Source organism: Myxocyprinus asiaticus, chromosome 18 (genome assembly GCF_019703515.2).
Source record: "Myxocyprinus asiaticus isolate MX2 ecotype Aquarium Trade chromosome 18, UBuf_Myxa_2, whole genome shotgun sequence".
Taxonomy (NCBI): Eukaryota; Metazoa; Chordata; class Actinopteri; order Cypriniformes; family Catostomidae; genus Myxocyprinus; species Myxocyprinus asiaticus.
The window spans coordinates 14,427,212-14,499,300 of NC_059361.1; the positions used below are offsets into that span (position 1 = coordinate 14,427,212).

The 72,089-nt window shown below is 39.4% G+C and overlaps 2 protein-coding genes across 5 annotated transcripts in view; one reads left to right on the forward strand and one right to left on the reverse strand.

Annotated features, from left to right (window-relative positions):
• The window catches only part of LOC127455694 (secretory carrier-associated membrane protein 5-like), a 12,933-nt gene extending 10,329 nt beyond the window's left edge, over positions 1-2,604 (forward strand). Inside the window, exon 7 of the mRNA XM_051723754.1 lies at positions 1,146-2,604. Within this exon, the coding sequence (XP_051579714.1) occupies positions 1,146-1,334 (189 nt within the window). The 3' untranslated portion in view covers positions 1,335-2,604. The remainder of the gene's footprint in view (positions 1-1,145) is intronic.
• A 10,859-nt stretch (positions 2,605-13,463) lies between these two features.
• Positions 13,464-53,074, reverse strand: LOC127455687 (lysyl oxidase homolog 1-like). Of its 4 annotated transcripts, XM_051723737.1 has the most exons (8): positions 52,349-53,074; positions 51,665-52,174; positions 44,920-45,028; positions 44,453-44,590; positions 20,391-20,547; positions 20,003-20,098; positions 19,346-19,461; positions 13,464-18,517 (listed from the first exon to the last, which is right to left on the reverse strand). In XM_051723737.1, the coding sequence occupies exons 1-8, from the start codon at positions 52,704-52,706 to the stop codon at positions 18,511-18,513; spliced, it is 1,491 nt and encodes a 496-aa protein (XP_051579697.1). In that variant the 5' UTR covers positions 52,707-53,074; the 3' UTR covers positions 13,464-18,510. The 4 variants fall into 4 exon arrangements, with proteins under 4 accessions (XP_051579697.1, XP_051579695.1, XP_051579696.1 ...); XM_051723735.1 differs by having other exon boundaries at positions 51,665-53,074; XM_051723736.1 differs by lacking the exon at positions 13,464-18,517 and having other exon boundaries at positions 19,342-19,461; positions 51,665-53,074.
• Between the last annotated feature and the right edge of the window lie 19,015 nt (positions 53,075-72,089).

Consider the following 72,089-nt stretch of genomic DNA (forward strand, 5'->3'; position numbering starts at 1 on the left):
TGTACACTGGAAGCTCCTGTCACCAAGACAAATTCCTTGAATGTGTAAGCATACTTGGCAATAAATCTCATTCTGATTCTGATTCTGATACATTCTGAGACTCTCAGCCTAAGAAACAGCTGAAAAACTTTATTTTTTCCTCATTTTTCTGATTTGACATTATAATCTCTGGGTGTAAATAAGGTGGCTCAGAAAACTGCTTTTTCTTTTTGTTCCCAATGATGTCAACTGTATCTGAGAAAAAAAAAAAATTGTTGATTTGATGAAGCAATCAAAAGTTATAGCATTACAAAATAAATGTATCATAGTGAACAAAAACATTTGCATGTGTTCAAAAGCCTCTCCAAACAAATAAAACATAATAATTGTACATAAGAACTAATTACACATGCAAACACAACAATGACTAAAGGTTTGCATAGCATGCAGACATGATTTTTGTAACGAGATTTCACAGAATGAGTGCCTTTTAACTCAATGAGTCTGCATCGAGTCATTTACTTGGCGCCCTCTCCTGGTGACCATATGTAACATTGTGCTTCGTGTGAATATCTAATGATCTATGCATCCCATTACCTTGTGTGGGGCTCATTTTTAATCGCCTCCTCTAAGTAATGGTATGTGATAGTTCCATTTATTTTTTGTGAAGTTATAAGGGAAAACGCGGCATATAAGCAACACTAACATATTTGTCAAAGACATATACTTAGCTATTGCTATATTTTGTGAGTAAATCAAATAGGCTGGTTGTATTCTACTCTTTGAGAGCTTTCCAACAACATATGACACATGGCTATTTGATGAGATTGATGTTTTTACTGATTGCAATAATATGAACAGTGCAATTGTTTTTAATACATTTTCAAAACGAAACACTTCTGATTTGTCTGCAAATTTCAAAGCACTTTTTCAGTTTTGGTCATAATGCCCACACATATTGGAAAGTAGAGCTTCTAAGCTTTCAAACGATACCTATCGGGCCCATAAGAGCTTAAAGGGTTAAAATGAAAAAATAAAAAATATATACATATATATATATATAAAAAAAGAGGTTACCAGTTACAGGACCTAAGATATACACTTTCTCTTATACTGTACATCATATACATATTTTCATAAAAATGTACTGTTATTGTTTATGGCAGGTTCATAATTTCTACCGAGGCAGTGGGGGCAGTATGAGTAAAGCCCAGGAGGAGTGGGTGTCTGGCACCTGGAAAAACCCTCACGTTCAGCAGGCAGCTCAACAGGCAGCTCTGGGTGCCACTGCAGGGGCAATGCAGGGCCAGCAGGCACCGCAGTACTCCACACCCACCTATGACAATACCATGTAAAAGAGTATGAAAGAATAAATAGTGATTAGATTCAGGCTAAGCTGGAAAGCTGGAGATTCAGGCTCACCTGTTGGCCTTAGTTGTATGTGTTGTAGCTGAAAGATGTTATTATCAGGTTACATTTGCCTGATGTGAGAAGAAAGTGATATTGTAAAAACCATGTAGGATTTTTCTTTCTTTTTTTTAATGTTTGTGGTTTGTTTAATATTTTATGTATATATTGGCTCATTTTTAATGTATTTGATATTTAAAAAGTAGTGTCATGGTGATTTCTATATTTAATATAATTTTTTTAGTTATGCTCAAATCTGAAATATTTTATTGGCTAGAGCTAAAAAAATAAATAAAAATCTTGATCCAATATCACGAACGGCTGGAAAAGTGATAGAAATGTATTTGTCAAGTACCCGAACCCTATGTAATATAGAGAAACAGAATGGTTGTGAAGTTTATAAAGCTGTATGAATTAATTAGACTAGTTTCATTTTTATTGCAGATTTGTGTATAATCTGTAGATAATAATTTGTTTCATGTGCTAATTTGACTTAAAATAACTATAGTTGTATATAGATGCAGCTGTCATCTTTAAAAGATAAAATAATATACTGCAAAATCAAATTATATACTGCTACAATGGTGTGTAACTTTTTTTTTCTTTCTTTTTTAAGGGATATTGTGTAAAATTTAAGTAAATTTAACTTTTGTTTGTTTTCCATTTGATACAAAACACCAAAATATGAACAGATTTATCATAACAATAAGTGAAACATAACTGAATAAAAAAAAAGAAAGTACCAAACATCACAACTAAATAAATCAGAAAAAAAAAAAAAAAGTCAACCATCGTTTGTTCTATGGGCTTAATGCATTCATATATGAAAAAGCACTCCCTGTCCAAGAGGGTGCAGTGTTGTTCTATGTCTATGTTGAGACAATATTAGAGCTAAAGCTAGAAAGTACCCAGAGATGCTTCCCCCATCTCCAAACGGATTTCCCCAGACACATTTCTGAGGGCCACACAGCCTTGACTTGCATATTGCAATAAGACAACAACACCACTTTGTCAGGCTAATAACTTTATCGTCACTTAGACACCAATTTAACCAGGCACATTTTCACTTTGTACATCCACCAAGCACGTGTCTGAGCCCAGATTAGATTGTTGACGACAATAAATGGATTTGTCTCTTTTGTCATTTGTATCTCCCTTTGTAGAAGGTGATGAAATCATTTTAAAGTTAGACACGCAGAGTATCCCAGAAGACAAGAGCACTTCACTGCCATAAACAGCACTGACGTCGTCTGCCTTAGAAGAAGAGAGACTCAGTTTGCACTAACGCAGAGGCAATGTAATACAACTCAGAGAACGTATTATGAAGATGAACATATTTTCCAGCTTCCTACTTAAAACAAACAGTTTTATGGAGTATAGCCAATAACTGACACGGCTACTTTGTATTATCCCCTATTAAACCCATACACTGTTCCCACACAAAATTCTAGTGTAAAGGTACAGTGTTACTAGAAGCAGTTTCTCCAATAAGGTAAGGGAGACCGTAGGCACAAATCTTACTGTCATCTAAGAAACGTGCTACATAACTATATTTACTATACATTCAGAAAGGCTAGATCACAATCAGGGGCAGTTCTAGGGTATTCTAAGGGGTATTTGGGCTTAGCCTCTGTGGATATGTATGGGGCCGTCCTTTGATGACATATCAGAATTTAATACACTTTATAATAAAAGCTTCAAGTAAATAAAATAGTAGTAAATCTTTAAAAAAATCACTAAAACTAAAAGGTCCCACTTATTTTTGACGTGCTTTTAACACTATGTACTTTAAAACGTGATAAAAAAATAAAAAACCTCTGTCCCTTTCAGTTTATGCATTTTGTGTAAAGTTGTCAGTTGTATATTGATGCGTTGGGTGTATTATGCTGCCTTCAAGTGTACCTGGGAAGCTCCTACCTCCAAATCAGGCATTTATTAGTACGACTTGTCACGCATTCAATTGGGAAACAAAATACGGAAGATGCCAAACTTAAACAAATACACAGTGAATGACAGCAAAAGCTCTCTTTTTTTCTGTTCTACCAAAAGTGTTAAACTACCAAAGTTTCTGTTCTAAAGTGTTAGCATCTGTCATTCATGTTAACTTTAACATTCTAGAGAGAGAGAGAGAGAGAGAGAAATGTTGTTTTGTATTTGATAACATGTGTTGCATACTGTACAGTAGCCTACAGTAATCCTATTATAAAATACTGTTCACAACGGTTTTAGTTCTTTAACAGCAGTTATTACAGTCCCTTACAGTGTTTTCACAGTTAACATGATAATGAAATAGCTGTTATAACAACTATTTACAAGTCCATATACATTGCCTGAGCATGCATAATTAAATTAGTCAAGAGCAAGGGCTTATGGCTCTCCCCTTGTTATATGATCTCATTGCCGCACAGTCCACCGTATTTTATTGTAAAAGGAGAATTAAAACATTGTAAAATACATGACACACCTATCTTATATACAGGCTAAGTCACTACATGTGTGGGTTATTTATTAAAACAGCAGTTTCTTGGCCATTGAGAAAGTCGTTGGAATTTAGTATAGTATTCTTGGCCTGGGCTTGGAGGTATGATAAACTAAAGGTGGTTAAGACATGACTTCATCTCTCTGTTTTGGTATTTGGGTCACCATGGCAAGTGTGAGGACTCAGACAACAGCTGGCCATTCCAAAATATTGCATTACCACCTAAAATCATCAGTCATTACTCAAATAAACTAGATTTCATTCTGGAGTGGCCCTCCAGCCTTATCAAGACTGTGTTAAGGGGATGAGATGGGGAATTCAAACATGGTAAATATGGTTTTGGGTCATGTTGAGAGGTCAGATAAGCGAGGGAGAGAGAGAATAATGTGTATGGGCTCTAGGGATGGGTGGGGTGAAGAGGTACACAGAGGGAGTCAGTTCTCAGCCCCAGAACAGTGAACACAGAGGGGCTTTATGTCCTCTCACTAGTGGTTGAGAGAGGTTTATCCCCGTGTTGTGGAAATACACACTCACAAACTCTCTCTAGCACACACATATGATTTTGAGTGTGTGCACACGCAGTAGGAATTTCTAAACTCATGTTAGGTTTAGACATCTTATGTCCTTTTTCTATTTCTCCTTGTCTTTGTTATTCTCTTGTTTGGAATTCTCCTTCACTTTATGATCAGCACATTCTTGATTTTGATCTTGACAATCACAGTGCTGGTTTCAAAGCTGACAGAAGTCAGAAAATGTAAAAGAGGAACTCCGAGACACACAAATATCTGAGGGGCTTCTGGTTTGTTTTTACTTGGAAAAAGTGAACCTAAATAGTGTGACTGAAAACTTTTGGGGGTCACTGTATATATTGAAGGGTACTGGAGTCTTTAATAATGTTTGAGGCTGAGCATAGACTTGATTTTGCATATTTGAGTACTCATGCAGATTCAATTGCCAAAACATGATGTGGATTTTAACTAAGTTGATGAACAAAGACATCTGGTAGCTCCATGCTTTGCAAACAATCAGTTTGCCCTTTTTAATGTTACATTACATCATTTGTTGTTTGTCTCTTATTTTCTATTTGTGTACGGCATTCTTCATGTCCTTACAAACTCAGAAACACCTGCAAACAGATAATATAATCCAAACAGATGCCTCTGGCTAACTCTTTTGACATAATTTAATTTGCCATCAATGAGGGTACTTGTTAATGCCAGTTCATTGTTACATTTTAAGCACCTTGTCAGCTTTTGAAGCAAATTCACAACACAGTGTAGCTATTAAGCTATGTGCCGTGGTTAACCTCATGTTCTGTTGAGTTTGACTTTACTGTCTTTGGGCTCTATTTTCGTGAATGCTCAAGCCTTATTCAATTTCCGTGAGAGTGCTAATTCTAAGCGCAATTTTCTAATTGTTTCCAGTGCAAAGCGCAAGTGGGCATGTGTGGGGGTGTTTGCGCAAACTCTGGGTGTATTGTATGGTAATGAAGTTGTGCAAAGCGCAATTTGCTATTTTCTTGAGAAATAGGTAATTGAGATCAGACGTTTAAAACGTCTAAATTCAGTTCCGACATTTGCAGTTTGGAGATTCCACCAACAGGTGGTAATAAAGCTCATGTATAAACTCTTAAAACACAGTGCAACATCAAATAAGTCCCTGATAATAATTTTTTATGTTTTATGAAACAATATTTTTTCCCATGCATATAAAAGGAGAGTGTCACTGTCATAGAAATATGCCTGACATTCATTAAAGAAGCAGTTAACGCACAAAATAATGTAATTTTCTATTCTTATAATTAATTTCATACAGTCCATTTATACTACCAACTTCTTATGAATGTGCTGTATTTTTTTTTTTATATCGCTAGTGCTTAACAGAAAATGAAATATATTATAGGATGCAGACAGTTCAATAAACCAGAGAAGATATTGGCATCTGAGAGTGTGTTGAATGAGCAACCTCTGAGACATGGATTCTGATCCCATGGAAACAAGTAAACATATTCACATAAATAATGGTGATCATGATTCAGATGTTGCATTTTTGCTCTAAGAATGCATTTTTACTCCACTTACTGTTAGGCTTAGGGTTGGAGTTTGGATTAGAGTGTAGAGTTAATAAAATATGCATTCCTGTTGACTGTATTACATAATTTACAGCAAAACTTTAACTTTGTGGATATTTCACCTGGAAAAAGGAGCTCACACATGCCCATTCCTTCAACAATACTTCCAGTTTCAGCCAATGGGGACAGTAGCTTGAATTTCAGTAAGCACAGGCTGATTTCTCGAAGTATACGTCTCTGCAGAACAAAAATGGTGGGCGATTTCAAACCGGGATGGGAGTTTTCAAACACTTTACTTGATTTGCTAAAATCATGTTGGAAGTTCCAAATACCTTTCTCACTTCAATGACATCTGAGATCATCCGTAATTGCAATGATAATTCACCTTTGCTGACTTTGGTTGTTTAACCAACAATTCAAGGTCGGACTAGACTACATAACTTTGTCTAGGCTATGTATTCACAACAAAAATGTTATGCACATGCATGAAATGTTTCCATATATGGGTGTACACCTACCCCCCAGAAAATGAGGACATAGAGGTTCCCTATTTTGATAAGATGGTTTAAAAAAATGCCCTTCCTGGTTTGAAAATGCCCACTGATAGGAAAACACCCATTTGTGTTCTGCAAAAACATCAATCTCGCAAAACGTTCGACCTACTGTCGCCGAATTCACAGTGTAGAGGAATTTTGAAACATATTATCAAGTTGATTTTTTTTTTTTTTTAAACCAGTTCTCATAAGATTAGGAAAGGTTATGAAATATCAACTTCAAAGTTAAGAGGCCTGTGTTTTGTGAACTATTAAAATAGCCTTGGCCTTGGAAATGTTTTACCTGGGTGAAAAAGAGTGTAACTGTGGCTATAACTTGGATTGAGCTTCATGTAGACATCCATGGACAATGATATACTGTATTTGTCCTAGCCCTGGTTTAGCATTCAAACATAAGGTCACTTCCTGTGCCACTTCAATTCAAATGCAATAGCCTCACAACCTGGCAAAGATCCTACAAACGTTTGCGATGATCGCCCGTCTTGAGTAGGTTGACTCTGGCCATAGTCCAATCAGTGCTAATATGGTTCTTGATGTCGTCAGTGTTTTAGAGACTGTGCCAAGTCAGCGTCTGCAGATTTAAAACCCTCGTCTCATCAGGACTAAGCAGGTACTGATTAAGAACCTGTAAAATAAGCAAGTAAGCTTTCCGCATCTTCCGGACTCTTTTCCAATCATTTATTCTAATTTGACTGAGAGTCTATAAACAAGAGAATCCCTGCTACTGTACAATTTTGCCATCTCTCAGCGTCACCTCTGTAATGAGAATTTATTACCTCGTTTCCTTCGTGTGGCCTCTTGATTGCAACTGAGAGCTGATGAGAAACGCAAGTGTGGAATGCAAAGACTGCAGAAATGATCTTCACTGAGAATATGGAGAACAGGACTGATGTCATTCAAAGGGGACTCCCTATGTTTAAAATGTCAGGCAGCAAAGTGTGAGTGCTGTGAGGGAGACTGCACAGACAATTCACCTTCTTTATTTATTCTAACACTTTCAGATCTAATGGCATATAGAAATAAGGATGAGGAGTTCATTAGTTCAGCTGAATGGGGTCCACGCTGCATGAGACGCATTTACAGCCAGCTGTCATTATTAAAGCAAGCAAGCCAGCCGCTGAGGTTTGAAGTGAGATATATTCACACTTTTTTTCACAAAAAGTGATAGTTAAATTATTTACTGCAGCACTCCACAGTCTCCCTTCTCTCTGTCTCATGTTCTTACTCTCCCTCTTCACATCAGAACAGTTAAAGAAAATCTCCCATTGTGAGCAAGTTTTTAATCATTTGATTTAATGGTGGAGATCGACATGAGACGGTAGATAAATCACAGCGACATCAAGACCACAGCAATGTGATGTTGCTGTGTCTCAGAGCAGAACAAGCAGACTTGTGTTTTCTCACACCACAAAAATGTAGGTATATTGCCTGCTGTTATATTTTCTCTTTAACTCTAAAACTTGACATATGTTATGCTGTATGAAAAATTGAACAGCAGATCAAACACTTCATTGGAATTTTACATAAACCATTTGGCAGACAAAAATATTTTGAGTTATAACACACTCAGCTTTATTACTTTAATAACTTGTAATGGAAAAACTAACATGCTGTTGAGTCACTACCCTGGGTTTAAAGGGTTTTGGGGCACTTGTTTACTGGTCAGGCTAGGAGACCAGTAGACCTTCCAGCTGAAGATCAGCTTGGCCAGGACAGGAGACCAGCTAAAGCATCCTAAAACAGTTAAGTAGGGTAAAGTGTCTGAATCCATCTGTAACAGGTTCTTTGACTCTCTCTGAAATGAGGAAGTGGAAGCTAGACGAATTTCCACCTTCTGTCTTTATTGTACAAGTCACTTTTCAGTGTCACCATAAAAAGGTAACACACACACACACAGCGTGTGTCACTCCTCTCCTCCTCTGTGGCTCTCAGCTCCCCTTTATCTCTCTGTCACCTCTCACTGTAACACAGAACTGCTGTTAGTCAAATTGCCCACAGGTGTAACTCCTTATTGCTCTTATCTCCCGGTCTCGCTCTCCATTCACAAATTGGCGCTCGACCACACCCCCATCTCCACGTACCCCCAATCGCCCGACTCAGGCCAGGGAGCCATCCGGCCTGCCCGCTACTCCCCACCCATTTCAAGAGAGGAAATCTGCGGCAGCCATCTGCACCCCCAGTCTGTGGGCCACCTCGAACTTAAACGGGCTGAAAAGCCAGATACCAACAGGTGATCCGCATGTTGGTATCTTTCATGCGATGGAGCGAGGTGTGGTCCGAACACAAGGTGAAAGCCCATCCTAGGAGGTAATACCAAAGGGTAAGTACAGCCCACTTGATGGCCAGACATTCCTTCTCAATGGTGCTGTACCTCAACTATCTCACTGAGAGCTTCCGGCTGATGTGCAGAACCAGACGCTCCTCCCCCTCGACCACCTGGGACAACACGGCTCCTAACTCCCTGTCCGATGCATTGGTCTGTAAAACAAAAGGGATAGAGAAATCAGGAGAGTGTAGAAGTGGTCCACCACAAAGTGCAGCTTTCACAGGAGTAAAAGCCTGTTGGCACAGCTCCGTCCACTGGACCGGATCTGGTGCTCCCTTTTTAGTAAGATCAGCCAGCAGGCTGGTGACAGTCGAATAGTTAAACACAAACCTATGGTAATAGCCAGCCAGCCCCAGGAACTGGCTCACCTGCTTTTTGGTCTTAGGTCTTGAGCAAGTCGCAATCACTGCAGTCTTATCAATTTGGGGACACTCCTGCCCACATCCCAAGTGGAAGCCCAGATACCGTACTTCCATCCACCCAATTTCACACTTCTTCGGGTTTGCCATGAGCCCCACCTGCCGCAGCAATCTCAGGACAGCCCTCAGGTGCTGCATGTGTCGTTGCCAATCATTACTGTAAATGATAATGTCATCCAGATAGGCAGCGGCATACACAGCGTGCGGGCATAGGATTCGGTCCATGAGCCGCTGAAACATGCTGGGGCCCCAAACAAACTGAAAGGAAGGGGTCACAAATTGGTGTAAGCCGAACGGAGTGGAAAATGCAGTTTTTTCATGGGACATGGGAGTCAAGGGGATCTGCTAATATCCCTTTGTCAAATCCAGTGTCGAATAAAAGCAAGCCGTGCCTAACCGATCTAGCAGTTGATCAATACAAGGCATTGGATACGCGTCAAATGTCAGAGACCCGGACCAATGCCCTTAGCTCCATTGCCTGGAATTGGTCCTGAAAATGTCCGGGTTCCCCACAGTGCCAGCAGACTAGCCCAGGCTTTGAGTGAGAGAGAGAGAGAGAGAGAGAGAGAGAGAGAGAGAGAGAGAGAGAGATATGCAGGTACAGGAAAAGGGGAATAGGAGGGGAAGGACGAGTGGAGAGAAAGCAAGAGAAGGGGGCTCTCTGGCCCCCGGGTGTGCCACCAAATGTTCCTCGGCCAGCTGGATTGCCTCCGTCACACTGTTATGGGTCCCCTTTCTACGTCTAGGGGCTGGAAAGGAGGGTAACAAAAAAAGAAAATGCTTCCCTTACTCCATCTCTATTCAAAAACAGGAGAAAACAAGGGTTCTCAAATAAAAATGGCATCCATCTCCCTACGGATGATCCCACAAAAAGGTCTTTAGCAATAAATTATGCAAAATAACGAAGGAAAAACCCAGGGCACACAGGCTGGTACTATATACACACCTACATACACTATATACACACACAATATAAGCTACTTGTAACTACCATACACATTGAAAACTGCTGGTTGTAACACTACTCACACACTTAAGGCAACTACTAACCTTACACACACAGAGGTTAGCAGAAAACACACAGCATACCTTTTCAGTGTCCACTTTAACACTACAGGTAACACAATACACACATGAAGAAAACAACAATGAGTACTGGCACCAGAAGATAACAGTTTCTCACAGAAGAATAATCTCAGTCTCTTTCATAGTCTGGAGATCACTGGGTTCTTTTATACTCCTCCAATCACCCCTTAACGACCTGGAATATGGATCAGGTGACATTCATGATCCTGTCAACTATATGCTATAGTGCCGGAGAAGAATCTCCTAATTAAATTGCACTTGACCCAGCCCATTAGCACTTTGCGCATGCAATTTTGCCAAACCCACTTGTGGATAGACTTAGTGCATGCTTTCATGAAAATACAACAACTTTATGACCATGCCCATTGACTTTGCATGTATAACTTACAGCATACAGCATTGTGCTTAGCGCTATTGCTCTTAAAATATGGCCTAGGCTTTTATGTGGTACTAAATATGTCTTAATTTGCCCTTCTAATAATTTGCTATGGCATTTCTATCTCTCTCCTTCTGTCTTTTGCTTTTCCACATCTTTGCTGTCTTCACATTGTGGCTTACAGGCCTCTTCTACTCCATGACTATTCTCTCTGCAGTGAAAGGAAGATATAGGCACCAAGACCATACACGTGTTTACTCTAACACTAAACCACACAAATGACTTGAAGCTTTGCTGAAAATAACTCCTTGTTTTGTTTTAAATCTGATGTCATGTTACTGGAATTCACCAATACATCTCTGACTTGGCCTTACCATTCTTATTTGGGGGACATTTTCTCATATGTGCATGGAGTCTAGAAACTGCACTGTTCACACTCACTTATATCAATGGTAGTTTCAAATCTGGTCAAACAAAGTTACAAACATTATTTGTATTTTTAAATACACTGCAAAAAATAATATTTTTATTGAGTATTTTTGTCTAGTTTTCCGGAAAAAATATCTAAACATTCTTAAAACAAGATAAATTAACTTGAGAAGCAAAATATTATTATCTTGTTTTCAGAGAAATCTAGCTAAATTTAATAACGTTTATCCTTATAACTAGAAAAAAAATATTTAAAAAAAAAATAAAAATAAAACAAATAATATATATATATATATATATATATATATATATATATATGACAATGGGCTAAGAAAAAAAATATTTAAAGGGAAAACAAGTTTATTTTTAGTACCCCATTGACTTTTTTCCTTTCTTGTTTTAAACATAAACCCCACAAAATTGTGTTAAATTGCACTCAAAACAAAACATAAAATCTTATGCCATTCTGCTTCTCAAGTACTTTTTTCTTGTTTTAAGGATGTTTTGATATCTTTACTGGAAAATAACTACTATTTATATACCAAAAAAGGATAACAGTAAACTGGTGAAGACAAATCTTCTGTTGCTGTGCCAGTATCTGATAAAAAAGACTAGTGTTCTTTTACCAGTGCCTGATGTATGATACAAAGGACCATTGTGTTCTGGTCTGTTCCTCTTTTAATTGGTTTTCATTTAATATAATAAAGCAGGCTCATACAAAACATATTGTTTTGGTGTTACCAATTTCTAATGGAAAAAGCACATGCATCATCTTTGTCTACCCTTTGTCTACCCTCTCTGTGCATGTGAAAATATATTTTAAGTTTAACCGTGATGATTTTTCACAGGTCGAGAATGGAAAAAAAAAAAAAAAGAAGAAGAAGAAGAAAATAACTACATAAATAAATACATGAACTAGTTTACTTTGGGATGCAGTAGGCCTAGATACAATTTCTGGTTAATGATTCTTTGCTCTGCTTCTGTGGTTTCAGATTTCTTATTACTGGCCTAATTTTTAACCACTTACAAAGCAAAATGTTGTTCTTTTGGCAGACCAGAACTTCAGGCATTCAGTGCAGTGCAAGTTCTTCAGTACAAACACAGATGGCAGATGGTGAATCTATCCCAAAAATATGTAGATGAGGTTGTGCTGACTTGTAAGAAATGATATATTTTTCCCAATCATTTTAAAGTATTTTAGATCAAGGGTCTTCACCTTTTTGGGGGCAAGGACCCCTAGGTGTACAGAGACTGTACTGAACTGATTATTGTTTAAAGGTGCACTCAGTAACTTTTGTCTTTGTGTCATCTTGGACTTACAATGACACCTAGCGGCTTGGATGCAGCATCATTTAAAATCAATAGTTTTCCTTTTCAGATGCCACTGTAGAAATTTACAATTCACAGTCATCCATGATTACTTTAATCAATAAATAAAAAACGTCAAATAACAATACGGTTACTGAGATTAAGCGAGTAGTATTCAGCTGGTCATGTGATTCTAACATGGCAGCCTCACGTGTGGACCCTCTCCATGTAGAATAAAACAGCTTTTTATAAGGTTACTGATATGACTGGAGTCTTCAGTTTAAAGTGGTCATGATTTCCTACATATATTGCAAAATTACAACTCATGTCTTTAGGAGTTAAACTTTTTTAATAAGGAAAAAATTACTGAGTGCACCTTTAAGACTGAGTGTTGAATTTTAAGTAATGTCTAAAATAGTACCATATCCATATACTTACATACTTATGATGCTAACATTTCAAAGCCATTTAAATTATTATTATTGATATTCAGAGTCATGTATTTGTTTGTATTTTACTTAATACATTTTGTGGGCGGAATAAAGATTTAGCTGATGTTTTTTTATTGTTCTAAAATAAGTAAAACTTATTGTAAGTTCACCAAGTTATTTAAATTCTATTAATAATATGTATTAAAAACATTTTGGTTTTACAAATTCCATGTTTTTAATGCTTTAAGTTGATTCTAAATTGTATTGTCAATTTAGAATAAATTTAAATGTGAACTTATTGACAAACCATGATTTCTGTGTAAAGGCATTCATACACAGGTTCTTTGCAAATGCATGCGTACGCACAGTTAGCGAATGAGGCCCATTTTGTTTAACATATATTGTAATTTTTTTTAATGCATATTTTAATTTTTCTACAAAAAAAATAAAAAAATAAAAAATGTGAAATCAAACAATAATTAATGAGCTGCCTCAGTTGAAGATCCCTGCCTTAGATTTTCTTAAAAAAAATAAAAAAATAAAAAAGGACTTCCAAATGTACTATGCAATTTAAATTGATACTAAACATTGATATACACTTTAGTCTTTATTTAGATTCAGATAAACTACGACAGATGATCAGGAGCACAAAAAACAAAACAAAACAACAACAACAACACAACAACAACACAAAGAGACTGATGTGTGGTAATGATGTGTGCACCTGTCTTGAACCACAAAACTAGATCTATCTATATTTTTGTCTATATTTTAAAACAATCATTATAATAATCATTTATACACGATATAAAGGGATACAATAAAACAGAAAGTCTGTTCTGCATTTCATCTGGATCTTGTTAATGGAAACCAGGTGGAGTGAATTACAGAATTGCTCACTACAGGAAGGAATCCACTTAGCTTTGTTTGAAGAGCATCATGCAAAGACAAACAACACACATTCCATTTACATTGAATATCTCATGATGACAATAATATGACCCCACAGAAAGCTTGTTAGAACACTTGCAGCTAATTATTATCAGCTGAGTTTATTAGCTGATGATTATAGACATTTATAACAGCTTTTTAGCATATAATGTGGATTTGCAGATGTTGTAAGTTTGTTATATAGTGTCCCTTCAAGTGTAGTGTACTAGGGAGCTCTTTCTCATTGCATATGCCTAACTGAAAACATTAATTTCTCTTTCCGAGGTAGGTACGGATGGTATTAAGTTTGTTAGTAACGTCAAGTTATGCAATGTTAGCTTTGCAACAGTAGTATCATCTAGGTTGTATTCTGCCACAGCTTGGCTATTTAACAAATCTAGGCATAAATCTAGATTTCAGATACAAAGAAATATGAATTCCTGGAATGTACCACAGCAAGAACAGTATTTTACTCCCACACAGTACATAAGAACAAAGTATGAATACAAACAGAAAAAATAAATTCATTTCCTACCTAAATAATGGCATGCATCAGATGGTTAACTGTATCATATAAAGCAAATAGTGACTTGTGGCATCTGACCAGTGTTGGCAGTTTAAAGGAATCATTCACTCAAATATGAAAATTCTGTTTTTATTTACTATAACAGTCATGTCATTCCAAACCTATGCTATATTTTTTTTTTCCTGTGGAACCCAAAATCAGAATTTTGTAGAATCTTTACACAGCACTATTTTATGCAACTACAGTCCACAAGTGACCACTATGTTGAGCTCAAAAAAAGAAAAGAAAACACTAGAAAAGCACTACAAATGAACTTGACTCATGCGCTATGTATGCTGTGGAACAACATGATTTTTCATTTTTGGGTGAACTGTTCCCTTAAGAAATAATACTGTAGATACATTCCATAGTAAAACAAGCATCCACAACAAAAAGGTTTACAAGCTTAACATCTCAGTTTTAGTTCATTCCATGCTCTGCTTAATAATTGAAAACCAAATCCAAGCCATACTGTCACATAAGCATCCACTTGTAATATCCTGATTTTTTTTAAACTGACATAAAAGGCAACATTACAACCACATCGAAATTGCAGCAGGTTAAGTTAAAGACTAAGGAACAAAAGGTACACTTTGATAAACTCAGTGCTGCTGTCAGATTTTACATACAAGTGCCTTAACCCAAAAGCCATTTTTTCCAGGCCCTTTATTCAAGCTAAAGCTACGTTTTACCTAACTGACAAATGTAATGACTGACAAGCTGGCTGTTCTCTCAGTATTGCACCTTTGCTAAAGTGGCACAGAAAAAAGGAAAGAGTCTTGGGGGAAGAGGGAAAGAAGAATTGCTTCCAGTTGCTGAGCTTTCTGCCCTCCTCTAGTATATGTTTGATTTCTCCTAATCTGAATTATTTATAAAGTTGTATAGTGCTGTAGTGATTGAGGATTTTAAGTGGGCGTGTTTACTGATACCCCAATATGGTGGCAATTTTTGTTTACCTGCTGAGCCTGTGCGTGGATGTTTTGTGATATTGTTTGCCACTTTGGACAGTGTGTGAGACTGGCTTGGTGCTGTTAAGTATCTTGTTCCCACCTCTTAAAGGAATAGTTCACCCAAAAATTTTCTCATCGTTTAATCAACCTCTTGATATCCCAGATGTGTATGACATTCTTTCTTCTGCTAAACACAAACTTAGATTTTTAGAAGAATATTTTGGCTATGTAGGTCTTCACAATAGAGGTACCAAAATGTTTAAGCTCCAAAATGAAAAGTAATCCATAAGAATCCAGTGGTTAAATCTATATCTTCATAAGCGAAATGATAAATGTGGGTGAGAAATATTTCATATTTCATATATAAGTCTGTTTTTACCATAAATTCTCCTCCCTGCCCAGTAGGTGGCAATATGCACGAAATGAAAGTGGTGATTGATAGTAAAAAAGGATGTAAATAAGAACTCACACCTATCATATTACTTTGGAAGACATGGATTAACCTGTGGGTCTCTACGGACCTGAGTGCTTATTCACATTAACTACATGTTTAAATGGTCATTTATTAAGTAGAGTCTGGAGTCTTATGGATTACTTTTATTATGACTTTATCTTTATCTGACTTTATAATTTTTAGCTTAAAATTTGTTGGTACCCATTCACTTGTATGGATCTACAGAGCTGAAATATTCTTCTAAAAATCTTTGTTTGTGTTCAGCAAAATAAAGAAAGTCATACACATCTGGAATGGCATGAGGGTGAGTAAATAAGGTAATTTTCATTTTTGGGTAAATAATACCTTTATCTCTCACTTTTTCTCACCTCTTTTAGGATTGATATTTTAGTGATTGTACTTTATTTATCTACTGTTTGAATTTGTATTATTAGTATATCTAGCTATGTGATAAATGAGTGCCTTATCTGTGTAAGTGTGAATTGGTTTTGAGTTGTGATGCACATGTATTTGGTGATTTAACTTTTCATGTGTCTATTTTGGTGATGTAGTTAGACATTCTGAAATATACAAATCTGTCTGTGCTCATTCAATTAGCATAGTTTTGTTTTGAATGTTAACAATAAAGTTTGTAAGCAAATGTAACTCTCCAACATTGTTTTTCCAGACACTGGACTATACCGGTTTATCAAAGGTGGTGGTAGCAGATCCACTTGTTTCCTCACAGTGCCATACCTGGCCTCACTGTTTTTCAGCAATTTTTGAATTTACTTTTAGCCACTCTAAAAGATGGCTAAAGACCCCATGCAAAAAAAAAAAAAAAAAAAAAAAAAAAAAAAAGTAGGGTTTGTGGTTTTGGCCCATGTCTAAATGCTTTGAGGTCATCTATATCCTAGAGTACTCCAAAATATTGACAAAATTTACTTTTACCAGATATACGCATTTAAAATGTACGGATTTTGTCCAATTAAATGCTTTCTAGAATGAGAATTTCCCTAATACCACCTGCCTCTGGCAAGAGCAAGTAGCAAATCATGGCTCATAATTGTGACATAACTAAAGCCAATTGGTCATTTTTATTTATTTATAAAAAAAATAAAAAAAAGGATAAGCCCTTCCTGTTTTAAAAGGAAATAGGTCCAAACATGAAATAAAATGGACTGATCACACTGTGAATTCAGCGTCAGGAGATCAAAAGTTCTGCTGCTGAATTTGGTCTGTATTTACTGATTCAAGGTGGTCGAAGCTGGAAGAGTTATTTATGTGAAATGTCAACAGCATGGCAAAAAAAAAAAAAAAAAAAGGGAGTTGTATTTTTTGTTGTAAATTAGTCAAAGATCAACAAGAGTACATATTTTATTTACCCTTCTCCCTAACACAAACCCAACCCTAAACCTAATCATCAGTGGAGTAAAAATGTAATTTTAGAGCAAAAATGCAACCTCCGAATAGCATTCACCATTGCTTATGAGAATGTGATTACTTCCTGGTTTCCATGGGACCAGAACCTGTGTTTAAAAGTGAACACGATAACTTCCTGGTTTCAATAGGAACAGAAACCATGTCTAGGAGTATCAGTAGCGTCAGAAGGGTGAACATGTTTCAGTTGATGCAAAAATGTCTGATGGGCATAGCACTTCTTAATTTGGGAGATGGGGATGGCGCTTCTCAGTAATTCGGGACACTGGGTTGATTTAAGGGTACACTGACATTCGGAAGCAGCATGTCGATTTCCTGCATGGTCACATTGCCAATTTCATGGGGTCTTAAAGGATTTAGACTTACAGTAATTGGGGAGAGTGTGCGTGTGTGTGCTTTAATGAAAAAATGGGGGTTAATGGGTTGGCTGCATAGAAAACAAACATCGGTCTGCCATGTGCTGTGGACTATGGTATAACTCAGTGTGTGTGTGTGTGAGGGCAGGTTTGGGTGGTTTACGAGGACATTTTTAAAAATGTTATAAACTGGTAATTACAAGGGTATTATGCGATATTTGTGGTTTATGATGACATTTCTAGTGTTCCCATAATTCAAATCGCTTAAAAAAACATACTAAATTATGTTTTTTTGAAAATGTAAAAATGCAGAACGTTTTTTGTGAGGGTTAGGTTTAGGGGTAGGGTTAGGGTTAGGGTATAGAATCTATAGTTTGTACAGTATAAAAATCCTTATGTCTATGGAGAGTCCTCATAAGGATAGCCGCACCAACATGTGTGTGTGTACAGGTTTTGCTACACTTGGGAGGACCAAGTATTGAGAATCAGCCTGTTCTGTGAGGACATTTATGGTTGTGAGGACCTTTTGGGTGGTCCTCACAAGGGAAATGGCATATTAAATGATGTTTTTTTTAAATGTAAAAATGCAAAAAGGTTTCTGTGAGGGTTAGGTTTAGGGGTAGGGTTAGAGTTAGGGGATAGAATCTATAGTTTGTACAGTATAAAAATAATTATGTCTATGGAGGGTCCTCACAAGTATAGCAAAACCAACATGAGTGTGTGTGTGTGTGTGTGTGTGTGTGTGTGTTTGTGTTTGAATGAGTGCGAGTGTGTCAGTATGTCTGCTCATTCCTCTTGGTACAAACTGAACCCAGGTTCACAATGGGCTCACAGGACCGGAACAGCACATAAACAAGAACCAAGACAAATACAATAAACAATCACAATAACACCAGAAATTCCATTCACATTGCAATGGAACAGCACTCCACTGGAGATTCCTCCACACTAAGCTGCCCAGACCTGGCAAATCATGACCTACAGAAACAGAAAATACAGTGATGGAATGGGATAAAAAATTATGGCAAGTCAACTGAAACATACTTTGCCAAATGTAATGCAAAATTACGTGCCTGTGGAGAGATTTTTGCAAAATGATATTACGTGGGTCCTTACATGTATTGTAGCAGGTCCGAGGTGAAATGTCCACTGAGAGGCGCTAAAAGCAAGTTAGATTTTCTCCAAAACAGATGAAGTTTTTAAGTTTAATGCTTTATCGAGTTTTAAATCAACAAAACCTACCTCCATACCTTAAACCTTAAACTTAATCCATAGTGTCTTAAAAAGTAAATGTGAAAATGCAATTTCTGAGACAAAGTAATTTTGTAGTGCATCTATGATACTCTATGTTCAAGTGTCAGCTCACGTGTTCTGCTGGTTTGTATCCCGGTCCTTTGCATCGCTTGTGAAACACTCTGTCAACTGAACAAGCTTATAAATGTGGTTGGTTATGTAATGCAAATGTTAAAATGTATCGCCTTACAAGTCATGCACTATAGTGTTTTTATGTCATAAGATAGCATTGTGAGAATTTATGAACTGATTCCATTTTACTCATGATTTGTGTAAAAGGAAATAAAAGTCATTGTTGTTTTAGCGCCTTAAAATTGTTTATTTCACCAGGAAACTGCTGCGATAGCCACGTACAAATCATTTTGCAAAATGTAGGTACAGTATAGTAAAGACATTGCAATTTTGACTTGTATTTTCAGCAGGGTAATGCTACATATTTTTCACAGCTAACCAACTCCTTTATGATTGACACTGTATTTGGCAATGATCGTCTACAAAAAGGGATTTACTTACTGGGAGATTTTGCAGTTTGTTGTTTTGACAAAGCGCCCTGTGTAGTGGATATTGCACCTTACTACATTGTTGGTGAAGTCAGATTCCAGCACCAAGTACTTAGGATTAACCTGGAGCTAAAAAAAAATATATAAAAATACAACAGGAATATATATACAGTAGTGTTATGCCAAGTTCACACTTGCATGGCATGAGACTGCATCACAATTTAGCCTTGGAGCAAAAGGTAAGGACGACCTCCTTTAACATCCATGTACATCAGCTATTGTGGTGTCTTTCTGCAAAGGGTCAGAAAGTGAGAGGATAGAATCTACTTGGAGAGACAGTGGGGCATGTCTGTACTATTGATGAGCACAGGGTACTGTACACAACAGGAGCATGATGAACACATTGCACCAGCCCCAGTGACATAATACACTAAATAATTAGACAACAAGTCTGGTGCAGCTGGTAGTGAACACCAAAAGACACCTCGTGCCAAACTTTTAGCAGGACATGTCATATTCTTATTGAGATGTCGTAAATACAAGATACTCTTTGTGAGGACTCTCTGTTTGAAGGTTTGAAGAGAAATGTCTCTGCAAATGCTAATATCAAAGGTTCAGTGTAATATAGGAGACAGAGTGTACATGTTTTGGCCTTCTTTCGTAGTGTTACCTTCAGTATATAGTTTCCTGGCTGAACATCAGTGATGTCAATCCATTGACAATCAATATCTGCATTGTATGTGTCATAGCAACCTGGGCTGAGACCCTGGAAAATCAATGAATGACAACACACAGTACACCAATAAATACACACAAAAAATTATGTAAGATACAGTAATTAATGGGAATATTAAATGAACAAACTAATATTAATACAAAATAACATATTTAAATACATGCAAACAAACATAAATAAATAAAGAATAATAATTAAAGCAATATTTTTTTAATGTACCTGATGACAAAAAATAAGACTCACAATTTCAAAAGAACAGGTCTCAAAACTGGCATGGAGTACAGAAACAGTATTGCTCATGGCACTGTGTATGGTACTGCACCTGGGTATGTGAAGTACAAGCGTAACGTTTCAGGTGACCAAAGTCACAGGTGGTGTCCTCCAGACAGAAGCTCGCCTTGTGTCCCTCTGCCACCTTACGGCCAGTGCTCACCTCTAGCAGGTCATAGTGACTGAACTCATCCATACTGTGGTAATGTCTGAAGCAGAAAGAGCACCGATCTTAGAACTAGACTGCTTTAGCCCATTAGACAGTTAGACAGTTTAAATTCAATTAAAGACCCAATCAAATCGCTGGATGAGCATAGTTTTCTTAACTGTGTTAACAAATTTTCTATTGCAACAAGAAGTTTGGGCAGGATATCGAGGGGCTTGTTCCTTTTTTTATATAACCAAAAGGCCTTAGTTGCATTACAGCCGTGAACAATGATTTGCTACTTCCTAGTTGGTTGCAGTTGATATTAGCAGAGGCATTTTCATTCTAGAGAGCATTTCATTAAACAAATATCTGTTTCATATTTTTTATCCGTTCTCCCTGGGGAGAAAGAATATTAATGTGTATATCTGCTCAAATATGACATGTAAGACCGAAACATATACCCTGCGTAAGTATGTGAATGCCACTTCTAGCTAAGCAAGCTTGATTTTGTGCATTTTTGTGTTCCAAAATGTGCCAGACCACAATACATAACACAAGTACGCGTTGCATTGTCAATGATGCCGCAAGGAGCACAAAAACCTAATTTAGTTTTTTTTTACATTGAAACCTGTTTGAGTCAAAAGGTTAGAGTCTGTAGTTTCATCCAATATGTAATTTTTTTAATTTGAGCAATGTTTCGCAAAATGGCACACTGCTAAACACTATGTACACTAATGTGTACTTTAGCGTTTTTCCCCCTTAGAAATTCTATATTTACTGTGCATTATCACAATGAGAATCAGTGGGTTGATCCAAAAGCTGAAAAATTTTGCTTTCAGGCTTTATATAGAGGTAGGATGAAAATTAGTTACATTTCAAACTTTTTTTTAATTACTTTTAAAATGTTTAACTTAGTCACTCTGTCCACATATGTTGCCATTAATTTTTAGGAAAACTATTTGCTCTTTAATTATTTTATTTTTTTTTATAGATTTTTTTGCATGTTTATTAGGTGCTACTAGTTACAAATCCAAAAGGGAACTGGAAAATGGACACAGTAGTAACACTCGGGTCTCAGGATGTTAAAAAATAGATGGCCTAAAAGCTAACACACAACTCTTAATCTTGTTTCATTTAACTGTAATTTTAAACTTTAACTGTACTTATTTATTATTTTTGAGTCATAACATTTTTCTTCCTCCAAAGCTTGCAGACATCAACATTTGTTGTCACTGACATGTTTATTACATCCACATGTATTGTTCATAGTTCTTATTAAGTCCCCAAATTTAGCAAAAGTTCAAATACTTTTGGCTTTACCCTCTATGCTTTCTTTCTTTCTTTCTTTCTTTCAGTTAATATTTCAGCAGGTGAGATAAGAGCTTCTTGAATGAACAGAACCTGACTTTACATGTCACACCACTTTTTCTTACCATGTGTTTGGTCTTTTGGCCAAAGCACATTTTTGGAATGCTGTGGTAATACCTGAAGGACTGCGGCTGGGAAAACACAGGTACTTTCCACTAACAGGCATGAGTTCATATTTTCCAGAGGGATAGTATATATTTCCTGTAAGCTATGTCTGTTACTGCCAGTGCCAAACATATTAAAACCTATCTGATGAGGGGATGACAGATATTTCAGGGCCCTGTAGCCAAATCCCAGCAGTCTAAGCAAAGTATATTTTGAATGACAGAGCACACACAGATGAATGCTACCCACAGATAGACCAGCAACAACATACAGTTGGGTCCGCTATTCACTTACAGGCAGTGCTTTATTTGTAAATGAAGAATTGCCGGTTCAAAAACAATGATTAAGATGTGTGGAGACCAATGCTGACCATACGACCTCAGCTTTCCCGGATCACTCAATGACGTCACTAAACAATGACCCATCCCAGTTAGCAAAATTTGTCTGGCCTTCTGTGGGCCAGATCTTTTACAATCAAAACAGGGATGTTTACTGTTACACTGCACTGACTGATTTTGTCAATTACTGATTTTATCAATTACAATTACTTTGATCAATTTAATGATTTTATTAATCTGAGTGTGTGAGTGCATGGTAAGGGCTGGTTATTACTACTCGTTGCGTCTCTTCTTTCCTCCTTCATGGTCTGAAGCCAGCTGCAGCCACCGTTTCATTACTGACAAGGGATTCTTTCGGACAGTATCTAATGAACATAAGTAGAAAAGTCAAAGACATTAACTTCTGGCAGCAATGGGATACTATGTCTACCTCGACATCGAACATCGTTGGAGCCTACACAAAATAATCCACATACAAGATTCAACTTTCTATTGAAGTATAATAAATGTAATTAATAAATTAATTAATTACAGAATGCTAGCTAATTCAAGATCATTTTAGCTAGCGTTAACTGTGCAAAGTATAGCCTAAGAACTCCAACAAATGAGACAGCAATGGATGAAGCTAGCTAATATAACCCTGCTCGTGGAAAGTCAATTGGTTTGCTATACAGTTCAGTAGTCATTACACAAAGTTAAACAGCTAATTAAAATGAACAATGTAATTTAAGGAATGTTTTTCTAAAGATACACAACAACAGTCGGTGTGATGGGCTCCAGGACTGAACTTTAGGTTACTCAATAACCCCAGTTCTCTGATAACAGGAGTGAGGGATCTCAATATGGAAATTCGCCTCAGGCATATCTGGCACTAGAAGCAATGACAACATGTCTGTCAGCTGACAGACCAATCACAGCAGTGATAAGTGAGCCCCACCTCCCTATATAAGACACCGCCACAGGTCTCTTCTTCACTCTCCGCATATCACTTCTACGTGCAACTGGAAGGAGGGAAGTGTGATTAGATACCTCACTCCTTTAATCAGAGAACCAGGGTTATGTGAGTAACCTAAAGTTCTCTTTCTAACATTTGTTCAGTATCTCAGTATTGGATAAAGTGATATATATCTCCTGTATTGCAGATATGCTGCCCGAAGCAGACCATCAACTGACTTGTAGTGTCCAAACCTGACCCACCTAATCAATATGCAAAGAATGGTTGGGGGTGGGGGACAAAATAACACACTTGTGCTTCACTGTGTTATTGTTGATTTGTGTGTGTACATACATATATATTTTTTTTACACATCGGCAGATTGACTACCCACACCAAGGTCTGAATGATCCGATGACGGCTCTGTAATATCCAATCTGTAAATCGGAAAAAAGTGTGAGGTGACACTCAATTTGTAGCCACACAAATGTCCTGGACTGAAATGCCCTTAAACAGCACCCATGAGGTAGCCATGCCTCTGGTAGAATGAGCTCTGAAGCCCTCCGGAGGTCGCAACCCCAGACTATTATAACTTAATATAATAGCTTCCACTACTCAGGGTCGGGATATGGGTCTGCTTTTATGAGAATCAGCCCAAGAAACAAAAAGCTGATTACTCTTCCTCAATGCCTTAGTTCTCTCCACATACAAATGTAGAGTATGAACTGGACACAGACAATTAAGTCGCTCATCCTCCAATGTGGAAAACGGCAGCAGGTGAAAAGCCTGCAAGTCCAATGGCTTACAGCTGAGCACGGAGTCACTCACCTTAGGCACAAAGGCTGGATTCGTTTTAAGAGACACTCTCGACAAATCCACCACTAAGCGCATACAAGAGTGATGTACCGACAATGCATGGAGTTCATTAACTTGCTTCATGGTCGTCAGAGCCAGTAACAAAGCTGCCTTTAGCGAAAGGAGCTTCAAATCCATACTTTCAACTGGCTCAAAGGGAGGCTGAGAAATCGTGTTCAGAACCACAGACAGATCCCATGATAGAACTAGCGGTTTTGACACCCTGTTCAAATGCCGAGCGCCCCTCATAAACCTGCAAACTAGTGGGTGTTGACCTACAGTACTTAGACTACTGGATTTTTTTTTCCATTACAAAAATGCAATAGTTCTTTATATAGAAACCATAGTTACTAATCATGGTGTGAGGAGCCATGCATGGTTTTACCTATGGTTCCCTATCTGTCACTCACTCGACGTTGTGTCGATGTAGTGACACTAGGGGTCACTCTTGGGAGCCCGAGACACCTCTGGTCTTTGATAAAAGGCCAAAGAAAATTGGCGAGTGGTATTTGCATGCCACTCCCCCGGACATACGGGTATAAAAGGAGCTGGTATGCAACCACTCATTCAGATTTTCTCTTCAGAGCCGAACGGTCATGCTCATTGAGCTGAATTTCTACTGTTCATTCACCTCTGCTGGATCTGACGGCGCATTTCAGCGGCTTCACCCTCCTCTGCACTGGTGCACTGCAGAGAACGCCCCTGGGCGCTTCGGCATAAAAAAAGAGAGTATATTTTCTGAAAGAGTTTAATTCTCTAAAAGAGTATATTTCTCTAAAAGAGTGGCACACACGGAACGTCTTTTTAAAGACGAGTCTTTTTAAAGATGCCTTTCCGATTGTGTGTTATTCCTGGTTGCGGTCGTTATCTCAACTTTGGTTGGTCATGATCGCTGTCTTTTGTGTCTGGGCGCGACCCACACGGAGGCAGCGTTCATGGATGGTTCATGTTCTTACTGCGAGAACATGACCATGGCAACATTGCGGTCGAGGCTTACTTTCGTAAGAAAGCAAGCCACCCCAGCGGCTCCCCGCCTCGGTCCTTCTACCTACGGGTATGAGGCCAGCGCGGCAGGCACTCCGCCGGGTATCCCCCCACCAACCTCCCATTCCCCAGCATGCCCGTCTGCCCCAGTTGGGCTTCCGGATGAGTCCGGCCTCTTGTTTGGAGCCCGCAGAGATGATGAGCTCTCGAGCGCAGCATCGGAGAGCGGGCTTGTCCAGTCAGACGCAGAAGCCTCAGCTGGGCTCCCCCCCTCGGGGACGATTGCCCAGTCACAGGCTGATGCAGAGATGACGGACATGCTTTCCCGGGCGGCCACGAGCGTCGGGCTAGAGTGGAACCCTCCGCTCTCCTCTGAACCCTCGCGGCTCGATGATTGGTTCCTGGGCTCGCGGCACCGCTCAAATCAGCCACGCCCCGCTCCAGTGCCTTTCTTCCCGGAAGTGCATGAGGAGCTGACGAAATCGTGGGGGGCACCTTTTACTGCCTGGTCCCGATTCCTCAGTTCCCCCGCCCTCACTACCCTCGATGGTGGGGTGGCCAGGGGCTATACGGCGATTCCCCCGGTGGATAAGGCACTCGCGGTGCACCTATGCCCGCGGTCCACCTGGCGCGGACGCCCAAAGCTCCCGTCCAAGCCCTGTAGGTTCACGTCGTCCCTAACGGCTAAAGCCTACAGCACTGCTGGACAAGCCGCCTCTGCCCTGCACGCCATGGCTCGCCTTCAGGTCCACCAAGCCAAGGCGCTAAAAGAACTGCACGAGGGTAGTTCTGCCCCAGATCTGATGCAGGAACTGCGTTCGGTGACCGACCTCACTCTCCGAGCGACGAAGGTCACGGTGCAGACTCTCGGGCAGATGATGGCCACATTAGTGGTCCAGGAGTGCCACCTTTGGTTCAACCTGGTCGAGATGGGTGAGGCCGACAAGACACGGTTCCTTGCTGCCCCCATTTCCCAGGCTGGCCTATTCGGCGACACCATCGAGGACTTTGCCCAGCAGTTCTCGACAGTGAAGCAGCAGACGGAAGCTATCCGGCATATCCTGCCCCAGGGCGGCTCAAGATCCCGCACCCCGTGTGCTCGTTGCCAAGGGCATCCCCCTGTGGTGACTGCACCGGCTTTGCCGCAGCCCGCCCCTTCGGCCCGGCCCCAGCGAGGAGCCCACTGCAGGAAGCAGATGCCACCTGTCTCACAGTTGGCCGCTAAGAACCCACGGAGGTCGTCAAAGCGCCCCTGAGACGGGCGACCCAGGGTCGAAGAAGCCCACAGCGGAAAGGAAGCGCTGTCTCCAAGCAGAGGATCGCCCACTGGCTCATTGACGCCATAGCTATGGCATATCACGCCCAGGACATGCCGCCCCCGGTAGGGCTATGAGCCCATTCTACCAGGGGTGTAGCGGCCTCCTGGGCCCTGGCCAGAGGTGCCTCTCTAACAGACATTTGCAAAGCAGCAGGCTGTGCAACACCCAACACCTTTGCAAGGTTCTACAACCTCCGGGTGGAACCGGTTTCATCCCAGGTAGTGGCACGCAATACAAGCGGATAAGCCTGGGATAGCCGGCCGGGTGTATCACTTGCACATAGTGCCTTCCACCTCTTTTGAGCTGAAGACGTGCACCATTAATTCCCAGTAGTGTTCACAAACTATGTTCCCTGGTTGACTTCTTCCGAGCCCTGTGGCAGTCGAGTTTATGGAGAGACTCACTGCTGGCCCAGTACACGTGCTAACTAAGTGCCCTGTTCTGGGGTAGGTGCTCTGCATGTGGCGGTTCCTTGTAAGGTAACCCCATGCGATGTATATCTTCCGCTAATTTGTTTCCCTGTTGGCAAACTGCGTCTTCCTTGGGCAGAGCCCCTCTGCCCCAGTCTCTATGTTTGTAGTAACTCCTCCACCATTGGGTAGGATCTACTTTGAGACTCTCCACATGGTCATCAAGACCATGTGACGTATTTTTTCCCACTTAAATATCCCCCCTCACTTCGGGCGAGATGTGGTCTTCACGGTGTCCTCCCCTTGGGAGGGACACCCCCCGACTAGACCTGGTGGCCCAGTCGGATAATCCCAACTTTTTTCCACTCCCTAAAAAAAAGGGGAAAAGAGGCCATGACTGGGTTAGCCTGTCTCTATCTCTTGGGTAGTTGACTTGTCCCCAAAGGGCCGTTCGACACTCATAACTATGTTGGGGGAGGTTACGTGACGGCCTGGTGCGCTGGCTACGAGGCACACAGTGGTCTGCCTGTCACACAGTTCACACAGTGGTCTGCCAGTTCACGTAACACAGTTTAGCCAGTTGTGGCATTTCGTATAGGGACCCCTAGTGTCACTACATTGACATAACGTCGAGTGAGTGACAGATAGGGAACGTGACATTGTGTCCCTCCTGTGACAACGTTGAACTACCCGCTGAAATGGCTGGACCTTGTCTCGGCTCTTCAGTATAAAACCTGAATGAGTGGTTGCATACCAGCTCCTTTTATACCCATATGTCCGGAGGAGTGGCATGCAAATACCACTCGCCAATTTTCATTGGCCTTTTATCAAAGACCAGAGGTGTCTCGGGCTCCCAAGAGTGACCCCTAGTGTCACTACATCGACACAACGTCTCGTTCCCTCCATCACGGAATGGAGGTTATGCAAGTAACCAGGATGTTACCATGGTCTCATAAGAAATATAATTGTTAAAACTATGGATACTATAGAAGAACTATGGTGCATTTTCATAATTATTGACCAAGCCATCGGTTTTCCAAATCTGTACTATTGTAATGCTCTCTGATTGTAGGAAAATGTTAATTGTTTTGTTTGTCTTCAGAAATTCCAAGACATAGCTGTAGTTTAATCAGTAGGAGCCTGATCAGAATATTGAATATTATCACACTGTCAGAATATTTCAATTTATCCCTATAAAATACAGGTGTTCATTTTTTCCACAGATGTTACTGTTGTTAATATCATAATATCCATCTGCATCCCAACCTCAAAATCAATGCTGTATGTGGTGAGCAGGGCATGGCCAAGCAGTAAGGATGGACACCTGCAGGAGAATTATCTCAATCAGCTGGGGGAGAGATAAAGAGGAGGCAGAGCCACAGTTGGAGAGAGAGAGAGAGAGAAAGAGAGACGCATGACGCTGACTGTGTGGTTGTTCATTTTATGTTGTGTTTGTTTGGTTGACGCTGAAAAGTGTAAAAGTAAAACTCACGTTGGATTGTTCACCCGGCTCCCGCTTCCTCCTTCAGAGAGAACTGAAGAAAGTCAGAGACTTTGTCACAGTGGTGCCGAAACCCGGGATTTTAGAGGAGAAAGGCGCTGTCATGGAGTCCTTGCCACTGGCTGAAGATTGCGACTCTGAGGAGATACCCGATCTGGTGGTGCTGGAGCAGTTTGTCAGCAGGTGACCAAAAGGGATGGCTAAGGGGGTCCAGTGACATCACCCGGTGTCCCTGACGGAGGCAGTGCAGCTGGCTGAGGACTGTTTGGCGGCATGTTCGGGGGCCAGCGAGCCTCTTCTCTTGCTCTCTCCTCTCTCTCTCTATCTCCCTCTCTTTTCCTCCCCCCTCTCCTTCCCCTCATCCTGTTCCCTGGAAATGGAGAGTTGTGACCCCGGAAGCCATCTTGCAGCGGGTCGGCCGAAATGGCAACACTTCCTCTCCAGAAATGGGGGGTGGGGGGTGGGGGGGGAGTAAGTGAGTAAGTCATGGCTCCCCGGCCTGAATAGGGTGATGGGGGTATGTGGCGAGCAGGGCATGGCTGAGCGGTAAGGATGGACACCTGGGAGGGAATAATCTCAATCAGCTGGAAGAGAGATAAAGAGGAGGCAGAGCCGCAGTTGGAGAGAGAGAAACGCACAATGCTGACTGTGTGCTCATTCATTTTATGTTGTGCTGAAAAGCAGTTTGTTTGGCTGACGCTGAAAAGTGTAAAAATAAAACTCATGTTGGATTGTTCACCCGGCTCCCGCTTCCTCCTTCAGAGAGAATTCAAGATAGTCAGAGACATTTTCACACTATACTGTCAAATGTGCATTTCAATGCACATAACATGTAAAATTATTGGTAATTGCATGGGTGCTACCAAAGCAGGTGCTGATGCAACATGTTCAACAGGCCCTTTGAGGGCACAAAGAAACCCTGTTGTGGCCCAGGCTAAAATTGAGTTTGACACCCCTGTTTTAAGCTATTCTTCGACCAACACACGTTAATATGGGTCTGGGCTTTTGGACACTTGCACAACAGCACCGCTGCTGAAAAAAATACCAGGGGAAACACTGAGATGGAAGGCTGAAGATCGGTAGGTCTTCTGATAAATGGAGGCCGACATTCTCTCCGTCCGTTCCGGCAATGAAGGGGGAGTGGACAAAAAGGCCACCCGACGATCGGGATAGAGGTGACTGCCACCGATGCCTCGTCCAGAGGGGGACTGGACATCTTTAGATCATCCATCCTGTGCACATCCAGCCTAGAGGAAACTTTAACAGGCACTCTGTGAGAAAACGGCTTGTCCCAAAAACGTTGCATCTCCGTGACGCACACTGGTATGACAGGAATCAATTGTTTTAATGGCGCAGCATGAGATGGCAGCCGTTTACCATCATACAGGTCTCTCTCTGCACCCTTGCCTGCCTGCTGTGATTGCCAGTCAATGGAGAGTTTGGCTACTGCCTGTCTACACATTTCAACTAGCTCCAGCTTCCCCTGGACAGGAGAGGGGGACGCATCCATCACGCTGCCCAGCCAAGAATGAGCAGGAAGAATAGCATCAAGTCAAGTCAATTCAAGACATTTTTATTTGTATAGCACCTTTCACAACACACATCGTTTCAAAGCAGCTTTACAGAAAATCATGCATTAACAGAAAATGAAACCGTAATTTCTATAAAGTCTCAGTCATCAATGTGTAGTTTGCTTAAATACAATTATGAAGTGTGTTTAAAAATAAGTAATTAAATATTAATTGTATTTAGAAACCCAGTAAGCAAGCCGAAGGAGACTGTGGCAATGAACAAAAAACTCCATAAGATGTTGGTTAATGGAGAAAAATAACTTTGGGAGAAACCAGGCTCAATGTGGGGGCCAGTTCCCCTCTGGCTAACAGCATGAATATAATGCCAATATTACTTATTTATGTGCAGTGCAAGACATGGTTTAAAATTATTAAACTAAGTAAGTGTTAAGGGCCAGTGTTTACACAAAGATTTTGTAAGAACTGTAAGATTAATGACTAATGTCTTTGAAGTTTTTAACTGCAGGAGTTCATATAGATGCATTGTCTTTTGTTAGTTAGCTGATGAAGGCTTTTGTTGGCAATTTATTGATAGTCTATGTATTGCATTTTAAGAGTGTAGTCCATCATTAGACCAAGGTGATGCAGGCCATGATCAGTGAGGTGCTTCACAGTTCAACCGGCCAGTAATTTCGTTGAGGTCTATCCTAAGTCCAAGGTTCAGTAAATAGCATATGAAGTATCCCATGACTTATGGTTGGAGTTGGCATCAGTTCATCCTCTGAGGTCCATCGTATTAGACTCAAGTGATGTCTGGCTGGCACCGGATGCATTTTGTCATCATCACTCAGAGACATGTAGCAGTGGAGTGCGATACCAAGCAGGAATGGAGCTGGATCCGTCCGGTTCTGGTGACCTGGGGATAGAATAGAATAATATTAGCGTAGATGCCATTACATTTTTTGCAGAGTTATAGATAATGATCAGTGTTTCAGGTTCCGGAAGACCTAACTAAAGCAGCCTAATTGTGTGGTGAAGAATAAATTAGGTGTATGCCTGGCTAAATAGATGAGTCTTTAGTCTAGACTTAAACTCAGTGAGTGTGACTAAGGAAGTGAGACTATTCCATAGTTTATGAGCCAAATAGGAAAAGGATCTACCTCCTTTTGTAGATTTTGATATTCTAGGAACTATTAACAGGCCAGAGTTTTGCGATATTCATGCTTATTCCATGAACGTGATGGAATATAGCGTGGTAGAAGGACACTTAAGTACTCTGAAGCTAGACCATTCAAAGCTTTGTATGTAGTTACACAGAACTGTAAAATTAATATTAAATTTAACAGGTAGCCAATGTAACGACGATAAAGTGGGGCTAATATGATCATATTTCTTGGTTCTAGTCAGTTGTCATGTGTATTTTGTTGATTCATGTTTTTCATGTCTTTTATTTTGAAAAGTTTATTTCCTGTTTCATGTCATGTGTCCCTAGTCAGGTAATGTCCTGTTTTCCCTCCATGTTCTTGTGTCTTGTTTTCATTGGTTTATTGTCTTGTTATCCTGTTATCAGTTCTGTTTGTTCATTGTTATCTTTGTCATGTGTTCTCCCATGTCCATGTATTTAAGCCCTCGTGTTTTCCCATTGTGCTTTGTCAGGTATTGTTGAATGCAACTTTGGTTGTGTTTGGTCACATAGTCATTGTTTATTGTCAAGTCAAGGTTATGTCTAGTCAAGTCAAGTTTATGTTCATGTTTATAGTTTGGGTTTATTGGTTCTCACTTTATGTAAATATAATTGCACTTGGGTTCTTCTATTCATCATCATCATCTTCATCATTGTCAGCGCCAGCAACAATGTTACATCAGCACTCTGGCTGCTGCAATTTGAACCAATTTAAGTTTATTTATTGAACTTGCTTGACATCCTCCCAGTAATGCATTACAATAATCTAGTCTTGAGGTCATAAACGCATGAATTAGCTTTTCGGCATCAGCAACAGAAAGCATGTGTCGTAATTTACAAACATTGGAAATTTGATTTTCAAATGACATATTGGTATCAGATATAACACCTACGTTCTTCGCTGTTGAAGACGATGTAACAGTACATCCATCGAGAGTCAAATTATATTTTAGTGGCTTATTTTAGAGGTTTTTTGTCCAATAACTAGTACCTCTGTTTTGTCAGAATTGAGTAGAAGACACTTCTGGCAAACAATTCTTTGATTTCATTGATACACTCTGCTAATTTGGAGAATAGTGAAATTTCGTTGTGTTTTGATGAAATATAAAGTTGGGTATTGTCGGCATAACAGTGGAAACTTATTCCATGATTCCTGATAATATCTCCCAGGGGAAGCATATATAAGGAGAAAAGCAGAGTTCCTAAAACTGATCCCTGTGGCACTCCATACTTAACTTTTGTTTAATTTGACAATTCCTCATTTACACAGACAAAGTGGTAGTGGTCTGCTAAATAGGACTGAAACCATGCTAATACAAGTCCACAATTGGCAACATAAATCTCTAGCCTCCTCTTGCCTCATGTCAAAGGCAGCACTAAAATCTAAAAGCACTAGAAGAGAAATGCAGCCACGACCAGATGATAAGAGCAAGTCATTAGTAACTCTTATAAGTGAAGCCTCTATACTGTGGTGTGGCCTAAATCCTGACTGAAATTGTTCATATATATACTATTTCTCTGAAGAAATGAACATAATTGGGAGGACACAACCTTTTCTAGTATTTTCGACATAAACAGGAGATTTGAAATCGGTCTATTATTAGCCAATTCTCCAGGATCAAGTTGTGGCTTCTTAATAAGCAGTTTGATAACTGCCATTTTAAAGGTTCTTGGGACATGTCCTAAGGATCTCACCGAGCTAATAATAGTTAATAATATTAAGAAGAGGTTCTGAGATTACAGGGAATACCTCTTTTAAGAGCTTAGTTGATATTGGATCTAACATACATGTTGTCGCTTTTGATGTTTCAATAAATTTTGTTAGCTCTTCATGACTATGACAGCGAAGGATTGAAGTTGCACGTAAGGAAAATTATGAGAGACTGTTTTTTGAGTGTGACGAGGAGGAGGGCGGGGCCAGGCCATGACTATGCATGCCCGACCCCCAATTGGGCTAATCAGCTGAGGAGAGGGATAAATGCAGCTGGATGCGGCAGTTCGGGAGAGAGAGAGCCACACGCAGCTGCCGTGTGTGTTTATGTTTATGTCTTTTTAAGTTTTCATTAAACATTATTTTGACTGTTCAGCCGGTTCCTGCCTCCTCCTTGCCCATTTTAAACCCTGTTACACTGAGGTACTGTGACAGATGACTGCATAATTCCAATTTTATTTCTGATTATTTCAATTTTACCAGTAAAGAAATTCATGAAGTCATTACTATTGTGCTGCGACGGAATATCTGGTTCAGTTGAGGCTTTATTCCTAACCAATTTTGCCACAGTACTGAATAAACATCTAGGATTGTTGTGGTTACTTTCTATGAGTTTGCTAAAATATGCTGACCTGGCAGCTTTTAGTGCCTGTCTGTAGCTACAGACACTATCCTTCCATGCACCAAAAAATACCCCTAATTTTGTATTCTTCCACTTGAGCTCCATTTTCTGAGCTGCTCTCTTGAGAGCATGAGTGTAATCATTGTACCATGGTGCAGGGCTTTTTCTTTAATTTTCTTTAATCGAAGGGGGGCGACACTATCAACAGTGCTAGAGAAGACTGTATTTATATTTTCTGTTATTTCATCAAGTTCTTCTAGACTTTGGGGCTTACTGAGTGTATTAGATAGATCTGGAAGGTTATTAGTGAAGCTATCTTTAGTGGTCGAAAGAATTGTTCTACCTGAATGATAGCGTTGTGTAGATTGAGTAACATTAGCTGATCGCAGCATACGAGAGATGAGGTAATGATATGAGATGTCATCACTCTGCGGTAGAATTTCTATAGTATCAACATCAACTCCATATGACATAATTAAATCTAGCGTATGATTATGGCGATTAGTTGGTCCTGTCACATTTTGTCTGACTCCAAGCGAGTTTAGAATATCGCTAAATGCTAATCCCAATGTGTCATTTTCATTATCTATGGGAATGAAGTCACCAATAATTCTACAAATCTACAGTAACTACTAGATCTGATAGAAAATGTGCAAATTCACCAAGGAAATCAGAATAATGCCTGGGTGATCTATATACTGTAGCAAGGGCAAAAGACGACAGAGATTTTTTATTTATATCTGACGGTGTTTCATTAAGCATTATTAGTCCAAAAGACTTAAACTTATATCCTGTCCTCTGAGTAACACCAAAAACGTCACTGTAAAATGTAGCAACACCTCCTCCTCGACCCCTCATTTTTATAACAATAACTTAGGAGTAGATTCATTTAAACTAATATATTCATCCGGTTTAAGCCAGGTTTCAGTCAAACAGAGCACATCCAAACTATGATCTGTAATAATTTCATGTACAATTAGTGCTTTCTTTGAAAGAGATTTAGTAGCCCTATATTTATATGATGTTTATCTTCATTTTTTTTTTTAAAGTTTGACCTTAATCAATTTTTTTGTAAATGATTTAGTGAGGGTTTTGTGTTTGGTAGTTCCGGGAACAGACACAGTCTCTATATGATATCTAGGTAATACAGTCTCTATGTGTTGTAGTTTATGTGACCTGTGTGATGTCTCAAGGCAGCTTGCAGACATTCAGATTAGCCAGTTTGTCTGCTTCTTGACCTGGGCTCCAGTTAGTCAAATACTATCACTATTAAGACTATGAGCCAAATTACTAGAGAGGAGAATGGCACCTTCCCTGGAGGGATGGAGTCGTCTCTCTTTAGCAGGCCAGGTCTACCCCAAAAACTCTTCCAATTGTCTATAAATCCTATGCTATTCTCCAGACATCTCTTAGACATCCAGCCATTCAGTGACACTAATCTACTATAAACCTCATCACCACGATGAGCAGGGAGGGGGGCCAGAGCATATTACAGTGTCTGACATAATTTTTGCAAGTTCACACACCTCTTTAACATTATCTCTAGTGATCGCCGACTGGCAAAGCTGTACATCGTTAGTGCCAACAAGAATAACAATTTTAGAAAATCTACGTTTAGCATTAGCCAGCACTTTTTGATTTGATTTAAAATTTAAACATCAATTTGATCTGATGTCAGAAGCTCTGTAATCCGAGATGAATTTAATGATGGTGGCTGGAGTGTCTATTTCCAAGTTCCTTACAATATAATCACCTATGACCAAGGGTCTTTCAACATGATTCTCAGTGGGTGCATCACTGAGTGGGGAGAATCGATTGTAAACCCAAACAGGAACGGGAGAGTGGTGTCGCTGAGTGAGTATGCCACCAAGACGTCACCCAAACACCCTGCTGCGGGGGCTTGCTCGCTGTTCTACCCGCATCCAAAACAGTATCTACCAGCTTCTCTTTCTCACTGACCTCCACTAGCCTTCAGATGAGGGTCTCTAACTCATTAACTTTGTCCGTCAGCCTTCTTCCTTACATTTATCGCATTTGAATCCCTCACTGCTGACGGAAGAAGCTGTAGTAAACATGTGGCATGTAATGCAGGAAGCAATAATATGAGCGGAAGTCATGACTTACCACAGTTGCTTGTTGTTGTTGGTTGTTCCTAACCGGCGAAGGTTTGAGATCGATGTGAATCCCTCAAGCAATTGTTTGTTGTTATGGTTGTTCTTGATAAACGGTGCTTTGAGATCAATGCATTAATCCGTGTAACACAGTGGAGGAAACGGGTGCACGCTGTAAAATGCACACGGTTTAATTGTGATAAATATAGAAAGCGGATGCACGTGGAAAAATGCATGCAGTTGAATCGCGATAAGAGAATAATGTGAGGGAAAATCTAATGTGTGCTGAAAAATGGCAGATATTAGAGATTAAATGCTGGAAACAGATAGATAAGTGATGCTAAAAAAGCTAGCAAGGCAACAAATACAGACTCGAGCTAAGCGCCAGCAGCAACAGGAAGTGACGTCAACCCAAGAATGGGAATGAGGTCAGAACTTACACTAAACAATCCTTTTGAGATGAACTATGTGTCCTCATCCTCTTTGCCATCATCCTCTAAAAGGCAATCATCATCATAATCCTCTTCCTCTTCTTCCCTGTCCCTCGCCAAAGGGGCAAGTTCACAGAGGGGAGACAGACTGATGAAAACTTTGTCCATTAAATCACCCAAGCTGCACTGTTCCTGTGGCTGGGGGTCTTTTAATTACTGAAATAACAACCTCCGCAGCTCTAGCAAAGGCGAGAGCTGTGACTCTCTTATAAAATGTAAATTTATCGTAGTAAACTCCACACATAGTTAATCATGTAAAAATGTTTAAGATTATCGGACAGGTGGTCAATTCGTTAAGTGTTAACTGTTTCTTCACAAAAGCAGTTTATTCAGCACACTGAAGTATCTACATAGACATCCATTCAGAAAGAACGGCCTCTTGTCTTCTCGCCAGTGTACCGCCATAGAATATCAATGGGATCGCAGCATTATAAAATTTTATCCTAAGCTTGTAGGCTCCCCTATTCGTAGGGCTCTGTGAGTATTAACTGGCAAAACCGTTTCAATCGGCTGTGTTCCGTAATTTTAGCAGTAGGGCAGCGTTTGCGTATGGCAGAATATGGCAATTGCCATACCCTAGCATTCAGACAAAAAAGGGGTAATAAACAGCTCATGAAATGCTCGTTATAGATAATCCAATTATTTATAGAACAGATCTGAACATGACATTGGCAGGAAGGGTCTGTTAATAGTGATGATTTATGGTAGCGGGAGGTCTCCGATGATGAGTGCTGTTTTCAAGGCGACTTCTCTGATTGGATCCTGTTTCAGGATTGTGGGTAGTGTAGTCCTTTAGTGGGGTTTTTGGCAATTAAATAAGATTTTTTTTAATGAAGTTGAAATCACAATGGCAGTTTTTACATGAGCATATAAAATACATAACAACCTCACCTCAGCCCTCAAGCCAGATGTATACATTATTGCAAAAATAATAATACTAATAATTTTCTCTGTGGATAAATCAAGATTTTACTTCCAGTTCCAGAACACTACTATTGCGCAGCCTCAGTCAATTGCATCAGTTAATCTTTTTTGATTAGCTGTCAACATACTGAAGTAAAATGAAAAGAAGCAGGCCTAAACAATCCTCTCTGGATGTTTTTTTTAATAAAGAAATTAAATAGTGCTCAGGAGAATGGTGGGAGCAGCAGTGAAAAAAATGAAGACTGTACCAGTACTTTCAGCGAAACGTCATCTAAAGTTTCTAAAACGAATCCTCCAATGGATGTCTCTATGTCATCAACCAGCATTAGCTACAACACAATCAAAGATATCACCAAAACTAAAAATGAAGCACTGAGGCAGCTGCAGCTATTAAATTTTCCAGTCCGAATTGGGGATGATTTTCGTCACAGCTTTACAAAATACATGAATGGATTGAATATTCCATTTCAGATGATGCTGTTTTTTTGCTTTGCCTGTCGACATTTTGGTGGTTTGTCACTTGGGCCAGGAGAAAGAAGTGGAGCTCGGCCGTTCATAGAGAGGGTTTTTACATGCTGGAAAAACATGCATTCACAGTTAAGAGAACACACCGAGCGGCCTCGACACAGGGATGCAGCGAAGGCATGGGCAGATTACAAGGATGTATGTGCAGGTAAAAAGTCATCAATAGCAACAGCTATTATTAACAACAGATCTGCAGAGGTGAACGAAAATCAAGCTCAAGTGAAAACTTTGCTTTGGGCAGCAAGTTACCTGGGCCGTCAAGGTCTGCCCTTCCATTGGCTTGATGAGCGGAAACAGTCAAACAACTGAGGATATTTTTGTGAACTAATTGATGTTTTTGGAGAAATGGACAGTGCGATGAGAGCAAGAATGGAGCGAACATATGGACATTATACCTCAAAGGACAGTCAGAATGATCTCATCACAGTGTTTGGGAACAAAATTGTTAGACAATTGTTAACAAGTTAAAGAGGCCAATTTTTTTTTAAACTTTTGGTGGATGAAACCAAAGTCCTGTCAAAGAAGGAGCAGCTTGCAGTTCTTTTGTGGTATGTACACTCTGGTCAAATTAAAGAGCATGCTCTAGGAGCTTTTCATATGCAAGACCTCTCTGCAGATTCACTTTTTACGTTTATTGTTAACAAGTGTTATGCGAGGTTCAGTCAATGTAGTTCAGGATAAAATTAAGGAGAAAGTACCCCATGCAGCTTATACTCATTTCCATGCCTACAGATTGAATTTGGTTCTTGTGAACACTATTAGGAATATTCCAGAACTGTCAGACTTTTTCGACATGCTGCAAATGTTATAAACATTCACTTACACTGTCAAATAGTAACACAAGGCACGGAATGTTAACTGATGTGCAAAAGCACCTGGGACAAAAAGTTCTACAGCTGGAATGGATATGCACAACTCGGTGGCTGTACTGGTACAGAGCGGTACAAAAACTAGTATTGCGCTATGAGTTTTTGAGTTTTGGATTCAACTGGTGCGGCACAGAATGATGGGTCAGTCGAGGCTGCTGAACTTAAGGCAAAATTGGAGTCAAACAATTCTGTTGTCAATCTTCACATTGTCAAAAATTTATTAGCTATTACATTTGGTCTGTCTGAACAGCTGCAGGAGTCTTGCCTTGTTGTGCTCAAAGCAATAGCTCTGATCAGAAGTACCAAAGAGCACCTTGAGACCATCAAATCTGACACTGAATGGGAGGCCGTGTTAGAAAAGGCAAAAAAATTTGCTGTCACACTAGGTGTTTCACCTGAGTATGCAGCCACAGTATCCAAGTCCCAACCAGCAAGACTACAGAAAGTGTCATCACTCTTGAGTGGGTATCTTACAGTTTCAGCAACTGGATCTAGAGAAAGCATGGGAGTGGACAACACAAAACGTTTTTTTGCAGAATTCAGTCACCGGTTCAGTGACAATGATGCCCTTATAGTCACTAGAGGCCTTTGACAAAAGCTCACCTTTATTCTTGGATTCATTGAAAATGGCTGCATTTGCAAACTACTACGCTGCACATGTTGATGAAGTCATCCTTGAGTCCCAGGTCAGCTCTGCAAGGATTTTTTTAAAGTGTACTGACAAACCAACAAATGACAACAACATTTTGTCAGATTTAATTCAATTGCAGTCTATGCCTGTAGCCTACAGTACAATGAGTTGTTAAAACTATTCCAAATCGTGCTGACCCTACCGATCACAACATCTTCCAACAAACGTTTTTTTCTCTGCCCTTAAACAAGCAAAAATGTATCTAAGGACAACAATGGGTGATGAGAGACTAAGTCACTTGATGCTCATGTCTGTGGAGAAAGAGTTGGTCAGATGACTTTGCACTGTTCCGACCTCACCGCTACCCACTTATGGAATAAAAACTCCATTTTGTAAAACGCTGCCACTGTTGTGACCTATCGGCCTTTTTTCTTCTTCTTTTATTTTTTTTTAAAGAAAATAACAAATTGTACACAAGAGTACACATACTAATTATAGGAACATAGTTATAAATTAAACAATACAAATGCACAATATTACTGGCCACAAGATCATTTTGTCAAGGTAACAACATCCTTATATCACCGCCATGCAATGTAAATTTGTGGCTTCAAGATCCCATGTTGAGGGAACAACATTATTTTCTCATGGCCACAAGTTTAATAAGTAAAACAGGCATGCATGGCCACAGCAATCTTGGATTAACAGAATGGAGATGATTGATAAAATAACATTTTATTTTGAATTAGGACTGGCATCAAGACATAGTGCGTTCTCTGATGTTAATACATGGCTAAACAATAAGGTAATGGTATCTAAATCATTCTATGAGTTAATGGGCTTTGCGGACAAAAATTGGCTCCTGAATGAAATGGTCAGGTTCATCATTGATCAATTAATGCCACAGATAGGGCTGAATCCCTCATCCTTGAATGAAGTTTGAATAATTTGTGACTAACCGCTACACTTGTTAACATATTATATTCAAAAACACAGAATAATACTGTATATAAGAATGAAAAATAAATAAAATCCCAATTCTGAAAAAGTTGGGACAGTATGAAAAATGCTAATAAAAACAAAAAAAAGTGATTTGTAAATTATATTCACCCTTTGCTATATTGAAAGCACTACAACTAAACATTATATTATATTTTACCTTGTGAATTTCACTGTTATTTTGTTGTTGTTTTTTTATGTACAGTAATTTCAAATCAGATTATTGCAACACGCTCCAAAAAAGTTGAGACGGGCAATTTAAGACTAATAACAATTTGACGAGTTAAAATAGCAAGGCAATGTGAAACAGGAGATGGTAAACAGGTGAGGCAATCGTGTCATAGTATATAAGGAGCCTCCAAAAACAGCCTAGTTCTTCAAGAGCAAGGATCATTCGAGACTTGTCAATTTGCCAACAGATGCTTCAGCAAATAATCCAGCCCTTTGAGAACAATGTTCCCAAAGACAAATTGGAAGGATCTGGGGCATTTCACCCTCTACAGTGCACAATATATTTAAAAGATTCAAGGAATATGGTCAAATCTTGGTGTGTAAAGGGCAAGACGAAAACCATTTCTGAATGTGCCTGATCTCTGATCCCTCACTGTCTTAAAAAACATAATTCATCTGTAATGGATATCATGAACATGGGCTTGGGATTACTTTAGTAAACTTTTGTTAGTCAACACCATTCGCCGCTGCATTCACAGATGCAAGTTAAGACTTTACTATGCAAAGTAGAAGCCGTACATCAACACTGTCCAGAAGTGCTGCCAACTTCTCATCTTGTATGGATAGTAGAACAGTGGAACTGTGTTTTTTGGTCCGATGAGTCCACATTTCAAATAGTTTTTGAAAAACATAGCCGTAGTGTTCTCCCGGCCAAAGAGGAGAAAGACCATCCAAGCTGTTATCAGCGTCAGGTCCAAAAGCCAGTGTCTATATGGGCCAGGGGTGTGTCAGTGCCCATGGCATGGGTAACTCGCACATCTGTGAGGGCACCATTAATGCAGACAGATATGTAAAAATTTGGAGCAGCATATACTGTCATCCAGCAACGTCTTTTCCAGGGACGTCCCGGAATTTTCAGCAGGACAATTTCAAAGCACATACTGGCCGAATAAGCAGAGAGTGAGAGTGCTAGATTGGGCTGCCCGCAGCCCTGATCATCTCCAAATGAGAATGTGTGGTGCATTATGAAGTGCACAATATGGCAACGAAGACCCCGTACAATTGTGCAGCTGAAGACCTGCATAATAGATGAATGGGGGAATATTCCACTTTCTAAACTTAACAAACTTGTGTCTTCAGTGCCTAAATGCTTAATAAGTGTTATTATAAGAAATGGTGGTGTTTCACATGGTAAACATAAACACTCGACAGTCCCAACTTTTTTGGACTGTACATAAAAAAATAAAATAAAATAAAATAAAAATGAAATTCACAAGGTAAAACATATTATAATGTTTAGTTGTAGTGCTTTCAATATATCAAAAAGTGAATATAATTTACAAATCACTCCTTTTTGTTTTTATTAGCATTTTTCATACTGTCCCAACTTTTTTGGAACTGGGGTTGTAGAATCACTTATCTTTCCTAATTTTGAATGGTGGTGATTTTGATTCACCCCAGTGACTCAGTCAAGCTTTGTGTACTCTGAATATATTTTTGCAGATAACTTTTTAAGACAGTAGGCGGCGACAAATGAGTAATGTTTTGAGTGATATATTGAATCGTTGACTCATCTAATTCATTAACAACACGAGTCCTTCATGACCGATTCATTCAAAGACACATTCAAACACACCGATTCGTTCACGACAGAAACACCATAATGTTATATGTATCATTATCTTTATGAATGCATTAATGACTAATACGAGCCTAACTGAAATGCGAATAAAATGCCCGTAAAGAGAAATGGATCCTTAAAATAAAACTCTTGGCCAAAAGAAAAGGCAGCCTTAAAATATGTCCTTTCAAAGGCACTGAATGTTACATTTAGGTATCTGCTGGCTGCTAATCGAACTACGTTACGATATTCGATTTGTGTATGAATCACTCTTTGAGTCGGTTCTCAGTGAATTAGTCATAGTCAAATGTGTGAGCGAAATGGTCTGAATCATTTCGCGGTTCATTCAGAATCATGACAGTTCATTCACGGATTGATTTGTTTGGAGTTCTTTCTCTCTCTCTCCATAAATCAGTATTGGGATACTTTAGAAAACAGAGAACAAGAAGAGTGTTGAATGAAGTTATTTACTTACTGTAATTCAACTAAACAAAACCTGCACCGTTTGCCAGTGATGAAGGTCATTAGCCTACTTTAAACACCTGTGTTTGCAGTGTGTAAACTACTCAGTCCTGCAGGTAAAGATATTTTGATTTTCCAACCAAAATAGTATCAAAACAGTACACAAATTCACAAAAAGCACCATGACATTACCATGGTTTGACATTATATGCAAGGTTGGGAGGGTTACTTTTGAAATGTATTCCACTACAGATTACAGAATACATGCTGTAAAATGTAATTTGTAACATATTCCTTTAGATTACTTAAGGTCAGTAACGTATCAGCAGTGGTATTTTTCACTTGTTTTGACTGTAAAAGCTCTGCCAGTACAGTAAGACAAAATACACATGTTAAAAATTCATTCTTTGAAAAACCTAAATATCACATGCAGTGTTGTTTCTAGAACAAGATAAATCAAATTGATCTTGTTTTAAGGATTAAAGATATTTTTACAGGAAAACAATACAAAAATTATTATCAAGAATACGATTTTTGCCCTAATATCAAAGGTCTTACTAGAAAAAAAGAAATTGATCTAACGTGAATTTTCTTGATAAAAAAATATGATCTTGCCTAGTAACATGTGCATGTAAAATGGCTAGAAATAGCATTTTAGCTTAGTGTAAAGCTGACAATTTACACAAGGTTTATTTCTATTTCTTCACCTCCAAACTTCAAACTTACTTCTCTGTCTGCTCGTATGAATGTAACACATCATAAGAAAGTGTTTCACCGCTGTTCAAATGCACTTTTGATCGCATCATTTATATGGATAAATGTTTTCCATCTGAAAGGACTAAATATTAAATGAAACAAATGACAATAAAATGCAAAGTAATCTCTTCGGTAATCAAAATACTTTTTGAATGTAACTAGGCGATGCTGTTTTGGTGCTGTTGTTATACCAGTCTCCTGCTCGCACCTTCAGCTGTTAGAGATTATGCCTTAAGACCCATAAACTATCCTGAGCTCTTACATCAGAGATGGAGGGTCATTTAGTGTTGACGTAGAAAGACGTAAGCCTCCCTCTTAGTAGATGTACAGAGAAATCAAAGCAGTTAATGCACTGAAATGCTGATGGCAGTTTCAACTTCTTTGGCAGCTGTCATTTCAGCCATCACTAATGGTACTCAGAGATCACTTTTAGGGCTTTTTCACACCTGGCTTGTTTAAACTATTTGTTTCAGAACCTGGTGCATTTTCTCCCTTAGTTTGGTTCGATTAGGCATGTATAAACATGCCAATCACACTCGGATCCTCTCCAAAACAATTGAAATGCTGTCAGTTTGGAACCTTAAATCATTCCAGGCTCAGAACTGTATTGATTTGTAGCTACAGATATGCAAGTTTGTGAAGCACCCTGAGCTATCATCTTGAAAAATCTTTTATTACACTTGTCTGATGTCTGGTGAAACAATGGAGCTTTAATTCTGAACTATGAGAGTTGGCTGGATTAGTCTGTGTTTGAAGGACACGTGCATTAACACTTACAGTAGAAGCATTTGTATGAAAATGCCTTGGTTCTTTATGAGCAGTAAATGCACTTATTTCATAACCTATGTGCTATAAGAACCACTGTTTCTCATTTATTTTACCAGTATTGTTTTGAAGAAGCTGAATGTCAGAATTTGAATGTATAACATTAGACTATAGACCCACACTTCAATATGAGCATGCATTCATTTTAGTTAGAATCCTTCAGTCTCTAAAGTATAAAACCATTTGACTGTTCTCTGAATGCTATCTTGGTTTCAGCATGCTATCTCAGCTACAGGCGAAAATCTTGTGCTTGTGATTCAGTAGTTGCTTGAAAGATTAAAAATGGCATCTAATGAAGTAGTTGAATGCAGTAAATTAGTTAATAAATGTCCCTTTTTCCTTCCTTTTCTTTCAACGTATGACTCCATTTATACTGTGAAATAAGAATATTTATTATACAATTACTAAAAATTTGCTTGGTAATGTCAAAACTCGAAACCTCACTTGAATTTGTTTTAGATCATTAGACATGACGTTATGGTACCTTGGAATCTGAAACCATGTCGTGTCAGTAGGATGCACCTTCATATATAAAACGCTGCCTGTGAAGTCATTGACTCAATGGGCAGTGATGCAGCAAGATTGTTCATTTCCTCATCTGACGAAAACATTTGAGTTTCTTTGTAAAGCAATGGATGGCGTACAAGCATTCTATTTGTGATGTATTTTTAGATCACCACATAAATGGATAGCTATGGCCACACACACATGGTTATAGAGATCCTTGATCTTGAACTTACTGGTGACAGCTGTGCCACTCCCAGGTGTGTCGAGGTCGGTTGGGCATGAAATCAGCTGTCCCTTGGTTCTTCACTCTTTGAGGGAACCGCAGAAGAACCCTGACATTATAGTCTGTGGTATCATCACTGTAGGCTGAGCTGGATAGAGAAAGGAAGTTTAACAAGGTACTGAAGCATAGAGTAATGGAAAAACTATGTATGAAATAAGCTCATAACAGCACCTTGGAATTTCTAAGATGTGCACCACCCATATTCTTGCACTTAGGATTTGCTATTTTCTCCACAAACATCTTGCTTCCTTTAGTTTAGTTGTCTACACTGATATTGGATGGAGGGGTGTAAACAATTCTGAAAGTGTTGTGAAAATGTGAGTGTGAGAGCGCAATTGGGTGTAAACTACAGCCTGCCTAACTTTGTTTGGCCAGTCATAATAAAGAAATAGAGGACTGAGAGTTGACCATGCTCACCTGGCCAAACATTTCTCCTCTGCAGCACAGCGCAAGGAGTACATGTGGGCTCTTTGAATGTATGTAGAAGCTTGGACATAGTTCGGGTCAGGAACCAGGTCAGGCAAACCTACAGACAAAAAACAACAGGACAAATGCTGAAGCGCACACACTGAAATGAATCACAGTGCAGGGGTCTTTAACCTTTTCAGGCCAAGGTGCCCTTGGTGAATAGACAGATGGAGCAGGGGCCCACTGTTACATATTAAATAAAATTGAATGTAACATTTTAAGTCCTTTAATTACATGCATAAATTACCATATGTAATGTATTTGAATACTTTGTTGTTGTGATTACATTGCAAAGCCATTAAAATAATCATAATTTACATACAGTCACATATTTCTATATTACATTTTATTATTATATTTTAATGTGGGAGGGACAATGAAACATTTAGCTGAACTTCTAAGCTTCTAAACTTTAGCTTTGATTAAAGTTAACATATTTCATTTTTGTTGAATGCATATTTTTAATTTTTCACAAACATGAGTTTGAGATCAAACAAAAAATTGTAAACCCCCTGCAGTACTGCCACAGACTCCCTGTTGAAGACCTCTGTCTCAGAAAACACTGTTCTGGGGACAAATGGAGTTCTTTAATGTTCTGATGTTACATACTTTTAAATGGAAAAGCAAGCAAAATATATGAAAAAATGTCTGTGTCCAAATAAGCATGCCTTTGAAACAATACACAAGAGAAAAATAGTTGTTTTATGAGGCAATACTGAAGCCTCAGAGTATAATAGATCAAATGTTGTTTCTCATCTGGTTTCAAGGTTAAGCAAAATAAGTGTATACTACCAGAGTAAAGAACAAAGTATTGCACATAGCTGCAAGGGGATAAAAGGAGTACAAAAGATGAGGGAGGGGTGACAGTGAAAGAAAATGAGCTCACTTCCCTAATGGATTCAAATTGGGCCTAGGACCAACTCTGTTAGAAAACAGAAAAATAAATAAAAAAGAAAAACAGCTAGCTGTGACAGCTAATGTTCATACAACTTTCAGCCAAGCAGTACAGGGCAAGTGGAACAACTTCACCTTCAGTTACAGTTAAAGAATGCAACCTGGCGGCTAGAATCTTAATCTTATGAATATAGTTAAATTGTCATCTAATCTGTGGCATCAAATGTCTTTACATGGACATTAACATTCCTTTAAAGGGAAGACAGCATTCAGTTTAGTAACATGCTAAATCTGCTTTCCTGCTTTGCAGGCACTGTCTTTCAGAGAGAAGAAAGTCTTTCAAAGCAACATTAAAGAGACCAGATCTAATCTCCATTATGCTAAAGGCATGTTTAGAGTTTGGATCAACTTTTACTCTTTAAAACATCATGACCTTAGTCAGTCTTCTTATTGCAGACATGCTAATATTGCTCATCCACTCCACTGAGATGTGGGTTTCCAGTGAGTGCTTTGCCATCTCCATCACTGTGTACACATCCGATTTGCAAGCTCTTTTCAAGACTGACTTAAAGGCCTCACAAAGTTTCCTGGATCAGCTTTAGTAAACAGTGTAAAGAGAGTGTGAAAGACTGTGGTTCTCCAGTGTTCAGGAATGTGATTCTTCTGGATTATTCCGAAATGCTGTTTTTTCCACATAATTGTGTAAATCCGTAAAAAAAAAAAAAAAAAAAAAAAAACAATAAATAAAAATACAATGGAGAGGGGGTTAATATTTAATCGTGGGATAATATCTTATCAACAATGTCCTGTCACAAGAAGCATTCTAAAGAAGCATTTTTCACCCAACCAAATGTCATTCAAACTTCAACTGAAGCAACTTCACATACTCAAACTTCACTGCTGCTTCTACATCATGCACATGCATTGTTGAGAACGTGCAAGTTGGAGGCTACTGATTTTTGCCATCAGGACATCATTTAAGTAAGACAGGTTTACTTTAATTCAAAAGAGATATAAAATAGTTGGATATAAAATAGGTTTGAATCACTGCCACAGTTGTTGACAAGTTAAAAATCACAATTGTTAAGCTGCAATTCCTGCGTTTCTGATGTGAAATTTGCAATGAAATCGTGAAATTAACTTCAATAATTGCCAATATATCTAACTATTTGTATGTATAATTATATACCCCTGCAGATACAGTCCAGACATTAGAAAATGTTCAGTCTATGCAAGTTATTTTTCCCAGTTTAGATCGGGAATTTGGTTACGGACGTGATAAAAATGGACATGAGTTTTTTGGAGACCACTCTCTGTAAGAACTCTGTGAATTTAAATGCACACAATCCAGAAATAATAAAAGCCAAGTAATGTAGAAGGGTTGGCTCTCATAAGGACATGTAATATTACATTTTTATTCATTGTTATTTGACAGCTGTAAAAGCAGCACTTACAGTAAGTACATGTTAAAGGAAAACCATCCAAAACTCTTTCAAACCTGCAGACGTTAACCTCTGAAACATTGGTATGGTATCCGTTAATGCAGCATTATAGACTGAATTAAGACTGAAATCGCAATATGGCCTTGCATGATTACTATACCGCATAGCCTAATGCTGTATGTAGTCTCTGGTTTAAAACACTGTCTGCATTGACTGCTTCAGTCTGCACTGCATGAGCTAACGGTGCCCTCTAGTGGTTGTTAGCGAGAAATCCCGGCTGTGTTTGCTGCCCCGCAGTCTTTGCTTGGTACATTTTCCTGCTTTTTTGTCCTTTGCTGATCACATGCCTGAGTGTTATATTCTTCACAAAGTCCACACTTTTTTTTTTCTACAAAGTTCTGTAATCTGGCTGCCTGCATGACACCTAGATTACATATAAACCAAAGTGGATGCATGGATTTGCACATGCACGGGATGCAGAAGATTCCAAATTTTTCATCTGTATTATACATTCCTTGTATGAAAAGCAAATCTAAAAGTTTACAAACACACTGAATTAGATGAATAGGATGCAATTATTTGTGAGTTAAACAGATATTGTGAAAATCACACAGCAAATTTACTGTGGTTAAAATTTTTACAAGTACAGAGTTAATCAGACTCAAATTGAATTTAATTTAAATCTGTCAGTGAGTAGGGTACAGTAAACATTGATTAATTGTGTTTTCAGTCATTATCATTTGTAAGTTAAGGTGTTTTTTTTTATTATTTTGCTCTTGGTATTTGGTTTTAACATTAGATTGGTAGTCTCTGTGACAGTGAATGTGGGAGACAAGACCATGTGTGTTAGGTCTAATTAACCCTTCATGCAATACAGATTCACGGTAAACTGTTCTATTGCATTCTCCCCAATTTGGAATGCCCAATTCCCACTACTTAGTAGGTCCTAGTGGTGGCGTAGTTACTCACCTCAGTCCAGGTGGCGGAGGACAAGTCTCAGTTGCCTTTGCTTCTGAGTCAGTCAATCCATGTATCTTATCACGTGGCTCGTTGTGCATGACACCGCGGAGACTCCCAGCATGTGGAGGCTCATGCTACTCTCTGTGATCCACGCACAAATTACCACGTGCCCCATTGAGAGCGAGAACCACTAATGTGACTCTACCCTCCCTAGCAACTGGGCCAATTTGGTTGCTTAGGAGACCTGGCTGGAGTCACTCAGCACAACCTGGATTCGAACTCGCGACTCGAGGGGTGGTAGTCAGCGTCAATACTCGCTGAGCTACCCAGGCCCCCATTCTATTGCATTTTTAAGATTTTTTACATTTTTTTTGCTGACCAATGCTAATCAATTAGATCAGAGTGTTGTCATGAAGTACTGAATACTTAAGGCTAATGTCTGAGCTAAAAAAACACACACTGAACCCTCAAAAACGGATTCTATGTCTAAAACAACTTTGACCACCTGTGGAACTTTAGGCTGAATTACACTACACAACTTTAACCTGAACTGAAAATATTGTTGCAGTAGGCTGTATTTTATGTAAGCATCATAGGCAACATTCATAATAGTATTGTTAGAGTAAACATACACATTTATAACAAAGAACAGCGGATCCTCGGCACCCCAGAGCAGAATGGAAAAAAAACAACATTGGCTTACATTTATCATGCGCTGAAACTTGAGAACAACGGAAGAAAACAACAGATCATCTAATCTTTGAGCCACCTGCGTTAAAAACAACCTAGATGCAGTGCAACCAATGAAACAGAACGCAGGTGTCTCGAGATGCATTTTTAAAAATCAAAGTTCTTTTAAACTTGACATAGTGTCTAAAAAATGTGGCATTCCTGTGCGAGATGCTGAAGAAACAGCGACACGTGGTCCAAAGTTAAAAGATGTCCATCCAGAATGTATTTACATAGAGAAACAATGGAAAAATAGAGCAGAACATGACCCAAACCTGAAGTCAAACTTAAAAAACGTCCCCGAACCAGGCGGTTTCTCGAGTCCCGTTGGGCCTGGGTCGTGTTGCAGACCATACTGGCCATGTCTTACCACCCAAGATCGCATCCATATGTGCTTGGCCTGTGTCTTTCATGACTCAGAACGCAGAACAGCCGCAACAACAGCAGCAGCCCGTATACATCTCCATTCATCTGCCGTGCAGCTCCTAGTGTTTCCACATGAGTTTGTTATCGGATTGGAGTGTCGGGTAGTGTGTGATACCAAGTTTTGCTTGTAGTGATTTTTCAAAGTCTATGCTTGTGATGCCTAGTATCTTAAAATCTGTTCCGATAGTAAGTCGTGTAGTGTAATCCAGTTTTTGTATTTTTGTCTTTTTAGAATGCCATTTTGAGACTCAGTCCTGCAGAGAATGTATGTTTTCACAGGCTAGAGCTCAGATCTAAACTCTTCCATGTTGGTGATTGCATCATTTCTTTGAGTCCTTTATTACTCAATTTAAAATTTTCCACATGTGTAACTTCCAGTGAATTGAGTTTACACCCCTCTCCCTCTACCCTAAAACTTTTTTTTTTAACTGAGGTGGTGAATCGTGCGTGAAGCTAGAGACAAAGAGCATTTCACATTTCAAAATTAGCCTGCACACTTGGCAATGACCAGCAATGTCTCAGAGGCTCTGATGGTCTCACTCTACATCCACCCACCTCCTCACAACCATCCGTGTATATGCACACTCAAACTTTTATTTAGGAACTAACAAAATACTTTCTGTTTCCTGAGGCAATGGACCCCATGTGTGTTGGGGACTTTCAATCTCCCTACACCACAAACTTATGGTGAAGTAACACCCTGCAATCCCCCAAACAGCCCTCATGTTCCCCATGTTCATCATCCACCACAAAACAACCACACCACTTAAGCCCCTCACCCCACCCTTTACGGCAAATACTGGGGTCATTCATTCTTAGCCCCTGCAGTGCAGTCATCACCAAAAACCAGAACCAAATTTCCAAACAATGACCACTCTTTGTGCAGAATCACTCTCCTATCCATAGGCACTACGCACACGCCAACTATCACATTCTCATACACACACAATTTACAACACCTGGTTCCAATAACACAGGCTCTGAGAAGATGAACTTGCAACTCATTTGATAGAACATAAACACAATGAAAAGTGGGATGGGAATCAATGATGCTTGGGTGAATTGATGGTAGGACAGAGCACAGTTTTGTGCACTTTGTGTCCCTTAGAGTTTTGCGATTGTCAAATTCAAAGGGTTTGCAGCTGCCAGGAAACAAAGAGATGGCAGAAAAATTACATTTTTCTCTCTTTTTTCTCACTTCCACTCCTTTAGAGAGAGAGAAAATTTGAAATGAGCTCCACACGTGTATACATTTCCCAAAATTTCCAGCCGTGCAAGAGCTGAAGCACCTACTGTAGTTCCTCAGTTTTTAACTTTACTTAGCATAACAGCATAATAATAAGTTTTGTCAGCCTGAAGTAGCATACAATGCAAAATCGACACCTAGGACTTGATACACCTGGGACCTGGGGCATGAGAAGTAGCTATTTTAGGGCATGATAAATAGGTAAAAACAATCTGCAAATAAACCCTTTTGGTCTGTGTCTAACCAAATAAGTGAATAAGTCAAATCAAGTGTGTCCTGCTGAAAAAAATAAAATAAATAAACAGTATAGTTGGTCACCAGCATATGTTGTGTTTTGAACGCTGGATTGAATACAGATTTCCTCATTTTATTTGATTCCGATTCGCAAGCTCTCAATTTGATTCTGATTAGTTTGGAAAATGTTTTAGATATAATGTCCATTTTGCTTACACTTTAAATAAATTCTCCATAAGCTAATGCTGCAGCCTAAATTATACAGGGAAACTAATTTTGTACAATACAAAAATCTTAATTTTATAAACTAACAACAGGGTGCAAACTAAGCAGTTAAATTGTCAAATATTTGTAAGAAGTAAATTTTAACTAAAAGTAAAAGGTAGATCTTGGGATTTTAAGAATCAATATCAGGATTGATTGATAAAGATCAAAATTTGCCTAGTTACCAAACCCTATTAACCAGCATTACCAGAAGAGAGAGAGAGAGAGAGAGAGAGAGAGAGAGAGAGAGAGAGAGAGAGAGAAACTATACAGGTCAACCAGCTTCACCAGGTTTTGTTTGTGAACAACATAGCTATGTTGGTTCACATGATAGGCCTGCACCAAACCAGCCCTAATCAGCATAACCCAGCCTAGACCAGCATGGAAATTGCATGCAGGTCATGGTGATCTTTTCTGCAGGGTAATTTGGGATGTACAAAGAGATTGGACATCCTTAAGTATGTTATACAAGTGTGTGTGACATGGAAATGCACCATACCTCTTTGCTGTGGACGATAAACACTCCCAACATTGATACTGGTACTCTCTGCATTGTTGGAGACGAGAGGGTTCCGTGGAGGTGGTTGCATGAATGGAGGCTGTGGCTGGGGCCTTCCGAAGGGTGGGAACTGCTCGTACTGGGGACTTTGTACTGCAGGCTGGAATGCTGCTGACCCTATACTGGTCGGTGTACCATTAGAGACAGGTACTGCAGCATTACCAGCATCTCGAGAGTCCTCATTGTACAGACTTTGTGTGTATCTGTGGTCCAATCCATCTGCGAATGATGGCTGTTCAGGTTGGGCAGGAATGGCTGGGTATGGCTGACTGTAAGTGGGAAAGTAGCGATACCTCTCGTCAGGTGCTGGACCCCCTCCTGTATAGCTTCCTTCTCCAAAAATGCCAGTAGAGTATGCACCCCCTCCATATCCTCCTCCAGTGAAGCCACCACTAGTGCCTGAGGAAAACCCCGTTCCACGGAAGGGTGGTTCATATGCCCTGTCCAAACCTGAGTCATAGGGAGAACCATAAGGAGGCTGTTGAGGTAATGGGTACTGTGGATAAGATGGAACGTTTAAGGATGAAGAAGAGGATGATGATGAGGAGGATGAGCCAGAGGATGCTCTAAAACGAGAGCTGGGAGATGACTGGAAGCGACTTGTTTCACCTGCCCCTGCTGTACCTTGACGCCAGTTGTCCGGCACCTGCCCGAATCCAAAAGGATGTCTGGTTTGACCTCTCAAAGTCTCGGAGCTTCCTCTAGAAGGTGCTTGCCTGCGAACATTCCCACCCTGTGATCTACGGTTGGGAGCATCAGCTAAAAAAACTCTGTGGTTCCTGTCTCGTTCATGAGCCCGAGCAGGGACGTATTCAGCCCCACTGTTGAGAAGACTGTATACACGTCCATTATTCTCCCATTGGATCATCTGTCTCCAGGGGTTTGAGTCCTCAGTCTGGGACTGTTGCTGAGATTGCGACTGACCTCCTACAATTCCAATGAACACCCCAACCCACCATGTCACGAAAAAAATTGGCAGCATCTTGCCAAGACTTGCATGGAAATCTCCTGTTCTTCTGCAAGTTAAAAAAGACAGGACAGTGAGGAAACCGTAAATTTTATTCTTGATTCCAGCAGGTTAAAGATGGTTAGGTATAGATGAATTACAGTGTCCATGTGCAAATCAGACTACATGAAGTAAATAAACTTTGTCCTTTGTTTAGTTTGTGGTCCAAGCATAGCTGTGAGGAAGGCAGATTATTTATGAGGCCCCAGGGCAGGCAGCAGTATGAAAAACCTCCCTCTTCCTTACTGTCCGGATTTTGAGTTGTTGTCAGTGGACTGAGCATTGCTCTCAGACTCTCTCCAGAGACGACTGCCTGTTGCTCTCCTCTGCACTTCTCTATTTGCCTCTCTGAGTGCTTACAATGGTCTGTGAAAAAAGAAAAATATTCTCATCTCCCCCTCCCTCTCTTTCTCTCTCTCTCACTCAATCTAACATGCTCTTTAAAGAAAAAAGTGAGATCCCACATGGCCCTAGTGCTAGAGCTGTTTCCTAAACTACAGCAAAGCTAGGTCTTCCAGTGTCAACATCACCATCTGTGAAGGCACTTGAATATCTAGCGTGCCTGCGCTGACTTCCTTTGATCATTCTGAACAAGCAGGGATGTCTGGTACGTGGCCCGGGTTCACCCACCCTGGTGCTCTTGAGAGCTATGCCTTTGTCTCATATTTTTCCAAACACATTTTTTTTTGTGTGAACCCTTCATCATTACACTGTGCGGATGAGAGAAAATGTATACGGCAGGATGTTTAGAAAAGTTATGAATATCCAAAAAATCTGCAGTGTGTATGGAACAAGCAGTTCCGTTTAAAAGCAAAATTCTTTTTACACTTTTCAAAATCTTTTGTATATGTGATAAATATCAATGTAATTAAACCTGTTTGGTTGTCAATTAATTACACTGTTATTAAGATTAATTCAAATTAATTCAGTATATTGATACAAACCCAGTTTATCCGACTTCTTCTGTTAGCCGTCTGGCTGTAACTTTCACAATCATATAATCATACCTTCGTGCCAGCCGCGGCCCATGCATTTTAAGTCTAGGCCTTCAGTGCGATTCATGCCATTAAGAAAACACTGTTTCACAATGAATAAGACGCTGTATGCCCATCATACATTACGTGGCAGTCAACTAATAAATCCAACTGACATTTTAAAAACACGTCCACGCACGAAAGCCAGAACCAAGGAGGTCTAATACCAAGAAAAATCTCTCTAATAATATTTGCAATTTAAATTTAGCTTGCAATAAAGGGTACACGGTTACTTTTCAAAACTTGATTCGACATTGAATTCTCAAGAAGCTTAATTTACACTTAGAAAACTCCTGATGTTGTTATAACAATGCAAAAAGCACTTACCAATTTGCTTGAAGTGAAAATCAGTCCTTTCCTGTTTAATTAATCAATCGCACGATCACGCAGAACATCTCAGGTTTGTAAATCCATAAGGATCTCTTTCTCAACGGCAATACCAGCAGTGGTGACAGCCGACTCCTCAGCAAGATCTCACGCTCTTCGATTTCAAATTACATCACTTAAAGCGTGATTGCATCACTCAAGGCCAGCTAGTAGGCCTGGACTGGGACATATCCTTAAGACCACACCCACAAGAACAAATAAATAAATCTGACTGGCTGATCTGACTTTAGATGCCTATTCACTGCAGTGTTGAGGGATTCTGTGGAAATTCTGAAGGCCTGACAGGGTGGAGCTCAGACTCACGCGCTGCTTTGGCTAACAAGCATGGCTTGGGGCATGCGACTTGTGAAACAGTTGTCACACTTTGCTTGTAAGCATCTAGGAATAAATTCTGAATGGATAATTTTTTTTTTTTTTTGCTATTCGTTTGTAGATTAATTAGGAGTGGAAAGCGATTGAAAATACATATGCATAAAGGTCAATGAGAATGAAAGGATGAAAAATATGTATTTATTAGCCATGTTATGCCAGCAGAGAAGGCTTTGCTGGCCCTGAGATATTGCCACTGCTTCATGCTCAAATGAGCATTTATATAAATCTTACATGAACCAACAAAAATTTTAAATATTAAGAAACAAAAGGTATTTATTGATTCAGTAACTGGTGGTGTGGGGCAACGTGATGCAACAAAACTAGATTGTCTTATTACTGTATAATCAAGAAAGCTGTCTATTTAAAGTGCAAAACCAATCATATGTTAAAGTGCTCAACACTGTTCAACATTCAACGTTCTGTTAATGATATAAAATTAATTATTAAAAATAAAAATGCCTTCAGCTATCCATGTTAATGGCCAGAACACTGAGAGATTGAATGGGTAATCTAAACTTTTCCGAACTCTACCTACATCTTCAACAAATTCCACTGAAGATTCTTTTGCCCTGTCCAAGCTCAAAAATTTGGGGTGTCAAAAATTGGGTTGATGCAGTTCTACAAAATGTGATAGAAAGTGTGCTAAATTTGTCCAGCATTATGTGGTTTGGCATCTCCAAAGCTCAGAAGACTTGATGGAATTGCGCATTCAGCTTCAAAAATCATTGCCTGTGATCTCACCACATCTATGACATCTGTGTGTTAAAAACAATAAAATAAAAAATAGTCCAGGTTAAATCAGTATGAATTTCCATTGTGGTCCAGGATAGTTAATGCAAGTTAGTGACTGACCAGCATAGCCATGTTGTAAAGCATGTAAAAAGCTTCTTAACTCTCTTAAAAGGAGGAATCCGGAGCCGAATAACAATCCAACGTAAGTCTCTTTATTTTCACTAAAACGTGTTGCTTTTCAGCACGCGCGCGCTCACACTCTCGCTCACACTCTCGCTCACGCTCACACTCTCGCTCACACTCTCGCTCACGCTCACACTCTTGCTCACTCTCTCTCTCTCTCTCTCTCTCTCTCTCTCTACACACACACACACACACACACACACACACACACACACACACACACACACACACACACACAGCTTCATGTGTCTCTCTCTCCCCCATGTCGGTCTGGACTGCCCTTTTAAATCCCTCTCCGCTCTCACTGCAAACACAAAACAGCTGTTAGAGGTGATTTCTCACAGGTGTCGGTCCTTACCTTACTCACTCTCACTGCCTTGCTTTCCACAAACATCGCTCAGCCACACCCTTATCACCACAATGATTAACCAGGAGGACTTTGGTAAATTCACTTAAAATCTTAAAGCTGGTTGACAAAGGTACTCTTATAGGAAAAAAAAAAAAAAAAAAAAAACAATTGTCTGGGAACACCAGCATCCCATGGATGGTCTTTTCAACAGGGATGTCCTATAGACAAGGATTTGTAAGTTTTTGTGAGATTTATTAAGTGTTTTGTCATGTTTTATGTGTCAAGTTTAACTTATTTTACAGTGTGGCTAATATTTCTGGCTGCTATTATGTTATATGAGCTCATTTAAGCAATTTCTGTATGACTAAGTTGGCAATTGTATGGCATTTTAGTATTTAATCTAACATTGAAACTGGTTGTAAACAGAGCTAATCAGATCTACCCACTGCCTGGCCAATATTATCACACGGGAAGTCTGAATGTTTGCTTCCGAATGTTCCTGTACCCTGATATTGGCCTTATAATGCTGAGTTACTGACAACCGCCATCTCCCATCAGGCATTTTTGCAATGGTTCAAACATGTTTACCTTCTCCTGTGGCACGACTGGAAACATGATGTGTCACCCTTGTGGGAGACCCAGGTTCTTATCCTGCAGTGAAACCAGGAAGTACTTGCGTTTGCATAATTAGTGACTAGCATGATTCGGAGGTTCCATTTTTTTTCCCTCTAAGAATAAATTTTTACTAAACCGACGGTTAGGTTTAGGTTTGGGGATAGAGTTAATAAAATATCCATTCCTCTTCACGGTATTATATCCTTTACAGCTAAAAACAACTCGCTTTACAGCTCGCTTTTGGTGCCCCTCTGAGGGCATTCCACCTAGAAATTAGACCTCTCTGACCCTTATGTTCAAAAACATGTTCTTCTTTGGCCACTGGGGGCAGTTCTTTGAATTTCAGTAAGCACAGACTGAATTTAGCTTAAGAAGTCAATCTACTGTTTCAGAATTCACTGTGAGACCAGTCTGGTCTGGCTTCATCCACAGGGTCTGCACACTTTTTTTACATTGTATGAACAGTATTAGCCTCTAACCACAGCAGTTTTTGCCAAAAAGGCCAACTTAGCCAGTAGCACTGAATGATTTGGACCAAAAGTCATATTGCAATTATTTCGAAAAATATTGCGATTTTTTTTCACATGTTCAACTGCCAAAAGGCTACTGGGGTTTTCAGATGAGTCCTCTTAAAAAGAACCAAACTGCCACTTTTTTTTATTTATTTTTTTTACTCACCCACAAACAAATAAATATATAAACAGTGAAATACAGAAAAAACACTGGGCCTCATTCACTAATTGCTGCAAGGATTTTTCGTACTTATACACACAGGAAAAGTTTTCACGAAAAATTTCTGCCTAATTCACAACAGGTTCGTACGCACATGAATTTGTTCTTATCCTTGCTCTTATTTGAATGAATCCGGACTATTCAAAATAAAGGAGCACATGCACAATGTTAGTAATTTGCATAAAACACGCCCAAACCATCTCCATGTAAGGGCTTTCAGCACCACCTGTACAGTTTCAAACGTGAAGAAAAAGATGCCACAGAATTAAGAGGCCAAAAAGATACACATAAAATATACTATAAAAGAGTACAGTACAAAATTACAGTTTAGAATGATTCCAATTTTTTTTTTATAATTAATTTTAGTATGAAAATTACTGATGAATGATGATTTGTTGGCGAAAACTTTTGTATGCAGATTTCACGCACAAATACGTTCATATGCACAGTTAGTGGCCCACTGCCTTCTTCATATTCAAACTGTACTCATCCACCGTGCACATGTTTTGTCAAAAATACTATTGGTTGGTTGAATAATTAAATAAACAAAAAATATTCAATTTTACTCTTTACTCTGGGCATTAAAAACAAATAGGCTTATACAAACTATTCTCTACTGTATATAAGATAGTCCTAAAAAACGAGGCTTAATGTCAAACTGAAGTTGTACTGATAATCCATTGGTGTAATTAAACTTAAAGTGAAAGTTTTGATTAGTTTGTTTCCAAATCATTGAATTATTTGTATTCTTTTTTATTTTATTTAACAATGCATTGTATTATAGAATCTAAATATTTTATGTGCTTTCTTTTCATTTTGATGGATGTTGGTAATATTAGTTCCACTTTCACTTGTTGCCACTGGGAGTGTAATAAGGACGACACGCTCTCTCATGAAGTAATCAGATGACAGGAAAATGGAGGACGAGCACATGTTTCTGGACACAACAGGTGCCAAACTGTTAATGCTGTTTGCTCAGCAATCATTTAATAAAGGTGTTTAAAATATACCCCATCTTGTAGTCCATGTTATTATTATGATACCTGTGCCTGCCGGAGACTGAGATGCTGCTAATAAATAAATCCGCTTCACGCAGGAAGTGCCGGTTTAGTGAAACTAATGCGCTTAGCGCATGTAAACAAACGGAACCGAACTCTGAGAACTTCTGTTATTCTTTTTTTTTTCTTTTTTTTTTATTAGTCAGTGTTGTCATTTTCTGTAAATATACGATTACAGCCTTATCGGTATACAAAGGTAAATAAACAACAAACATACATACAACATGCAAAAAGGTCATACCAGACCAAAAAAAAAAAAAAATACCATGTGCAAGAAGAGTGAAATATCAGGAAAGATTTTTAATGTAGTACCAAAGAGGGGCACATATCTGCCAAAACCCATCAGACTTTTGATGTATACCATAAGTACGTTTTCCGAGTGGGAGTAATGTGGATGCCTGGGATATCCACATTTTGAAAGAAGGTACCTGAGGGGATGACCAAAGTAACAATACACATTTATTTGCAAGATACACTGGTATTGGAAAAAGATGTTTTGCGTGGCAATCAGACACCCATGTTCAATAGAAACAATTCCAGGGTCATATCAAATTGCAGCTTAAATTTTATCACAGTACCAATACAGTGGAGAAAGGTACCCTTATACTTTTTACATTTGAAGCACAAACTAGAAGAATTTCTATACATCTTCTTTAAGTGCTGTGACATTAGATAAATTCTGTTAATGAATTTATAATTGAGTTCATGAACCCCCAGCGAGCTACACTTAGGATACATATTCTTACAAGCAATAGACCAGTAATGACCTAGCCATGACCTAGATAATTTTTCCAAACACACTTCAAACTCTCTAGAGAAGAAGTGCATATATCAGATATCAACCCCCTACAGAATTGGTTTGTCAAAATCTGTTCAATTCCAGTCATTTCCAATCTCAAGTTACCTTGATCAGATAAGGATTTTTTTAAATGACACATCTGGAGGTACTTATAGAAATGAGATCTTGGTATATCGTATTGATCTGATATCTGCTGGAAAGATTTTAATGTATTTTCTGAGAAAAGGTGAGATATCTGGGAAATCTCTGTTTTTGACCAGGCTGAAAAACCGATGTTGCACAGGGTAGCTGGAAAGTCAGGGTTGGAAGCAATAGGGGACAACAAAGAGAAACATGACGGTATTCTGAGATATGACTTTACATCTCTCCATGCCAAAAAATTGCTTGAGATAATATAATTTTCTGAAATACATTTGAGCTTCTTTTTTTCTCCCCTTTTCTCCCTGATTTGGAATGCCCAGTTCCTAAGTCCTTGTGGTGGCATAGTGACTTGCCTCAATCCAGGAGGTGGAAGATGATTCTCAGTTGCCTCCACATCTGAGACAGTCAATATGTGCATCTTATCACGTGGCTTGTTGCATGCATTACCGCCGAGACATAGCACGTGTAGAGGCTTCATGCTATTCTCCGTGGCATCCATGCACAACGCACCACGCACCCCACCAAGAGCGAGAACCACATTATAGCAACCATGAGGAGGTTACCCCATGTGGCTCTACCCTCCCTAGCAACCGGGCCAATTTGGTTGCTTAGGAGACCTGGCTGGAGTCACTCAGCATGCCATGGATCCGAACTCATGACTCCAGGGGTGGTTGTCAGCGTCTTTACTCGCTGAGCTACCCAGGCCCCACATTTGTGCTTCTTAACATTTATGATAAAAGGCAGAAATTTTATTGGGAATGGAGAGCAGGCTAGTGATTCAATATTAAACCACATAGAGTCTGTCCTTTCATTACACCAACTCACCATATGCTTAACCTGAGCCGACCAATAGTACAAATGAAAATTTGGTAAAGCAACACCTCCTTTATCCTTTGTTTTCATTCTTTTAGAAAGTTTAATATGGGGCATTTTATTGTTCCATATAAATTTAGAGAAATGTTTATTAAGAACTTTAAAAAAGGATCTGGGTAAATAGCAAGGAAGGAAGAGATTGGAACAGGTATAGCAATTTAGGGAGGATATTCATTCTAATTACACTTATTCTGCCCAGAAAAGGAAATGGGATGTGTGTGCCATATATTAAGTTTTTTTTTTAATCCTATCAATAAGAGAGGAATAATTTTCAATCAAATCAAATCAAATACCGGTGTAACAAAAATACAGAGGTACTTAAAGCCATTCGCTGCTATTTGAAAAGGTGAAAGAGATGATAAATCAGCTAGAGGGAAAATATTAAGGGGAAGTGCCATAGATTTGGACAGATTAATTTTATAACCAGACAGATTGCTATACCGTGAGATACATTCTAGTAGTATGGGAATTGATTGATCGAGTTCAGACGTATATAACAACACATCGTTCACATAGAGTGAAATCCGATGCTCTTCATCTCCCTCCTTGATCCCAAAGAAGTTTTTACACTGCCTTATAGACTCGACGAGAGGCTCAATTACTAAGGTGAAGAGCAGAGGTGAGAGGGGGCAACCCTGCCTCATACCCCTTTCGATGCTAAACGATTCCGAAAAAAGCCTGTCAGTGGTCACTGTGGCCCGGGGATTAGCATAAAGCAACATTATCCACTCGATGAAATTCAAGCCCAGATTAAATTTCTCGAGGGTGGCGACGAGAAATTCCCATTTCACCCTGTTGATTGCTTTTTCTGCGTCGAGAGAAATTAAAAGGGAAGAGTGACTATATCTTTGAACCGAATTTATGACATTCAATAGACGGGATATATAAAAAAGGATATTCTTTACTGCCAACACTGAGCTCTCTCCAGACTGTCATGTGTATTTTGTTGATCCATGTTTTTCATGTCTTTTATTTTGAAATTCTAGTTCCTGTTCCCTAGTCATGTGATGTCCTGTTTTCCCTCTATGTTCATGTGTCTTGTTTTCATTGGTTTATTGTTTAATTATCTTGTTTAGAGTTCTGTTTGTTCATTGGTTTATGTTCTCCCATGTCATGTATTTAACCCTCATGGTTTCCATAGTCCATGTTCAAGTATTGTTGAACGTGGATGTGTTTTGTGCTTCATAGTAAAGTTGTTTGTGTTTTATTTTATACTCACGTTTGGATACTGCACCTTATAAATAAACTGCACTTGGGTTCTCTTTACATCATCGTCATTGCCAGCGCACATCATTACACAGACATTGATGATACCGGTCTCGTTACAAAGTTCTTTAAGTACCAGGGAAGATCTAGGGATAGTAGAGGTACCCAAAGCCAATTTATTCATTTTCTGGTCCATGACACAATTAAAATCCCTGACACAGACTCCAGTGCCCTTACAATGTTGGTTAAATAGAAGAATGATTTTAGATATAAAGTTAGGGGAGTCCTCATTTGGAGCATAAACTTTAAGTACAGTAATGTGCTGTCCATATAGTGAACCAGTAATTAGAACATATCTTCCATCTGGGTCATTGATTTGATGTTCTAAAATAAAAGATAAATGTTTAAATAACATTAAAATAGCCGTACCCCTCTTCCTTGAATTTGTTATGCAGGAAGAATAATATATTTGCCCTACGCAGTCTCATTTCAGTTTTGAATGTTCAAGATCAGATAAATGTGTTTCCTGAAGCGTTACAATAGTAATCTTCTCCTTTTTTATGAAAGGTCAATATTTTTTTCCTCCTGATCACATGCCCTAACCCTTTAACATTCCATGTAATAAATCTAGCTGAGTTATACATTGCAACAGGATATAGAAAAACAAAAACCAAAGAGGCTGTAAGTTTACAGTTAAAGCATGTCTACTATATAGGCAAAACCAACGGACGAGATTTTCACATTTTACCAAACAAAACAAACAGTGGTACAACACCCTTCCCCCTCAACTTTGTCCCCAAATGACAAGGCATACCTAGACCAACTAAACTTACTTGTCCCCCCACCTCTGTTATTCTAAGAATGAGATGGAGTTGTGGAGCACAGATCCGCTCTGAAAACACTATAATAATGCTCTAATAATGCTCTAACTTAATATATACTGGATAGAGCAACTTTGAAGCGAGCAAACTATTTATTTATTTAATTAAATAACAGTCCTTTGCGATTTAATAATCGCATGAGATCATATCACAATTTTGATTTCATTTCGATTAATTGTGCAGCCCTATTAGCCAGTATTAATTTCCACACTGGTCCCAGGCTGGTTTAAGTTGGTAATTGCTAGTCTAGCTGGTTGACCAGCATGGCAATACTGTTCACCAGCAAACTTAGCTGTTTAAGCTGGTTTATAAACCTTTTTTTTTTTTTGTTAAAACTATTGACCTTGCTGGTTAAGCTAGTAGAGATTTTTTTCATAGAGACTGATGTGTAAATTAATATTAATCAAAGCCTGCCCTCCTTACATTGACAAAATAAAAGATTGTATTAGTTTACCTTCTTTTTTGCTGATAATTATACTCAGTAATGTACACAGATGGCTTCTCACTGATAGCTCAAAATATATTCCAATATATTCATATATATATATATTAGTGTAAATTGTATCCTCGTGCGACCCCACATCCATTATGCAACACATAATTTAAATGAATAAAACACGAATGAATACTGTTCACAAGACTCTAGACTGTCATTTAAAGGGTTTACTTCTGCCGTACCAAGTCACGTGACGCAACAGAATGCTGTCGATTTCTTTGAAGTGCTCCTACGGACACAGTGCCAACAAAAATGCCTCTGGTAAGAAATATCTTTACATTTTTTCATTGAAACCTGTTTGATTGTAAAGTAGCATCTCTAGTTTCATTTTATATACTGCTTTAAAAAAATCTAGATTTTTCACATGTCAGCAGGCTGATAAACATGATGCCTACATATGTGGACACTAACACCGCATTTCCTCAAGTAGAAAAAACATGTTAGTTATTTTGAATAACTTTCAACTCTAACACATCTGTGGGTCAGTTAGCTTCATTTTAATATACATTTTGTTATGTTTAATTTTGTTTTCAATGTGCAATACGATTCTATTAATTAACATTAGTAAATGCATTCCTATATATTTACTGTGTATTTTCACATTGAGAATAAATGGGTTCATCCACAAGCTGAAAAATTTGCTTTCAGAGTCTTTATATGGAGTTAGGACAAAAATAATGTGCATTTTGAACTGTTCTGAGACCAGTGCAGACAGACAGCACACTGGAGTCATTCACTGAGCAAGGGAGCATCCCATAGCTTTCTATGCAGCTAAGTGCATTTAATCCTAAAATCCAACCAAAAGTTCAGTTTTAGGCTGCAGATGATGTTTGGACCACTCAACACGTTTGGCTGACATGGGATAATGGTAATCAGTACATAGGTTCAGAATTGTATAATGCTACATTTTATTTTAACATGGCTGGCAGTGACTGGATGATGCTGGACATTACTTTTAATAAGAATAATTTATTCAGCTTTACAGAAAATCAACTGCAAAGTCTGTAACGTCTCAAAAACATGAATAACGAACACTCCTGGAAATATCATAAACAATTTGATGAAAAAATCTGACTTTCTATAGCTTGGTGTTATTTAAAATTTCACAACATAGCCTCGCTGTCCATATATGTGAAAAAATCAATAAAAAATTGCTTGTTTATTAGGTGCTACTAGTTAAATCAAAAAGGTAAATGTAAAATGCACACAGCTGTCACACTTGGGTCTCAGCAGGGTATATTAGAGCTGTCAAAATTAATGTGTTAACACATGCGGTTAATTTGAATTACGATTAACACATTTACTGTTATTAAAGCATAAACCAGTAAAAACACTGGTGGGACTAGGGCGGAACCTTTGCGATGTGTCCCCCCAGAGTCATTACACTGACGGACACACCAAAACACACACAAACAACAGCGATGGGAAAGGACCTCTTAACGCCATTTGTATGTACAAAACAAGCCCAGATGGGACTTTTGACAGAAATCAAGTACATTGCAGCTTCTGTAAGGTGCAAATTAATTACCACGGGAGCAGGTCAAGTCTTAACTATCACGAAAACGCAAAATTAGACGTCTGATTTTTAGTGCTTTTTAGGTTGAGATCAAAGCCGCGGTTGAGGCTGACATTGACGCACTCTCACGAATCATGAATGTGGCTACACGATTGCTGTAGCAAAGCAGATAGCCACAGTCTCCCGGGTGATTAATTAAGCATTATATTGTTACAGATTGTTTTGCTTTCTTTCCTAAAATAGCAAATAAATGCATTTTGACAAGAAAATAATTGAGTAAAATTTCAGCACTTTCAAAATATGCAATGAATCACCATTAAAAATTGTAATCGACTGACAGCACTAATATATATATATATATATATATATATATATATATATATATATATATATATATATATATATATATTTTTTTTTTTTTTTTTAGTTGTTACATTTATTTAGAATAACAGCTTTAGAGTGTTTACAGGAAATCAGCCTTTAGTGTTTAAGACTGTTTTTGCATTTTGCTGAGCCATATCTCTTTGTTTACATCATTTGCAATTTTGCAGAAAAAATGCTATACCTAATGACTTTATCAGTAATTCACAGCAAAGCAGAACATACACTTTTAAGAGCAGATGAGCTTAAAATTTATGTATTTTGTAACTACTTTCCAAATAAGGGGAAGGAAAGAATCAGATTACTACATTACATTGGAATGAATTGGGGGACAGTGAGTTCAAATAGTTCCAAATATCAGATTTTGCCTTCTCTTGTTATCAAAGTCAGCAGTTGCCCAGCTGTTTGCATTGGCTGTATGTGGAGAGGGTATCGTCCAGAACTCCATGTACCAGAAAAAAGGCATGACAACATTCCTCACAGGATTATGTTTAAACTAACGAGCTGCAGGCAAGCCTTTTGAGTCAGCTCATTGGAAACTGCACCTACTGAAACACGTAGATGGATAACTGATCGGTTTAGCCGCACATTCCTGGCAGATGCAGAGCAACGTGCTTCAGAAGTGGAGATTTATATTGATGTTCTTGGGATGAAATAAGGAGAAAGTGGTTAGGGGGTGGCTCTGGAGATTACACTGGCCACACTCTTCCAGCAATTTGCATCAATATGTATGTGGAGGATGTTTATTTGTTAGATCTAGTGATGCTGAACACTTCAATAGCTGGTCCCAAATCAGTTCCAGGTGGTTCCAGATTTGGCAGATTTGAGGCTAGAAAAAAATTTAATTGGGAAAAACAGGCTGAAGTGAGACAGAATTAGGTGCAATATAAGGGAAATCTCTAAATACACCTCACTTGGGAATAGTAAAATATGTCTTTGGCATTCATTAGGAATCTAACAATAAAAGAGTGACTGAACAACAGAAAGTCAGAAATGCAATGAATGTGCAACAAATATCCTGTCATTTTAAAATGTTCTGACCTGCTGTTATCTTTGTGTATTTTGTTCAGTTATCCATCAGCTATGTTCACTTCTACATTTCCCAGGTCAGGAAAACAAATCCTGGGGCAGCTCTCCATTTGGGATAACTCTCAACAGATCAACACAACATAAAGAGGTTCTTTCACAACACAAATAGAATGGTCTTTAACCTTCACAGCATGATTTCCGTATTCATGCATTCCAGAATTTCCTGTCCCAAAACATGTTTGATTAATCATCCAGATTTCTCTCTCCAGATCATTGTTGTCAGTGCAAAGCTCATTATTTCCAGTGGCCCTGATATTCTGTTAAAATGCCAACAACCTTTCATTTACTTCCACAACCTATTACAAGTCCAAAATAATTACCCTCAAATTTGCTTGTGTTAGTTAGCAGCTAGGCCTAGGCTGAAGCCATTTATAGCAGCTGCAAGTGCTCAGTTTTATTTTTGCTCTTAAAAAGCCAATACTTATTCCCCTTTAAGTCGTTTATTGTGTTGACTAAGAAGAGCCAGGTGTGAACTTGAGGCACAATTGAACAAAGTGTGCAGATGCTTATATACCATACATTCTCTCAGATTATTATTATTATTATTTTTAATTTACAGTATAAGTAAAATGTGGCATTTTGTTGTGAACCAAGGATACCTTTATTCAGGGGCACCTGCAGGATTTAATCTCGAGGTATGAAACCTGACCATGCTGTTTTTTTTTAACAGTAGTAATAGGTTCAATCACCTTAATCACATTTAATCACCTTTATGCTGTCTCAAACTTGTGTGACTTTCTTCTGCAGAAAACAAAGATTTATTTTCGAAGGGGATATGAGTGAAGAGCATGAGAGAAGCTTTTTCACACTTCTGCAAACTTGACACATGCATACGATTTATAGTGAAAAAGGAGCTTGGATCTTTAAAGTTTTGGACTTCACTGATTCAGCAGAAAAAAGAAACGAGTTTGAGATGCCACAAGGGTGAGTAAATTATGAGAGATTTCTAATTCTTTGGGTAAATTGATATGGTATGAAAGTATATGTCACACAAATTAATGTAAAAGTAAAAACAAAATAGCAAAGGACACAAAATATGCACATTCTTGAAAATGTGTGGTATGTCACAAAATTAAAAACAAAAGCCCAGTTGAAGATCTACACTGCCCATGCTGAACCCTTGATGACCCGTCAATGCTAATAAACCTATTCTACCTTATTACACACATTCACAGCAAGTTATTTACTCAGGAGATTTCTGCACTGAGGCACCATATGCTTTCATCTAAAAATCCATTTGCTTATTCTTTCTCTTGTACAAGTCAACACAACTTATCAGACAATGTCTCCCAAAGCCATCTTCTTGAGATCTACACAGCTTAGTACAGTGTGTTACAGTGTGGCAAAATTCCAACCAAGTCACGTGTACTGCTAATTCACTGTCAGATTAAACAATTTGAAAACCTCCAAATCAGTGTCGCTGCATGAAAAGAGTCAAATCTGGAAAAATGTGGGAATATTAAACTCCCACTTCAAGTTTGTCAGATGTATTAAGGAAAAAACAGACCCAAGTATCATGAAGCTGTTAACATCCACAAAAAGCCACAAACCTCAATTCAGTGGACATGTAAATGGAACCGTGAAGTTTAATGGAAATTTACAGTTGAAATTTGGCTGGTTGTGACGTCTGATGGCAGTGTTGCTGTGAGGGCCTTTTATATGTTAATGACAGCAAGCACCTAATACTTACAGGGGAAAGGAAATAAGTGAATGTTATTGTACAAACTACATTACTGTACAGACAAACATGTTTAAATAAACACCCCATACACCCCATAGTTGAGTTAAATATCACCACTTTTTGGTTAACAATTTTTACATTCGGGGTGTTTAAGCATGTTTGTCTGTACCGTAATTATATTTAACTCAATTATAACTACATTTCACCTGATATTTGACAAATGATTTTAAAATGCAGAGATTTATTTGTATGTACATATAGTAATGAGTCAATGGAGTTGAGATCCATGTGCAGCTTTAACAATAAACGTAGTAATACAGATAGGCAGGGGTCAATCACCAGCAACAGTAATATCAAAAGGTAATCCAGAGTGGTAGTTAAACAGGCAAGAGGTCAGGGCAGGTGGCAGACAATCACAGGTTATATCCAGGTAAACAAGGCAGTAATAGTAGGCAGGCAGCAACGGGTCAAAACAGGGTAAACAGTCCAGGATCATTGTAAGGGTGTTCAGTGGAAAGGAGGAGGCGAGAACCAGATTTCCTGGTTCAGGTAAGCGTTTTTTAATTTTCCTCAGTGCAGCACAAACACACTCTCAGGGCTTTACGTTGTTGGCAAACACAGTCTAAAAACATCCACAAACTAGCTTACAAAATAAACTTTCAAATTTACAATCACCAAAACTTCTGGCTTCATAGTCCGTGCCCAGGCTCTCTCTCCCCTCTAACTGCTGTGTGGCTCTATTTATGCCGCTCTCCCCGTGCTCACTGAAATTAGAGACAGGTGTTAGACATAATTTAACTCGGGTGTAAGCGCACTTACCGCTTTCTCTCTCTCCGGAGAGATGCTTGACCACGCCCCCGCTGCCACAATCATATACCAGAAATAAAATGAACTCAGAACACTCAGAAATGTCAGCCAGGGCAAAACAAAACTTTGCAATGATAGTGAATGAGAGTAAGACTTAAATAGCTTAGTAGATGAGGAACAGGTGAGCAGGTAATCAGTGCCAGGTATGGGAATTATGGGAGAGTGTAAAAGAGTGTAAAGTTCAGAGTGTAAAAGTCAATATTCAGGTGATGGAGCCCTCAGGTGGTGAGTGGGAGGAACTACAGAGGCGGGATTCGAGACAGAGCCCCCCCACAAGCGGCTCCTAAAGTGAGAAGGCTGGCAACGCTGGGGTCTTCCATGGGGTCTAGGGGACGGTCTAAGTGGGAGAGTCCTATGAAACTCTGCAACGAGTGTGGGGTTGAGAATATCTTCAGAACTGACCCATAACCGTTCCTCCACACCGTACCCCTCCTAGTCGACAAGGTATTGCAGTGTCCTGCCCCGGCACCTGGAAACCATGAGACATGGAAAGTCTCAAAGGCAAGGCGGTATGAAACAGGAGTTATGTCTAAGCACTTTGAAGGGACCAACATACCTGGGACTGAGTTTTTTGCAGGGAAGATGAAGTCTGAGATCACGGGTGGAAAGCCAGACCCATTGACTGGGGTTGTATTCAGGATTAGGATGACAATGACGATTGGTTTGTTCCTCTTTTCTCCTGACAGCCCGTTGAAGATGGACATGAGCTTGATCCCGGGTGGCCTCGCTTCTGAGGAGCAAGTCGTTGATGACAGGAAGGTCTGTGGGCTCCCCTGACCAAGGAAATAGGGGAGGCGGAAACCCAAGGACACACTGGGAGTCATGCCAGTTGATGGTTTGCAGAGGGAATTCTGGGCATATTCAGCCCAGAATAGATAGCGGCTCCAGTCATATTGGTTCTGATTGCAGTAGGTTCTGAGGAAGCGGGTCACCTCTTGATTCATGCGTTCCGTCTGGCCATTGGATTGTGGATGGTACCCAGAGGTTAGGCTGACATTAATGTTTAGTTGTCGTGAACTGAGGCCCTCAGTCTGAAACCATGTCTTCAGGTAGGCCATAAAATCTGAATACATAATTACATAGATGCTCAGTGGTTTTAAAGGCAGTAGGTAACTTGGGTAGTGGAATTAAGCGGCAAGCCTTGGAGAAGTGATCTACTACCATGAGAATGGTAGTGTGGCCCTGAGAGAGAGGAAGATTCATGACGAAGTCTATGGTGATATGAGACCAAGGACGTTGAGGTATGGGTAGAGGCTGCAGTAACCCAGCTGGGAGTTGTCTAGATGACTTGTTGATGTTGCATATGGAGCAGTTCTGGACCTCACGGATGGTGTCTGTCTGCAATGTGGACCACCAGAACCGGTTGCATACCAACTGGAGTGGCAGTGATGCCAGGATGACCAGAGCGGAGCGAAGAGTGAACCCTCTGGATAACCTTCTCACGAAGTAGGAGTGGAACATAGGTTTAGTCAGGTGGACAGTCGGGAGGCGGTGGATCGTTGGAATGAGCGTTAGTTATCTCTGTGATGTCCCATTGTACCGGAGCGATGATCACTGTGGGTTGCAAGATGGGTTCTTCAGTAGGAGTTTGAAGTGAGTATTCAATCTGGCGAGAGAGGGCGTCGGCCTTGATGTTCTTAGAGCCTGGACGATATGTGACTGTGAAGTTGAAACGAGTAAAGAACAACACCCATCTTGCTTGTCTTGTGTTGAGTCTCTTGACAGTACATAAGTACTGTGATCCGATGATCCATTAGGACGAGAAAAGGGTGTTTGGCTCCCTCCAACCAATGACGCCACTCATTGAGTGCTGCTTTCTTGGCTAGTAGTTCTCAGTTCCCGACATCATAGTTCTGTTCAGCGGAGCAGAGTTTGCGTGAGTAAAAGGCACAGGGGAAGAGTTTAGGAGGTGTACCATACCACTGAGAGAGGATGGCTCCGATACCAGTGTTAGATGCATCTATTTTGACAATGAATGGGCGATCAGGATCTGGATGGTGAAGAATGGGAGCAGTGGTGAAATGAGCTTTGAGATCTTTGAAGGATTGGAGAGCAGCTGGAGACCACAAGAGCCGTGAGCTTTTAAGCATAGACGTCAAAGGCGTGGCCACAGTACTGAAACCTCTTATGAAGTGCCTGTAGAAATTGTCAAAACCCAGGAAATGTTGCAATTCTTTTAACGTGGTAGGTTGTGGCCATTTCAAAACTGCTCACCTTGTTATCATCCATTGCTATGCCCTCTGGGCTGATGACATATCCAAGAAATGACACTGAGGTCTGACGGAACTCACATTTCTCAGCCTTGGCATACAATTGATGGGCGATGAGATGTAGTAGAACAGCCCGGACATGTTTGACATGCTCTTCGTAAGAGTTAGAGTAGATGAGGATGTTGATGTATACGATTACCCCTTGATTCAGTAGTTCATGGAAGACATCATTGATGAATGCCTGGAACACTGAAGAACTGTTGGCTAATCCGAAAGGCATGACCCGGTATTCATAGTGGCCTGTGCTGGTTGAGAATGCTGTCTTCCACTCGTCCCCCACACGAATGCGGATGAGATTGCAAGCACTGCGAAGATCAAGTTTGGTGAAATACTTGGCAGTTCGGAGTTGTTCTAGGGAAGCTGGAACCAATGGCAGGGGGTAACGAAACTTTACAGTGATTTCATTGATTATCGTGGTCTCAATGCATGGGTGAAGCCCTCCTTTTTTTACTCACAAAGAATCCGGCTGATGCAGGTGAAGTTAAGGGTCTGATAAATCCCTTGGCTAGTTCCTCCTCAATGGCCTCGGACTCAGGTTTAGACAAGGGGAAGATTCTGCCTTGTGGAGGTGAGGAACCAGGTAGTAGTTCTATGGCACAATCACTGGAGCTATAAGGAGGTAGTTGCAAGGCTTTGGCTTTGCTGAAGGCTTCAACTAAGTCGGAATACTCAGGAGGTAGATTAGGAACTGAAGTGGGTTCAACTCGCACAGCAGCGGATCTAATAGTCCTGGATGGAATGGGCTTTAGGCAGGTGGAGATGCAGGTACTGGACCACTGGGTAATTTGCTGATTGCTCCACGAGATTTGAGGGTTGTGTTTCTGCAGCCAAGGTAGACCTAAAATTACAGAGTAATGAGGTGATAGGATGATATATATAGGTGAATAGTTTCAGTATGCAGTGCTCCAACTTGCAGAGTGATATCTTTGGTAGTGTGATGCACATGACCATCACCAAGTGGGCATCTGTCTAATGCCGCCACTGCCAAAAGCATCCTTTATCCTTAATAACAACAAATAAATGTTTCAGGTAAGTGTTCTCAGGCTTTGGACACCTCTCTATTATAATTTGTACACATTTCTCATGAGCAAAAGCTTCCAGCTCATTGAAATTCTTTGGTTTCTGTGCTGACACTGCTTCCTTGAAATCCCAACAAAAGTTTGCAATGGGATTTTAATGATGGACTGAAAGGGCCATTTAAGGACATTCCACGACCTATTCCTGAACCAGATTTTGGACAACTTGGATGTATCCTTGGTGTTATTGACTTTCTGGAAAGTCCAGTGATCACCAAGCTTCAATTTACACATTGAAGGCATCACATTTTTCATGCCAAAATGGCCTTATACCTGAAAGAATCCATGGTGTCAGTCACATAGTCAGGATAGCCATTTCCTGCAGCCGCAAAACACCCCCATAACAGGACTGACCCACCTCCATGCTTGACTGTGGGGATGGTGTCATTCTTGTCATCACCTTGTCATCTTACTCCAGACGTACTGCTGACCTATGGGTCTAAAACTCATTTTCAGTTTAGTGCCATATGTCTATAAAACCTTCTTCCAGGACTCCACAGGTCTTTCCTAATTACTTCTTGAATATTCAAGTCAACATTTCCCTTGGTGAAGTTTTGCTTTCTTCCACACCTCAAGAAGGTTGCTGTTGTACCATATTAAAATTTTTTTATGAATGGTGCT

Coding starts and splice junctions, on each gene's coding strand:
- LOC127455687 (XM_051723735.1), bottom strand. CDS start 52,706: ATGCTGCCAATTTTTTTCGTGACATGGTGGGTTGGGGTGTTCATTGGA. Junction 44,591..44,919: donor GAGGAGAAATGTTTGGCCAG/GTGAGCATGGTC, acceptor TTCTCTATCCAG/CTCAGCCTACAGTGATGATA. Junction 20,548..44,452: donor GAGTGGCACAGCTGTCACCA/GTAAGTTCAAGA, acceptor TTTCTGCTTCAG/ACATTACCACAGTATGGATG.